The sequence below is a fragment of the Hippopotamus amphibius genome, chromosome X, assembly GCF_030028045.1.
Source record: "Hippopotamus amphibius kiboko isolate mHipAmp2 chromosome X, mHipAmp2.hap2, whole genome shotgun sequence".
NCBI classification, from domain to species: domain Eukaryota; kingdom Metazoa; phylum Chordata; class Mammalia; order Artiodactyla; family Hippopotamidae; genus Hippopotamus; species Hippopotamus amphibius.
In genome coordinates, this window is record NC_080203.1 from 29,045,750 (window position 1) to 29,117,838 (window position 72,089).

Consider the following 72,089-nt stretch of genomic DNA (forward strand, 5'->3'; position numbering starts at 1 on the left):
GTAGCTTCCCCATGACAACAGCCTCCAATCTGGGCATAGCGGAAGCTTTCCCTTTTTCCTACTAGAAAGCTTTCCTACTCCTCTGCCTGCCTTTGAGTTTCTGCCAAAATGCAAGTGATAGGGCTGACTCCCTAGCAAATTCTGAATAAATAACTTCTGCCAGTTCTCATTTAGTTGGTCTTTACTTATTTCCACAGAAACCAAAATCTCGATGCTAGCTATGCTCATTGCTACTGGGGTTAATTACTTATAGGTCCTGTTCGCTAACATTGCAAGGAAATAAATGTGTGTACACTATGCTGTATATATACACATGACTATAAATATTTCTATGTGTAATCATCATCTGTATTAAACTAAATGTGATTTCATACTGATGTGCCCAACTCTAATTTATTACCAAATACATCATTCTAGCCTCTTCCTATTGCTTATTTGTAAACTCCTGCAACAGTCAGAAGCCTGGTTCTCGCTATCCACCATTCATTTACTTAATTGTTCAGTCTAAGTATATATGTATAACACTATCAGAATTGCTTGTCTTTACTTGCATGGGCCAAATATTTAAGTAGAGTACAGTGGTTATGTACAGTTGCCTTTGCTTTTAGTCTTAAAGACTTAACTCATTTTCAAAGTTACTTAGGTCAGCACTTCCCACCCCCCACCCTCTTCAGTGAGGTTATGTCATATTTGTAATACAGTTAGATTCTCTTATCACAGTGTGCCCTCCTTCCTTGTACCCCTACCCTTTTAGATTATTTTTTTAATTTGTATACATTAAGGTTCACTCTTTGTGTTGCAAAGTTCTGTGGGTTTTGACAAAGGCATAGTGTCATGTACCTACCATTAAAGTACCATTCAGAATAGTTTCACCACTTTAAAAGGTACCACATGCTTCAACTATTTGACCCTCACTCCTGCATAAGCCCCTGATGACCACTGATTTGTGTACTGTCCAGAAATGTCATGTAAATGAAGTTGTACAGTATGAGGCCTTTTCAGACAGGCTTCTTTCACTCGGCAACATGCATTTAAGGTTCATTCATAGTGTGTGGATTGATAGTACATTCCTGCTTATCACTAAATAGTATTCCATTGTATGATATACCACAGCTTGCTTATTCATTCACCTATTGAAGCACATCTTGGTTTCTGTCAGAATTCGGTAATTATTAATAAGCCTGCTATAAACATTCATGTAGAGGTTTTCTCTGGACATAAGTTCTGAAATCAGCTGGGTAAATACCTAGGGATATGATTACTGGGTCAAATGGTAAGTTTATGTTTAGCTTTGTAGAAAACTGCCAAGTTTTTTCCAGTCACTTGGCAAACACTGCCAAGTGTTTTCCAAAGTCACTGTATTATTTAGCATTCCCATCAGCAATAGATGAGAGTATCCGGGTGTTACTCTCTGGATTATGTAGGATGTGCAAATTTGGATAATTTGCAAATTATATAGCAAAATGGAGATTATTTAGATGTGCCTAATTTAATCACATGATCTCTTCATTTAAATGCAGAGCCTTCTCAGGCTGGTAGCCAAAGAGGAAGCCAGAGAATCTCCAAGTTCATGTGGCTGCTGGCTTTGAAATGGAGGGGAGCATGTGAGAGGATCAGAGAGAGCTGGGAGTCACCCCATCCGAGTCTTCAAGGAACCACAACCATGAGGAACTGAAGTCTACCAACAATCTAAATGAGCTTGGAGGTGAGCTTTTCCCCCATACACCTTAGAAAAGAGCCCATTCTGGCCAATACATCTTGATTTCAGCCTGTGAGACCCAGAGTAGAGAGCCTAGTCAAGTCTGCCTGAACCTCTGACCTACAGAACTGGGCTGTAAAATGAAGGTTGTTTTAAGCCTGTAAATTTGTGGTAATTTATAACACAACAGTAGAAAACTAATACAAGTTGTCATTGGATGGCCCTGTTTAATAAATAAGGGAATGAATCATAAGCAAGAAGTGTAATGGGACCAAATTCTGAAGAACAAAGATAAGAGCAATATTAGCCATGGCTAATTTGCCTCCAGCCTTGCCTCCTTTCTAAGCAGGGAGCAAAGTGTGGCTTCCTAAATTTTGGTTGATTGCTGGCATTTAATTCTCTCACGCTCACTAACCTAACTTCTTTTCCTTTCTCCTAGTCACACGTAATCAGTCTAACACATTGACTTATTCCCTAAGAGAGAGATGTATGTACATGTCATATGTAGCTTATTGTAGGATTTGTTTTATCCCAGAGTGACAACTTTGGGGAGGGAATCCAAAGCTGTCCCTCCCAGTAAAGAGAACACTGTGGAGACGAAGAAACAAATGAACAACCCCTGAAACATCACAATATGTGGATAGCCATCTATTCCATTTATTCTAGTCCTGCCGAGTTGGCAAAGTCAAAGAAAACCATTTCCCCTGGCTGGCATCACTAAACCAGTTTCAGCTCCTAAAATCAAATGAGAAGAAAGGCACAGAGAGTGGAATGAGCCATTCAAACAAACTAAGCTGATTTTGACAGGTTCCCTGGTAACAAATCCAACTATGGTTATAAATGGGTCACTATAGCCTCCAGCTGTATTTTTTTTGTTACGTAAGCTTCCTGGAAAAGAGGATTAAACCATATTTAAGATAAACATTTGCTTTTCTATAGTGAATTTAGAGCTGTTGTTTAACATGCTTTGGAATTGAATTGTGCAGGTGCTAAAATTCTAATTGCCTGTTTTTCCTGACATTCATCTTAGAATTGCTCAAAGAAAGACATTATCTTTGACTCTTTCATATAAAATATAATGACCCCAGTGAAAGGAATGGAATGGATAGGAAAGAATCACAAGTAAAACGAAGGCCCTTTAGAAGTCATGTACTCAAGACATCTATTGCTGAGGATGATAATTTCTCACATGAGCCCACTTTAGTTTGCTGATGATTTGGGGGAAAAACCTGTACCTGGTTTATAGTAATAGAAATAGAAAGCAAGAACATCTACTTATGTGGGAGATGTGTTTCCATTGAAGATATAGATTTGGGGTTATCTGTATAGTTGCAAAACCTAAATGTTTTTAGGGAAATAACATTTTTATGAGTCAACCAGAACACTAAAAATGCTTGATTCTGACTTCACATTTTATTAGACTCTGAGAATGTTGTAGTCTGTAGAAGCTGTGTGTGTTTCTTATTTATTTTAGTACCTGCATAATTGCTTAATTAACATGTGGCCTAAGGCCAAGGAAAAGTACAAGGAACTACTCAAAAGGATGAGTGTCTTTATAATCCTCAGGGGTCTGCTATTAGTTGGAATAATAGTAACATTGGTGAGTTTAGTCAAGACTTTTAAATTGACTTGATATAGTCACTATGCCATTGTTTGGATCATTCAAATATCCGCTGATATACCCCTTCTTTGATTACATTCTCAAGCTGCTTGAGCTATTGTATACAAAAATGACATGAGTTACAAAAATGACCGATCGACTTTGGAAAATCAGAGGCCTGAGATAATACAAATACTTCCATTTTTGATAGGGCTATTCATTTAACACCTACTCACATGAGAGGTACATGAAAGGGAGTGGGAAATGGAGCAGAAGACTCTCCCTCCAGAACCTGATGGAAAGGACCGTGCTCCCACTAGCACCCATCTTGAAGGGAAATATTGTTTCAGCATCTCTAGCATAAGTAAGACAGAGAAGAGGGCTATAATTCAATTCAACAAGTGGAAGCTTTACTATCCTACCTAGGTGCTATGTTGGTTATAAGAGCTAAGCGCTGCCCTCAAGGTGTCTATAGACTTTTTGGAGATATGACATGAATTTAAAACACAGAAATAAAAAACATAAATCTCTGTATAGTCAAGTGCCACAGTGTGTAATAAGTACTTTGGGGGGGTCTGGAAAGACAGGACATGATCAAGAGTGGGAACACTTTAAAACTGAGCTGAAGTTTGAGATAAGTTATGAAACAGATCCCGATTTGGAAGTTTATGTGTTCTCCAATATAGTAGATATTGGCCGTCTGATTTTATTTCAATTATTTAGAAGTGGTTCACATTTCTGGGCAGGTTTCTATGTTATTGAGGATATTTATGGCACAAGTAGCAGAAAAACAGACTAACAGCGGCTTCAACCGTAAGAATATTTAGTGTTCTCTAAAGGGGAAATCTGGGGGAAGTCGATGCTAGGATTAATTCAACAGAATGATGATGTCAGGGCACTGGGTAGGCATCTCTGGAATTCTTTTTTGTCCTTCTCTTGTGGTCACTAGGTGACTGAAATAGCTCTAAGCAGCATGTCCTTATATGAGAATGTTCAAAGCAGCAAGGAACACATGAAAACAAAAGGCTGGATTTTGTAAAAGCTAAAATATGCCCAGTACCAGGAGATGAATCATGATAGATCTAAGCTTGCTGAGAGATTCTAGGGGAGCAAAATCTTTTCTAGAAGCTCCCAGCAGACTTTCTTTTGTATTCTATTAGCCAGAATTGCATCATGTGTTCCCAACTAGTCAATTCACTGGGAAAGGGGAACTGGATTGCCATAACTGGCTTAGGCCTATCATGATTTATTTCCTGGGCCTAGGAACATTTTAGCAAACAAAATATTTTAGAAGGAAGTGGAATAAGTGGCTATGGGGTAAATAAAAAAACAATATCTGCCACAGCCCCACAGCTGAATCTCATATTAAGCATGCTTTGCAGCAGAATCTAATAGATACTATTTTTGGTTCCCTCTCTCTGTCTCTCTCCCCTTTTCTTCTGCTTCTCCTTCTTCCTTTTCTCTTTTACTTTTATACCCACGCATACACACACGATCATAAACATGTCACCCTTAAACACATTGAAAACTTGTATTTAAATAAGGCACCAAGGGAGTGGGGCAGCACAAGTCTATTTTTTGCTTGGCTCCCTTCCCATATGCCTTTGTATGTTAGATAGTATTCACATTTTATAAAATTGCCCAATTAGAATCTTCTTTCATTCACAAATTTCAACCTGAGATCCCTTAAGATGAAAGGTACTGAGTAGTGGTAACAAATTCTAATCAATCATGAATCAAGTGCAGATAGTTTTTCTTCCTATCCGTGGAGCCCCAGTCTTCGTTTTATCCCCATCAAATATTAGGTCAGTAGTTAACCAAACACTGTGACTTAATATTTTTACTGCTGAGAAAGCAGCATGATTTAGGTTTACTGTGGGTATCAAACTACAAAAGAAGCCACATTAAATCATATTTTAAGGCACCTGGCTATAAATCTAGCTATAAATTATTTTTTCTTCCTGAAGAGTTTTGTTCCCAGAGAGTGTAAATGTTCAGCCAAAATAAGTGTAAATAAATAGCCAGAATCAACACAGAGAGGTTTAGACAAAATGCTTTTCTTGAATTGGGAGGCTGAGGAAGGGTGAAACACTAGATTGTGCATTATGACCTAATGTTTTATTCATGAAGCACTGTCAGCTCAAACTTCTGAGACATGTAGAGATACTGTACTTTCTATACCATAACCTCCTTTACTGAAGATGTAAATGTGGATTCCTATAACATTTCTGGCCTTTTTAATTGCTGGCTTTGTTTTGGTGACATTATAACGAGATACTTTCCTCTTTGAGTTAGGAAAGCTTTACCACTCACGCTGATTCCTGTATTAACTTGCAAGACAAAATTTTCTGTGAGTGCTGGAACACAAAATTTAGCTTAACACATATATTTAGATCTATTGAGCCAGATTTTTCCTTTGGTTGGTTTAATTGCAGATCCTTAACCACTGTCTCTTTTATTTTAGAGTAATAATTTTGATATTTAAATCATAGAATATTAGAGTTAGAAGGAACCTTACAGATCACGTAGTTCATTTCCTTCATTTTTCAGAGGAGAAAAAAAAAACTGAGGCTAGAGGAGGTTAAATGACTTGCCTACTGTCACACAGTTAATTAGTGGCAGAGTTAGGGACTGTAAACCAGCATGTCTGACTTCAAAGTCCATAATTTTTACACCATACGCGGTCTCATCTACAGTAACTTTTACCGTCATATTAAAGTAGTATTGAATACATTGGCATCCCATAACCCTGTTAAGATCTTGCCTTCCCTAGCCCTGATTAGATACTGGAAGTAAATCCATCCAGTTGAGCTCTCAGCCAGCCCAGAGAAACAGAGAGACCACACAGCATAATAATTATGAATATGGGCACTGGAAAAAGCCAGATCAGGGTTCAAAATCTGGCTCTGCAACCTACTTACTGCAAATAAGAGCACGTTGCTTAACCTTTCTGGGTCTCTCTTTCCTTGTCTATAAAATGGGAATAAAATTCTCTTTGTAGGATTGTTGCTTGAAGAGGTAAATACACGTAGAACATTTGGAGTCTGGAAAGCTCCCAATAGATGCTAATTCATTACTTTTTATCTCATTTGCTGAGCCAAACATAATCAGAACAGCAGGTTCTGTTCTGATTAGTGTTCAATCACAAGACCAGTAAGTCTGGTCTAGAATCAGTTTTGCTGCCAAAGAAGTGATAATAAGGAATGCTTGCAACTTGTTTTTCTTTTCTATTCTTTTCTTGTTTATTCTTTCAGTTGTCTTAAATGTAATATTACCTTTTTTCTTCTCTTATATTTTCCCTCTTTTTAGAAATTGGAAGGAAAATGAGTATTAGATACTTATTAGGAGAAGAAATCAGACTTATCTTAGGTACTGGACAAAGATAATCTGAATATGAATAATTGGGGATACCAGGGGGTATCAGTCTTTATATGTTTAGAGCATTTGTGAAAAATGCTGTGGGAAATATAAAAGATGTATCAAATATAAAATTGCCTTCCAGAACCTTTAACTCATGCCAGAACGGCCAGAATTGTGTGTGTGCGTGTGTGTATGTGTGTGCATGCGCACGCGCGTATAAAACATTACCACTAGTGACATATATACATCTTAAAAAAAATAAAAAACACTTGACTTAGTGACTGATTTACACTATCATATCAACTTAGACGAAATTAAGACCAGTGTGCGAATGTGTGCTAGAACCAGCAGAACAGGCTTAATTAGTGAAGTAGAAGTTGAGCTGGGTGTTGAAAGATGAGTAGAACTTGAAGAGGCAGGGAGGAGGAGGGAGTGAATTTCTGTGGGAGGAAATAGCATCAGTAACATCATGGAGAAGAGAATTTATAGTGTACATTGGCAGCAGTGAGGAAAGGAGTGGGAGAGAAGTAGCCTGAGGATAAATTATTAATGAAGCTGCAAGGTTCCCAGTGCCTTTACCTGGGGAGAGGTAAACAGAGTCTAGTCTAGTCCACATTACCAGAGCAAAAAGACAGGCAAAGATAAAATGCTCTGCCTAATGGAAAGACGGTATAGTTGTCCAAAACTCTTCCTGGGCTGTGTTTCTGGAACTGTAGCATAGACAACAGTGAGTCGTCAGGGTTACAAAGATTCCACTGTACAGGACAAGAGAGTCACACTTCAACACTGTAGTTTCCAACACTTACAGTGTTATTCAATATTTTTGCTTCCTGAGAAGCAAAAAGGGAGAAAATGTACCTTTGCAAATTCCCACTGAAAAGTAGGTTCTGGTCCAGCCTGAAGGGAAAAGTGGTCCTTGAAGATGAGCGCCTCACTGACTACCTATGATACAGCTCTTTATTTCCAGGTTTATTGAGATATAATTGACATATAACATTGTGTAAATTTAAGGTGTACAATGTGATGATTTGATACCTGTATATTTTGTGAAATGATTACCATAATAAGGTCAGTTAACACATCCTTCTTCATGATGCTTTCAAAGATGGAGGCGGGGACCTATCTGTGTTGTGGGGAGTGTAAGGATGCAACCTGGAGGATCCATGGTCAATATTATTTGCTGCCACCTCTACTCCTTTCAAACTATGTAACAGAGCTGTTGTCAACAGAGATGATACATAGTGACATTGACCCAGAACAGTGGTGGAGTTGATACAATCCATACAATTCCACCATTGGTTTATTGCAGACTTCTATCCTTCCACATCCACGCAGGGAAAGCTAATTGGCCATTTAATGTACCAGTTTGCTACTTGGGGGGTAAAAAAAATCAAGTCAAGTCAATAAGTGTTGTTTTATCAGCTAAGCACCAGCAATCCAGAATTTCTTACAAAACATCTTGGGAAGGAAACACTCCCACCTAGCCAGGAGTAAACATTTACTGCTCACACTAGTGGGTCCTTGCTGAAAGTATGTAAGGACCTCATGGCAAAGCCAGATATCACCTCTTTATCAGGTTCCCCTTTCAGTGTTTGGACTGCTGGTGCCCCATATTTAGTACCTGTTCCCCACTCTGACCTCTGTTGTCAGAACAGCTGTATGTGATTTCTTGGGTCCCATGGTCCTGACACTGGCATATTTCTCACAGTTCTGCCACTGCCGATGATAACACCATCCTCTCTTAACATTTGCACAGTGATTATCATGTGTCAGTCACAGTGCTAAGTTCTTTATGAATATTATAAAATGTAATTCTCACAGAAACACTGTGGGGTGGATACTGATAGTATGCTCCCACATTTTTTTTTAACAGATGAGAAAACTGATACATAGAGAAAGTAAGAACCTTGCCCAAAGTTAAACAGTGAGTGTTAAGAATATACATTCCACTCTAGGCAGTTTGGTTCTAGAGACCGCACTAATAACGTTGACAGTGAACAAACTGGGAGCTCAAGGAAGTTCTGGATATTTCATCATTTCAGAGCTTCTAGAAGAGAGTAGTAAAAGAACTTCCATGATGAGTTAACCGGAGCCCTACCAAAAATATGCCAGATTCAATTTTTAGGTCCATTTCTATGAATTTTTGCAATAGCTCACGTTATACCAGCTTTTAAAAAATGTCAGCCAGAGACTTACGAACTGTAGTCAGGAGGGGCTGGAGAGGATGAATTGGGTAGAGGATGGAGGGAGCTGGTCCTCACTCTGCCCAGAGGGAAATGGTTGTTCCAAATGGAGGTTGTTCAAAACAAGTGCTTTCCATATTCTTTTCCCTTAGGACTATTGTAGTATTGACTGGTTGCTTCAAATTCATCATTTGGTGAGTCAATAATATTGGCTGATCTGTGGCTGGGTGCAGCACATTATGCTAAGTAATGTGGGGCAACAGAAAGATATTAAGAATGCAAATTTGCTCTCCTGGGGCTGCTAGTAAAGAGCATGAACTGGGGACAACACACAGGTTGGAGACAATAGAGCATATACTAGGACATAAGCACATAACAAAAAGACATTGTAGGTGCAGGACAAAGATTCCCAAGGCTCTGCATCAAGATGGCTCAGAGTCACCTCCAACACCTACCTTGCAGTGAGTTGCTTTGCATTTTTGTTAATATTTTCAGGAAAGGGTTTGGGGCATGCCCTTTGAATGCTCATGGAGTGATATCCATAAAGCAAGTTTTCTCAAATCTGACTGTGCACTAGGTTAATGTCTTGAACAATTGGCGCATACAAAATGCCAGTTTCCTACTCAGATTTACTGAATTGAAAATTTTCAGGTATTCAGGGCCTGGAAATCTCTATTCTTAAGAAGACTTATCTAGAAAACAATAATGCTAATACTAGTTGTCTTAGTCCATTCGGAGTGCTATAACAAAGCCATCATAGACTGGGTAGTTTAAACAATACAATATTTATTTCTCACAGTTCTGGAGGCTGGGAAGTCTAAGATCAAGGTGCTGGCAGGTTCAGTGTCTGGTGACAGCCTGCTTCCTAGTTCATAGATGCTGTTTTCTCACTGTGTCCTCACACAGAGGAAAGGACCAGAGAGCTCTCTGGAGTCTCTTTGATAAGGGCACTACTCCCATTCATGAGGTCTCCACTCTCATGACTTAATCACCTCCCAAAGACCCCACCTCCTAAAATACCATCACATTGTGGATAAGAATTTCAACATATGAATTTTGTGATGACACAAACATTCAGTTTGTGACACTGTTGATTTCATTTACAACAGGGTAGTGACATGGGGAATCAGACGAGACATAAAATGTGAAACTGACAAACTATAGTTACCTTTAGTTAAAGTCTTCTGTGTGCCAGGCATCATGCTAGATGCTTTAAGTGTATTCATGTGAGTTTCAGCTGCAGCTCCTTCATCCAAGTTATGTAGTTTTGAAGAGTATATACGAAGATGTTAACACTTCAGGTGATGAGATATGGATAATTTTCATTTTCTTCCTTATACTTTATGTATTCCACCCCCTTTTGCTTTTGCAAAGATCATGTGTTACTTTTTTAACCTGAAAAACTTCCAAGTCCATAAAAATTATTACAAATTTTTCAATTAAACATGGGCAGTCCACATTCATGGTACTAGCAAATCTGTAAAATGTTATTTGAGCAAAGTGTTCTGAGATTAAGAAATAGTTGAAGATTATCGGGCTAGATATTAAACACTCCTATCAAAATGTTGCCATGCAGCATTCCTCCATTTTTGTGGAAATGTCCTCTATTTTCTTGGAGAATCGCAGAGAATGAAATCTGGATAGAAATGTTTGTAAGGGGAGAAAGAAACGAGGAAAATTCAAGATTGTGGGATATACTTATTTCCAACTCTGCACCACAGCAAGCAGGCCCACTTATTATGAGGACATTGTTAAGGTCTTTGGTGCACCACAGGGAGGGTGGATGTATGGCAGCAAAGATAGGCGACTCTGAAACTGTGTGTTACTGATTTCACAATTTTGCTCTAGACTGGCTGGATTTCGTACAGCCCAAACTCAAAAGTATTAACATGAGATTGTCACCAGCTGGGTATACACTCTAAATGTGAAGATGCTCTAAATCCTGCCAGAAGTCTATAATGCATCCACAGCCCATCATATCATTTGAAAATTTGGCACTTGTCCTACATACACCACTTTACTTCCTTCAGAGCATGGTAATTCATTAGTGGCATCATTAGCATAAGTAGAAGCAGCAGCCAGTAAAGTGCCTTGATTATTATCAGCATAATGGATCACATATCCTGAATGACACTTATGTAAGTCTACTTTGCTGCTTTCTGTCCTCACCCCTATTCTTGCTTAAGAGGACAGATTTTTATCTGTTTTCTGCTTCCTTTCAGCTGCTCTTCTAAATCACCATGGAAATGAACGAATGGTCAAAACCAAATGCAAACTAAGGTGGTTAATGATTCAAAAAGGCATCTCAAAGGAGACTCAAGCCCTAGTTTACTTTTAAAGTGTAGTTTAAGAAAATAATTAAAATCAGGAGGAGGGAAAAATATACTTAAAGAATATACCCCAAAAGAGGCCAAAGGAGAGGCTAAAATATACTTAGTATTTGTTTTATTTGTATTATACTGATGAGTTCTTCAGGTGAAAGCTGCAGCCTCTGTGTTACCCCCCAAAATATAACACTTGAGTTTCAGAGTCCCTTTTTCTTGAGAACCCATGGAAATACAGTACATATTTGTTTTGGCCACCCACTGGCCACTCAGTATTCATTTACTTTTTTAATAGCAATTTGTTTTCCATTTAGAAAATTACCTGCCTCTCATTGCGTGCAGTATGAATCAAGTAGTCAATGGAAGTATTGTGCTCTCAGAATAAGAATTCTGAGGAATATTGGGGAAAGAAATGTCTAAGAGAACAAAAGGACTGATTGAAATTTGTGGGATGAGATTCAGATTCATATTACTTTGACTATCAGAAGAGATGCCACCTTATTTTGTACTCCAAATTGGATGATACAGAGAATATTTGTAACCAGGAACAAAAAGAATGGAAGGAAATATACCAATTGTTAGTGTTTATCTCCGGGTGTGAGATTATTGATATTTAGCATTTGCTTCTTTATAAAAGTGATGCATGCTTATTATGTAATATTTAAAAGCATATAAAACATTCCAATATATTTGTTTAAAAATACCTCCGTACATGTGCTGTCCTAGTTTGGGAAGTTAGACAAGTCTTTGTCTGGTGAGGTGGCACACTTTATCCCACAGTCATCACCCCAAGCAGCCTGAAGACTTCAAGAATAGGTTCCTTTTCTTCTTTCAGGACCATGAGTTAATCATTGTTCCTACTACCTGAGATTTGAAATTTTCAGCACATATAATTCACGTGAATGTACAACCTAGCATAAATACCTCATGAAAAATTAATATAATCTGAGCCAAGTCACAAGAAAAATCTTACATAATTCTTAGCTTTCTTAATGCAAAGTGCATTGTCTTTGCCTCTATCAATCTGAGTCTGAGCCCAGGGATCATTTTTTTCTCTCTCTCTCTCATCTTTTCTGCCCTTATCTTGGGTCTTTGTTTCTGACAGCATGTACCCCAGAACAGTTTATTCTATTACTTCTATGGTCTTTCTTGCCTGATCAGATTTATAAAAAGTTCTCTTAGATCTTTACAACTCTGTCTCCTGTTGTAAGCAGCCCACGCAATCCAACTGATAACTCATTCTCTATGCATTTGCAACATATGTCTTTTGCACAGACTGGTGCAAACCACAGGACTGGTTTGCATGTTAATGACAACATCATTTTCTCCCTAAAATTTCATGGTCCTTTCTCACAAATTTGAATTAAGACCACATTTTAATTGTAACATATTGGAGACTGAAGTTATCCAGGGTCACTCCCTAGTTCACAGTCACTTCTAAGAGTCCGGTAGGAAGAAGAAAATCTATTTTTGAAGTGCTTTTTTTTGCAAATTGATAAAGCTTAGAATGTAAGTATTTGAATTGTGATTTTTTTCCCTGGAAACATAGATCAGCACTGAGTAGAAATGTTATATGGCAAGAATCAAAATCTGGGAGGTTTTTACTTGAGTTATTGATACAGAGTAAATTTTGTCCAGATACAAAATAATGATTCCACACATGTATATTTTACTTTTAACCTTTATGTTTGTCGGGGATCTCTGAGACAAAGGCACTTAATCTACCTCCTCTGTAATATCTACAATTAAGACTCTTGGCTATACTAATCTTAGTCTTTTCTGACGTCTTTTATCACTTTCAGTCTACTTCAAATAATCAGTATCTAAATGAGGACTGTACTGCATTACTCTTAATGTGCTTCACGTCTCTCTAAATTGATTTTAAGCCTTGGAAGGAAGAATTGGCTTGAGTCTTTAGATCTAGGTTCTAATCTCAACTTTACCACTATTCACAGGGAATACTACAGGGGGCATGACAGATAACATTCCTGATTTCATGGACCTTATATCTAGTGGAAAAGAAAGGAAACAAAGAATAAGCAGTTTAATAAGCAAGATAATTTCAGTAAGTTATGAGTGCCGTGAAGAAAAGAAAAGAGATTATGCTAGAGATTGATTCGTGGAGAGTACAAAGGACCTATAGTGGTCTGTACAATAAATACATGTGGAGCATAGCGTGCAGGGAGGTAGGTGGGAAAAGAAGTTAGAGAGGTAGGCAAGGGCAAGATCATGAAGGCCTTTCTTTTGTACACTGTTTAGAATTTGAATTTTATTTAAATTGTGATGGGAAGCCATAACACTGTTTTAAGCAAGGATGTGGCTTGGTCTGTTTCAAGAATATGACTCTGACTGCTGTGTAAGAAAGAGTATAAAGGAGCAGAAGTAGAACTGAAGAAACCTATTATGGGGTATTTAGTGCCTGTATCCTAAGTGAGAAGTGATGGTGGCTTGGATTAGGATTACAGAAGTTGAGACAGAGAAGAGTGGTTAAATTTTGGATATATGTATTTTGGAGGGAGACTTTTAAGGATTTTTTGATGGATTTTATTTGGTTGGTGATTATGGAGTTCAAAACAAGACATGCTTGAAAGATGCATTTCTATGTTTATACTATAAAATTCTGAATGATAAATTTAATATGACCAGAAAAGAAATTATCGCTCATATTTCTCTGCATACTCTGGGCAAGACTTGCATTTGTGGTCATCAACAGAGCACAGTAACAACTTTAAAGAGTCACTATGAACCAGTATTCAGAAGAGGCAGGATGGATGATGTAGTGTCGTGGGTGATGGTGTAACCAGCATTAAATAAATGGCATTAGGAAACTGCAGAGGCAAGAGATCTATATTATTTTATAATAAACTGGTTGTGAAGAGCCATGTTGTGAATAATGCCAGTATTGTTTTTTACATGGTGAGAGATATAAAATTAGCCAGGAATAGCACATGTAATAATAAAATACACAAAGAGATTGCTTCGGGACCTGAACAGAAAGAAATAGTGCCTGGGCATGACTAAGATTCTTCATGTGCATTTTTTGTATAATAAACTAACCTAAAATTATCTCTTCTCTATCCATGATTGTAAATATTTTTTATCCAATATTCTAAATCTTCATCCATAAACCACTGTACTTCATATGGGCCCTCTGATTTTATACTATGTTTTAAGATTAAGTTGTTTATACAGTCAGAGGCCTCACAAAAAATATTTATCCAGGCTCCCCACCCCACAACCTAGGAATAGCCCTGATTCTGTTTATCCAGGCACCCAAGTTATATTTCTTTCTCCATACTAAGAATCCACATTTCTTCTCTCACATCCATGTACATGGTAATTTTCTTTTAATCTAGCATCATCCACAGAGGTATTCTAAAAAATGTTAATTTTCAAAAAACCTGAAACTTACCTCTTTTAAGAACTGAAATGTTTAGAAAGACAGCAAGAAATAAATTATATTTTTTTGAATTCATATCCAAGGTGATGAAATCATAATATAAAAAATTGTGCTCGATGGCTGAAGAAACAGGTCAATATGATCATCAAATATCAGCCCATGTAACACATTATCATATCCTTGGTATTTATTGAGATATGTCATCCATACTCCACAAAGAGCCCCAAATTTCAGTGTTTTAAATTGCTTGGGTATAGTCTTACAAGTTTTATCCTCTTGCTTGCTTCAAGAGCGTATGTCATTTTTCACTGTGGTATGTCAGCCTGAAATGACAACTTTCTTTACTTGCTTGTAGCTTCTGATTTGCTGCTTCTAATCTTCGATAGATTGGAGGATGAGATACGTTTATTTTCTTGTATACAAAGATACATAGATATCTATATCTCAGTATATGAATCTGAGCAAAGGATGAAATACTTCTTCTATGGAACAAAATACTTGGGCTTTATTTAATTCATGAGATTTATGTGAGCCACCTCAGGTTTATTTTTCTTTGTCTATTTCTAGGTTCCAGGTTGAAGTTGCTGGAAGTCTAATATTCTTGTGTGTTGAGATTAGGTTTTATGTTTTGTGTACCTCTACCTTACAAATACCAGATTTGACTTAATATCCTTAACCAGAGGGAAATAATTATTAAATTCATTAATTAGGGGCATATCTGCACCTCTGATGTTGACATTCTTCCTGTTTGTATGAACTGGTGGTCCCCTTAGTTCATTAGTTTTTAGTGTTTGTCAATAAAAGAAAAACAGTACTTGAATTTTGCCAATGCACATGAACTTCACAGCCTAGCAGGGTCCCAACCCAAGTCAATAGTTTAATTGGATGAAGTGTTCTCTGGAAGGCTCATGGTTTTATGTAAAAGCAATAGAATTTTAAATGTATTTATTTAATGTGTTTACTAAGCAAAATTCTTTTACAGTGAAGCTCAGTTGGTCTTTTGTAGTGCAAACCTGTATCTTGATACCCTTGGTCTCCCTCCTTATTAAACTCTCAGAGTCATGAAGAATGCCTGTTATTTTGGCTTTCTTAATCTACTAGTACTGTGCAATAGTACCACAACAATCCTCTAACATCCTTTAAAATAATAATGAAACTTCTCTTTTTGCTTTCAAAAATTTGAATTCAGGATGGCCTCACTCTACCCTCTGGACTCTCACCTGTGTCCCTTGTTCTATGAGTTATTCACTGTGACAGATATAACTGAACGACAAATCTTTGAGAAATAGCAGCAGTCTTATCTTTCCTTAATTCCCTTTCCTTTATAAAAATGATCTTAATAACCTTTTTAGGCTATAAGAGAATACCTATCAAAGGAGGCCCTAGGAGTCTTTTAAGCTTTCACATCAGCAGTATGCTTTTGAAGAAAGGAACTCTACTAGGATTCAGGAGACCTGCATTATTCTTTGTATTTCTTGACCTTGAATAAGTCACTGAAGGCCTCACTAGGCTTCAGTTTTTTCACTTAAAAAAATGGGTATATCTCCTGATTAATGTATGCTCTCCAATTTTATCTCCCCAATAATGTTGAAATTTACTCATTTGAAGAATCTCTCCTTTGGCTCATGGCCTATTTATTATATGGTGGAGTTGGAATAATGACAATGCGAGGGCTTTCCTAGAGGTAATGAAGGAAGTTACCAATAGCACAACTTGAATACCACATGCTATAGACTGAATGCTTATTTCCCACCAAAATTCGTATTAGTTGAAACCTGATCCCCAATGTGATGGTATTAGGAGATGATTGATTAGGTTTAGATGAATTTAGATGATTAGGTTTACATGAAGTCATGAGGGTGGGACCCCATGATGGAATCAGATGGAATCAGTGTCTTTATAAGAAGAAGAAGCGACATCAGAGCTCTCTCTATCCACATGCATGCACCAAGGAAAGACCATGTGAGCACACAGTGAGAAGGTGGCTGTCTGCAAGTCAGGAAGAGGGCTCTCACCAGAACTTGACTGTGCTAGTACCCTGATCTCAGACTTGCAGCCTCCAGAATTGTGAGAAAATAGATGTCTGTCATTTAAGCTACCTAGTAATTGTATTTTGTTATGGCAGCCCAAGCTGACTAAGGCAGTCTAAAACAAAAATCCATGAAAATGGGTAAAATTGTCTTTTAGTTACATTGTTTCACCTATCACTAGAAATTTCCAAGTCTCACTATTTAATTTTTTTATTTAAAAAAAATCCATTTTAGCCAGTCACGTATGCATATGGTCTAAAACCCTCAGCACTGCAGCCTTGTACTGAGGAACATGTATGACTTAAACATGTATGATGGTCAAAAAGGCAAGATGAGGGAAATGTAACAATTTGGAGAGGAAATGAAAGCCTCCATGCTACTGTATGTATGTGCCATGAGCTTTTCATTGAAATTCCCCTTTTTTCCTACTATTTAATGCAATTAAATAACTCCCTCCTTTCAAATGTCCGCTCCTCCTACATCCCCATGCTGCCTCACTCCCAAAGGCCCCCTGCAGTTTATAGAGGTGGTGTCATCTGCTTTAAAACATCTGAATAACTCGCCCTGTTGCTGAATAAATTTGTTCACCATTTAGATCACACGGCTCTCTATTACCTTAGTCATGGTGCTTACTTTGTTAGTAATCTTTATTAATATTTCATCAGTCATTTTCTTTCCAAAGCGATGAGGTTTGCACTTTTCCTGCCATGCTGGGAGGGAATGATAGAGGCAGAAAAGCTTACTGATTTACATAAAGATTGCAAACTATTATTCTGCTAGTAATTTTAAAGTGCACACGCTGCATACCACTTTCTGATGTAATCACACCCTTGCCTGTTGAGCCTGACATGCATGAAATCCATAATTGGAGTTGGTTTTCTAAAGAAGGAAATCACTTCTTATAGGAGAAGTAAGGAGTGCTATCTTTTAAGACAGCTTTTAAAGGAGAGCCAATGGGAGTCAATGCAGTCATCCTTTAAAAAATTCTATTCAGATAATCATTCCGCTAAAATAAGCATAGACTCAGGTCAGGCATGCTTCCTTAGGCTCCCTCTTACATCTACTTCACTTCTACCTTTCCACTTTTAATTATAGACTTCCTCCAGCTTCTACGTCTCCTTTTCCTTGACGTTTAGGCCTACTCAAAAGTTTCTCATCTATTCAAATTTCAAATCTTACTTTCTCAGTTATTATAGTTCCTTCTCAAAACTCATTTCTTTTCCAATTCACATCATTTTGGGTTTTGTCTTATGCCACTTTGTACATTAAGAGTTTTTGACGTGCCAACTCTGTCAAGCTACAAACTGTATTTTAAAAATCTAGAATGACCATACATCTGTTTTCTCAGGACACTTCTTGTTTACCACTTGTTATTCCATTATAAGTTAACAGTGACCCTTTTTTCCTCAAAAGTATTCTGGTATCAACCATAAATTATATGCTCACTTTATCAACATCCCACTGACTGCTGTACCGTACAGTCTATGCTAGGTAAGAAGCTAAGTGCTCAATATGTATTTGTTAAAGGTAATCAAACTGCTTCTTGCCTTGTAATTATATTACCATTGTTTATTGCCTATGTTATCTCTGAGGCTGATGTGTCATAGCCTTTATATATATCACTACTTCAGTTCTAACATCTCTGGTGAGGAGTCTTATCGACAGATGTCATATGTAGAAATTGGTTCAAGCAGAAACTGACTAAATGTCTGATAACTGAGGTAAAGTTAGATCTCAGCCTTATTTTCCATCCTGAATTGAAATATAGGCAGCTGTCAGCTACCTATTGATAAATTCATTAAAGGGAACAAACATGGATAAGACAAAGCATATTCAAAACCATATAGTATTATAAATTATTTTGTTTGAAGATTTCCCTTCTACCCATCGTATTTAATCTGATACCAGTGTTATTTTCCTTTCCTTGATCTCACACATACTGTTCCACTCAAAAATCATTGTACATGGCAATGTCAAGTAAAAGTACTGGGGTCTTGAGAGAAGGAGGCAAACTAGATTTCTTATCAACATAGAGCTTAGGTACACTCTAGTTAGTCCCTGAGCTCCCTCAATATTCAAGACTGTTTTTGAATAGGACCTGCAGCCAAGCAGAAGTGCTTGGAAGCCTATGAAAGCTTCCATTTGCTCATCTACCCCTCCTGTCAGGCATGTAGTGAAGCTGTTTTTGAGAGGTAAGGCATCCTATTGTCACTAGTTGTGCAATCCCTTAGAAGCTTCTCAGTACCAGACGATTTTCAATTTGTTTAGCAATGCACTCTAGGCCCCTTCTTTCCTAGAGTCAGCTCTCAACTTATCTTTCCAGTCTTATCTCTCAGTACACTCCTTTCAGCCATTCACTTCAGCCATGCAGCACTACCCATGGTTACTAAATATGTGTTCGACTTAGTCCTGTGTGAGTATGTGTGTGTGCGTGCGTGCTGTTCTCCCTCTCGTAGAATATCTCCCTCTCTTGTTCTCCTTTCTCTCATCTGAATCCTAAATATCTTTTTTTAGGCTTAAGTCAAATACCATTTCCTTTGTATTCTTTCTTTCCAAAAGCAGTATTTCCCTCCTCTGAACTCCCAGAACACCTTAATTTCCCTCTCTTTTATGGTTTTTATCACCTTGTACCCTGTATTATTTATTTGTACATAAATCTTTTTTTTTAAATTGAAGTATAGTTGATTTACAATATTTTCTTAGTTTCAGGTGTGTAATAGAGTGATTTGATATTTTTATAGATTATGCACCATACAAAGTTGTTACAATATTGACTGTGTTCCCTGTGCTGTACATTACATCTCTGTGACTTATTATTTTATAACTGGTAGTTTGTACCTCTTAATCTCCTTCACTTATTTTGCCTATTCCCCACCCTCCTCCCCTCTGGCAACCACTTGTCTGTTCTCCGTATCTGTGAGTCCCTTTCTGTTTTGTTATATGTGTTCGTTTATTTTGTTTTTCAGATTCCATGTAGTCATTTCCATTTAAAGTTATTATAAAATAATGGCGATAATTCCCTGTGCTGTACAATATATCCTTCTTGCTTATCTGTTTTATGTATAGTAGTCTGTATCTCTTAATCCCGTATCCCTGCTTTGTCGCTCCCCACCTTCCCTCTGTGCTCTGGTGACCACTAGTTTGTTTTTTATATCTGTTTTGCTATATACGTTCATTGGTATTATTTTTTAGATTCCACATATAAGTGATATCATAAAGTATTTGTCTTTCTCTGACTTATTTCACTTAGGATAATACCTTCTAGGTCCATCCATGTTGTTGCAAATGGCAAGATTTCATTCCTTTTTACGGTTGAATAATATTCCATTATATATATATACACACACACACACACATATATGCATATATACACACACATATATACATACCTGTCACATCTTTATTTTTTTCCCACATCTTCTTTATGTATTCATCTGTCAGTGGACACTTAGGTTGCTTCCATATCTTGGTTATTGTAAATAATGCTCCAGCGAACACTGGGGTGCATATATCTTTTCGGATTAGTGTCTTCATTTTCTTTGGACAGATACCCAGGGGTGGTATTGCTGTATTGTGTGGTAATTCTATTTTTAATTTCTTGAGGACCCTCCATACTGTTTTCCTTATTGACTCCAGCAAGTTGCATGCCCAGCAACAGTGCACAGACGTTTCTTTTTCTCTACATCCTTACAATGTCGATGAAGCTGTACAGTACTTAATTGCAGGGATAACATCTTTGTACCATCTTTAAGGTCTAGATGGCAAATATTAGGAACTTAGTTAATGATTAATGAATAGATTAATGTGTCCAACTTAACCTAGTCAGGATATCAGAGCTCCTGTTTTCACAATGCCTGCCTTGGCTACATCCAACCATCTTGTCATTGCCCAGGTATCCATTAGCATTCAGTAATGCTCTTAGGTAGTTCAAGTGAAATGGCTCAAAATGAACCTGTCATCTTGGCTGCACACTGACAAAATAGACACAGTTCTGAGCTGAGCACAGAAGTTTTATGCCAAATTGATAAATAACTCAAGTTCTCATTGCTAGAACCCTTGTTTTGCTTTATATTCTATAATGTCATTAGATTGAATGCCTTTCAAAAAGTATAATTACACATATTTTATCATAATAAAAAAGGTTTGATTGACATTTAATTCTTAAATCATAATGGCATTTTCTCTCTGAATTATGAGAGCAATGATGGCCTTTGATGCCATGGTGATGCTATTGTACTTTGAATTTTGTCTATAATTCACATTCTGTCATGTGTAGAGCATTATTAATATGATATGAACAGTATCATAATAAATATCTCTTATACTAATTGAGATACCATTATTTGAATGACTCTTCAGAGCTTTTCATGATAAAGTTTAAAAACTTTTTTAACATAATTTTTTGCTGTTTTGGAAACTCTTTCATAGTATCAGTGTACACATTTTTCATCAAGTGAACATTACATTTCTTAGTCTAAAAGCAGATTTGAATGCTATATAAATAAGTCAAATTTGATTTTGTCATGTTTTGGGTGATAGTAAATGGTATAGAAAACTATGTTTTCCTAAGTGAAGGTAATCAGATAATCTTAGAGTCAGAGAATCTCAAGATTGAAATAAATAACTTGGCTTATCCAATCTACTTTGCCACTTAAAGCAAGAATCTTTCTATAGTGATCCTGATAGGTGACTATATAGTTTCTAAGTTGAGAAAGAAATTTGTTTCTCTAACTTTAGAGAACTTTATAATGAAATTTGTTGCTCTAACTTTAGTTTCAGTTCTGTCTTGTTTTTGTTTTTGTTTTTGTTTTGGGTTGACAGAAACTGCCTCTTGTCTAAAACAGTCTTCATAGATTTGAAAATGAATTTCCCTTTTAGTTTTGTTCTGATTGGAATCCTTGGCTCTTTTAACCATTTTACGTACCAACAACAACAAAATAGGTAGAATCCTAACTACTCCGGTAAACATTTTCTGAGTGCTTTCTAGTTTATCAATACTCTTTAAAATACAGAATCCAAAAGCAAATGCAGTATAATCTTCACTGACCAGCCATTACAGAAATGAGTATGACTCTTGCTAAACATGACTAGGATACTATGTTTCTGTTAACGTAGGTGCCTGGGTAACTAGTTCACACTGGTAATTCTTTTATATTAATCTTATGTTAATTAAAACTTATCTTTTTCACATGAGTCCCTATCCAATTTGATTTGCTTTGGGCTGTTATTAGAAAATTACTTTTTTTAAATACCTAAAAACTGTAAGGAATGCATGCTATTCAATGTAGCTTGTAAAATGCAGAACATATACAAAGGAAAACGTAATCTAAACATATATACATATTTAATATATTTATTTATTTATTTATATGTTGGCTGCGTTGGGTCTTCGTTGCTACGTGTGGGCTTTCTCTAGTTGCGGAGAGCAGGGGCTACTCTTCGTTGTGGTGCAAGGGCTTCTCATTTTGGTGGCTTCTCTTGTTGCAGAGCACAGCCTCTAGGCACGCAGGCTTCAGTAGTTGTGGCTTGTGGGCTCAATAGTTGTGGCTCACGGGCTCTAGAGGGCTGGCTCAGTAGTTGTGGCGCACGGGCTTAGCAGCTCCGTGGCATGTGGGATCGTCCCAGACCAGGGCTCGAACCCATGTCTCCTGCATTGGCAGGCAGATTCTTAACCACTGTGCCACCAGAGAAGCCCCCATATATATTTTTTTTACTTAATTTTTGTTTTATATTGGAGTATAGTTGATTTACGATGTTGTATTATTTTCAGGTGTACAGCAAAGTGATTCAGTTATATGTATACATATATCCATTCTTTTTCAGATTCTTTGCCCATATAGGTTATTACAGAATAATGAGTAGAGTACCCTGTGCTGTACAGTAGGTCCTTCTTGATTGTCTATTTTGTATATAGTAGTGTGTATATGTTCATCCCAAACTCCTAATTTATCCCTCCCTCCCACATTTCCTCTTTGGTAACCTAAGTTTTTTTCTATGTCTGTGAGTCTGTTTCTGTTTTGTAAATAAGTTGTTTTGTATCATTTTTCTAGATTCCACATATAAGTGATATCATATATTTGTCTTTGTCTCACTTACTTAGTATGATAATCTCTCAGTCCATCCATATTGCTGCAAATGGCATTATTTTGTTCTTTTTTATGGCTGATTTTATATATATACCACATGTTCTTTATCCATTCCTCTGTTTATGGACATTTAGGTTGTTTCCATGCCTTGGCTATTGTAAATAGTGCTGCAGTGAACATTGGGGTGCATATATGTTTTCAAATTATAGATTTCTCCATATATATGCCCAGGAGTGGGATTGCTGGATCATATGGTAGCTCTATTTTTAGTTTTTTTAAGGAACCGCCATACTATTCTCCATAGTGGTTGTACCAATTTACATTCCCACCAACAGTGTAGGAGGGTTCCCTTTGCTCCACACCCTCTCCAGCCTTTATTGTTTGTAGACTTTTTGATGATGGCCATTCTGACCAGTGTGAGGTGATAGTTCATTGTAGTTTTGATTTGTATTTCTCTAATAATTAGCGATGTTGAGCATCTTTTCATTTGCTTTTTGGCTATCTGTATGCCTTTTTTGGAGGAATGTCTGTGTAGGTCTTCTGCCCATTTTTTAATTGGGTTGTTTGTTTTTTTGATATTGAGCTTCATGAGCTGTTTGTATATTTTGGCAGTTAATCCCTTGTTGGTCACTTCATTTGTAGATATTTTCTCCCATTCTGTGGGTTGTCTTTTCATTTTGCTTATGGTTTCCTTTGCTATACCAAAGCTTTTTAGTTTCATTAGGTCCTTTTTGTTTATTTTTTATTTTATTTTCATTACTCTAGGAGGTGGATCCAAAAAGATGTTGCTGCAATTTATGTCAAAGATTGTTCTGCCTATGTTTTCCTGTAAGAGTTTTATAGTGTCTGGTCTTACATTTAGCTCTTTAATCCATTTTGAGCTTATTTTTGTGAATGGTATTAGGTAGTGTTCTAATTTTATTTTTTACATGTAGCTGTCCAGTTTTCCCTGAAGATACTGTCTTTTCTCCCTTGTGTATTCTTGCCTCCTTTGTCATAGGTTAATTGACCATAGGTGTGTGTGTATATAATGTTATATTATTTTTTATATATAATAGTTGTTGACATTTTGGTGTATTTCCTTCTACTTTTGATATTTAGATAATGAAAGTTGTACTGCATTGGTATGGTCTGAATGTTTGTGTCCCCCCCAACACACACACACAAAATTTGTATGTTAACACCCTAATGCCTAATGTGATGGTATTAGGAGATGGGGCCTTTGGGAGGTCCTTAGGTCATGAGAGTAGAGACCTCATGAATGGGATTAATGTTCTTGTGTAAGAGACTCCAGAGAGACCCCTCACCCTTTTTCCCATGTAAGAATACAACGAAAAGTCTGCAACCTGAAAGCAGGCCCTCTTCTGACCATGCTAGAACCCTGATTTTAGACTTCCAACCTCTAGAACTATGAGCAATAAATGTATGTTGTTTATAAGCTACTCAGTCTGTGTATTTTGTCATAGCAGCCTGAATGGACTAAGACATGTATGAATATTTCTATGTTCTGATTTTTTTACTTAACATTATGTGAAAGAATATTTCCAGGCCCTTAAAATACTTCAAAGTGGTAAGCACATGTCCTTTATTTGCAGTAATTTGTATTTGCCATTGAGTAGCATTTACTAATTTCCCTCTTGATAGATTTTATATTTTCAATTTTCCTGTTCTAAATGTTAAATAATGCTGACACTGAGACACTTAGGTAATATGCTGGAGCAATGTATTATCTATTTAAAAAAGTGCTATTATACCTTCATCTCACAGAACAGAACAAAATAAATTCCATAAGAATTAAAGAGTTATATATAGTAACATCTATAATAAAATATAAGGATGTTTGTACCTGATGGGGAAAAACATATAAGATAGCACAAAGGAAAAATCAGTACATTTGATTACACAAAAATTAGAAATTCTGAATGTCAAAAAACATCACATCTGAAAATAAATATTATATGGCATTTTGTGAAAAAGAGTAATGATTGATATTCATAATGTGTAAAGCAATGATACAGTAAATAATAAAAATGTTAAAACCCTAGTGGTATAATGCGAAAGAAGCATCAAGAGATAATTTGTAAAAAAAAAAAAAAAATACAGTTCACTAACAGCCATAATATGAAGTGTTTTTTCTTACTAGTAATAAAGCAATATTAAAACAAAAATCAGAAACTTTTTACTGTATATGAACTTGTACAATCTCTCTGAGGATTTGTTTTGTAATAGATATCAAATGCCTCAAATAAGAGCACACCTTTTAATATAATAATTTCTAAATAATATCTAAATTCCTAACACTAAGAGAATGTGTAAATAAAGTTATGGCAGGCAATAGGAGTCCTCAAAACACAGTTTTAATGATTGCCTATTTAATGTAATTGGGAGATGCTAACAATCAATGTTATTTAAGAAAAACAGAATATAAAATTTCATGTACATATAATTACACTTTTGTTAAAAAAATATTTATACTAATGAAATAAAAGGCATGTTAACATTGGTTGTTTCTACATGGAATGTTTGTCCATGATATTTAATTGTTCCTCTGTAACTTTAAACATTCCTTAAATCTGTGTTTAAAAATTAGAATAACAATTGTTTGCATATTTTTAAAGCATTGTAATTAAACATCTTTATACATACAATTTTTCCTAATTCTGATTATCTTCAGGAGAGACTCCTAAAAGTAGATTGTAATAACTACATCAGTCTCTGTGAAATAGCACTCTGGGTTCTGGCTGAAAATTTTAACATGTCTGTGGAATTTTGGATCTCATATGTCATTCAGTGTATGATAAGATTCTATCTTTGGATCATCTTCAAGTTTGATCAGTATAATAAACCAAAACCTCATGTAATCACTGTTTAGAAAGGAGAAGTTTCACCAAGACAGTTTAGAGGATGGAGTTTCAAGCTCAGTGGGCAAGCCATGAAGGACTATGAAATTTTTGTTTATGTCAATAAAAATAGGAGGATTTACTCTTGTCATGAGATGAAACATCATGGACAAGATTAACTAGTTTTGATCATCAAGCGCCCACATGTTAAGGGTCTGATCTGTCTTGTGGTGGACACAGGAGCCCTCATTACAGCATTTTAGGAACTTAGTATCTGGCTGTGGAGTCATGACTCATGTTCAGGAATCTTTTAGAGAAGTTTGTCCTAAATCTGGGTGATCATCCAAGTCACACAGATAAATACTTTAAAATACAGATATCAGGTTTCTCTGCATAATGATCATTGTTCAATGTGCTTGAGGTAGAGTCCAGACATCCATATTTTTTAAAGTTTCTTCAGTGACCCTGATTACCAGCGAGTTTTGGCAATCAGTGAACTAGACAACTTAAGCAATTGAGTAAACTAGAAATAGAGTGATGAAGAGATATGACTAAAGTTATAATCAGTCTGATGGAAATAGTTAAGGAAGGCTTATTGTAAGAAATGAATCAGGAAGCAAATTTGCCAAAGTGGTTTCTTTGCCATTTTCACTGTGTATTAGACCTAGGCTATTTTTCAAAAGGCATTTGGGTTTCCATACAATTATAACTATAAATATGAATAAATATATACATACAACCAACTGCCAGAGGCTACATAGTTCATTAATTTAAGATAAACAAAATTGCAATAAAAATTCCAGGCCATAAAATGGAGGAGGAAGCAATAATTTTCTTATAACCAATACAATTATTCATTTTCATTTTTTTAAAATAAATAAATACATTTATTTATTTATTTATTTATTTATTTATTTATTTATTTGGCTGTGTTGAGTCTTTGTTGCTGTGTGCCAGCTTCCTCTAGTTGCCATGAGCGGGGGCTACTCTTCATTGTGGTGTGAGGGCTTCTCATTGCAGTGGCTTCTTTTGTTGTGGAGCATTGGCTCTAGGCCAGCAGGCTTCAGTAGTTGTAGCATGTGGGCTCAGTAGTTGTGGCTCATGGGCTCTAGAGCACAGGCTCAGTAGTCATGGCGTATGGGCTTAGTTGCTCCACAGCATGTGGGATCTTCCTGGACCAGGGATCGAACCCATGTCCCCTGCATTGGCAGGTGGATTCTCAATCACTGTGCTACCAGAGAAGTCCCATTTATTTTCATTTTTTATAATTTTCACTTATTTAATAAATATCTCCACCAGCTATACACCAAACTCCCACTGTTTTATGTGCTTGGGACAAACCAGTAGATATATCAGGCAAAGATCTCTGCCTTCATGATGTTCATTCTAGAGGGCGAGAGAAACAAGAATAAACAAAATTAGTAAGTTATTTAATATGTTAGAAGATGACAAATATCTGGAATGTGTGGAAAGGAGTCAGTATTAAACAGAGTGGTGAGGGTAGGCCTCCTTGAGAAGGTAAAATTTGAGTGAAGATTTGAGGAAGTAAACCAACCAGGTATCTTGGAAAATAATGTTCTAGGCAGCGGATATAGCCAATGCAAAAGCCCTAAAATGGCAGTGTACTTAGTGTGTTTGAGGAATACAGTGAGGAGGCCAGTGTGGCTGAGATAAGGTAAGTGATGAGAGAGGAGTAGGAGATGGGATCAGAGAGGTAATGGAAACGTCAGATTTCATAAATCCTTGCAGGCCACTTTAAGGACATTGGCTTTTATTTTAAGTGAAATCTGGAGTTCCACTCCCAGTCCCTGGCAAACACTAATCTGATTTCTGACTTGATAGTTTTGCCTTTTCCAGAATGAAAGTGTGTGTGTGTGTGTATGTATAAAACTATATGTGTGTATATATATATAAAACTATGTATATGTAGTTATAGTTATATAGAAATATATATACCTAGTTATATATATAATTTTATGTCTAGCTTCTTATAATTAGAATAATGCTTTTGAGATTCTTCTGTGCCATTGTGTGTATTAGTAGCTCATTCTTCTTTATTGCTAAGTAGTTCTCACTGTGTAACTATATGACAGTTTTTCTTTAGCTGACTACCAGTTGATGAAGATTTGGATTGTCTCCAGGTTTTGGTTATTATGAGGCTATTATGAAGCTGCTGTGAACATTTGTGTAAAGGTCTTTGTGTTGGACATATGTTTTCATTTCTCTCGGTTAAATTACTAGGATTGAAGCGGCCAGGTCATATGATAAGTGTATGTTTAATTTTAGAAGAAAGTGCCAAAATATTTTCTAAAAGGCCTGTGTAATTGCCATCCTCACCAGCAATGTATAAGAGCTCAATTTGTTCTTCATCCTGTCAGCACTTGGTATTTACAGTTTTAAAAAATTAGATAATCTATTAAGTGTGTAATGGTTTTAATTTACTTTTCCAATGGTTTGTGATATTCACCATCTTTTCATATGTTTATATGCCATCTTTATGTCTTCTTTCATGAATTAGCTATTCAAATTTTTCTCATTTTATATTCTGTTATTTATTATTGAGTTATAGGTGTTCTTTTTATATTCTGGATACAAGTCCTTTATCCGCTATGAATTTGGAAAATATTTTCTCCTTGTCTGTGGCTTACCTTTCCATTTTTATAAAGTTGTCTTTTGAAAAGCAGCAATTTTTAATTTTGATTCTAATTTATCAATTTTTTTCTTTTATACTTTGTATTTCTTGTACATTATGAAATATTTATATAGTCAAGATCAGAAATATTTTTCTAGGGTTTCTTTTAGAAGATTTATAGTTTTATGTTTTATATTTATGTTATATTTTAATTTAATTTTATAGATATTGTGATCAAGGCTATATATTATTTATTTATTCATTTATTTATTTATGCCTAAATTTTCCAGTGCCATTTTTAAAAAAGGCTATCCTTTCTCCAGTGAATTATTGTGGCACATTTGTAAAAAAAATCAATTGAAAATATATATGTGTGGTCTATTTCTAGATTTCTCTATCCCATTCTATAGATCTATATGTTTATACTTATCTCAATGTCACATGGGCTTACTAACTATAGACTTCTAAGTCTTGAAATTAAGTTGTAAGTGTTCTTGAATTAGTTCTTTTTGAAAGTTGTTTGGGCTATTACAGGTTATTTGGTTTTCCATATAAAGTTTGTAATTAGTGTCATAATTTTTTATGGAAAAAAAGCCTATTGAAATTTTGATTAGGAATACTTTGATTCTGTAGACCCATTTGAGAAGAACTGACATCTTAACATATTTTTTTCTAATCTATGACTGCAGTATATAGCTCCACTTACATAGGACTTTCTGAATTTCTTTTACGCATACAAACACTGCACTTATTTTGTTAGGGTATTTATGAGTATTTATTTATTTATGAGTATTTCATAGTTTGATACTGCTATAAATGAGAACTGTTTTCTTCATTTTAATCTACAACTTTCATTGCTGATAGAATTTCAATTGATTTTGGTGTATTGACCTTGCATCCTATGAGGTTCAAAATCTTTCCTCCCCGATATGATAGCTTTTGTTGGAAGACTCTTTGTAACTTTCTAAATAGACAGTCATGTCATCTGAGAATAAAGGCAGTTTAATTTCTTCTTTTCAAATCTAGATGCCTTTTATATTATTTTTTTCTACCTAACTGCACAGGCTGGGACCTATAGTATAATGTCAAGTACAAGTGGTGAGAGTGAACATCCTTGTCTTGTTTCTGATCTGAAGGGGAAAACATTCAGTCTTTTTCCATGAAGTTCAATGTAGGCTGTTGATATTTCATACTTGCCTTTTTCAGGTTGAGAAAATTTATATACATTCCTAGTTTTCTGAGAATTTTTGAATAGATGTTCAATTTTGTCAAATGTTTTTGCTACATCTATTATTGCTTGTTGATATTCTGAATCATGTTGGTTGATTTTCCAATGTTGAAACAACCTGGTATTCCTGTAATACATTCTACTTGGTCATTTCTATATACAGGCCTACCTTGGCGATATTGCGGGTTTGATTCCAGACAACTGCAATAAAGCTAATATCACAATAAAGCGACTCACTCAAGTTTTTTGGCTTGCCAGTGCATATAAAAGTTATGTTTGCACTATACTGTACTCTATTAAGTGTGCAATAGCATTCTGTCTTAAAAAACAATATGCATACCTTAATTTTGAAATATTTTATTGCTAAAAATGCTAACCCATCATCTGAGCCTTCAGCAAGTCATAATCTTTTTGCAGTTGGAGGGTCTTGCCTTGATGTTGATGGCTGCCGACTGATCAGGGTGCTGAAAGTTGGGGTGGCTGGGGCAATTTCTTAAAATAAAACAACAGTGAAGTTTGCCATATTCTGATTCTTCCTTTCACAAAAGTTTCATCTGGAGCTGTTTGATAGCATTTTACGCATAGTAGAACTTCTTTTAAAATTAGAGTCAGTCCTCTCAAATCTTGTGGCTGCTTAATCAAACTAAGTTTAAGTAGTATTCTAAATCCTTTTTTGTCATTTCAACAGTCTTCACTAGGAGTGGATTCCATCTAAAGAGACCACTTTCTTTGCTCATACATAAGAAACAACTCCTCATCCATTCCAGTTTTATCATGAGATTGCAGCAATTCAGTTACATCTTCAGGCTCCACTTCTAATTCTAGTTCTCTTGCTATTTCTACTGCATCTGAAATGACTTGCTCCACTGAAATCTTGAACCCCTCAAAGTCATCCATGAGGGTTGGAATCAACTTCTTCCAAACTCCTTGTTGCTATTTTGAATTCTTCCCATGAATCATGAATGTTCTTAGTGGCATCTAGAATGGTGAATCCTTTCCAAAAGGTATTCAATTTACTTTTCCCAGATCCATCAGAGGAATCACTATCTAAGGAACCTATAGCCTCATGAAATGTATTTCTTAAATAATAAGATTGGAAGTTGAAATGACTCCTTGATCCATGGGCTGTAGAATGGATGTTGTGTTAGCAGGCATGAAGACAATGTTAATCTTAATGTACATCTCCATCAGAGCTCTTGGATGACACATGTATTATCAATAAGCCGGGATATTCTGAAAGAAATCTTTTTTCTGAGCAGTAGGTCTCAGTGGTGGGCTTAAGATATTCAGTAAACCATGTTGTAAATAGATGTGCTGTCATCAGGACTTTGCTGTTCCATTTATAGAGCACAGGCAGAGTCAACTAAGCATTAATTCTTAAGGGCCCTAGGATTTTCAAAATGGTAAATGAGCATTGGCTTCATCTTCAGACCACCAGCTACATTAGTGCCTAACAAGAGAGTCAGCCTGTCCTTTAAAGCTTTGAAGCCAGGTATCAACTTATCCTCTCTAGCTATGAAAGTCCTAGCTGACATCTTCAACAGAAGGCTGTTTTGCCTATGTTGAAAATCTGTTGTTTAGCGTACCCACCTTCATTATCTTAGCTCGATGGTCTGGATGACTTGCTGCAGCTTCTACATCAACACTTCCTGCTTCACCTTGCACTTTTACATGATGGAGAATGGCTTCTTTCCTTAAACCTCATGAACAAACCTCTGCCAGCTTCAAACTTTCTTCTACAGCTTCCTTATCTTTCTCAGCCTTCATAGGATTAAAGAGAGTTAGGGCCTTGCTCTGGATTGAGCTTTGGCTTAAGGGAATGTTGTGGCTGGTTTGATTTTCTATCCAGACCATTAAAACCTCTTATACCCTATCAGTAATATGGCTGTTTTGCTTTCTTATCACTCACTTGTTCATTGGATAGCACTTTTAACTTCTATCAAGAATTTTCCTTTGTACTCCCAACTTGGCTAACTGGTGCAAGAGGCCTAGCTTTTGCTTTGGACTATCTCAGCTTTGGACGTGCTTTCTCACTAAACTTAATCATTTCTACCTTTTAATTTAAAGTGAGAGTTGTGCAACTGTTTCTTTCATTTGAACACTTAGAGGCCACTGTAACATTATTAATAGGCCTAATTTCAGTATTGTTGTGTCTCAGGGGGTAGGGAGGCCCAAGGAGAGAGAGAGAGAGATGGGGGAACAGCTTGTCATCAGAGCAGTCAGAATACACACAACATTTATCGATTGTTTGCTGTCTTATATGGGTGCAGTTTGTGGTACCCCAAAATAATTACAGTATTAACATCAAAGGTCACTGATCACAGATCACCGCAACAAATATAATAATAATGAAAAACTTTGAAATATTGTGAGAATTACCAAAATGTGAAACAGAGACATGAAGTGAACAAATGCAGATAGACTTGCTCAAGGCAGGGTTGCCACAAACCTTCAATTTGTAAAAAAATGGAGTATCCACGAAGTACAATAAAGTGAAGTGCAATAAAACAAGGTATGACTTGTTTTATAAATGATAAATCATTTTTTAAATGATATGACCTCTTGGTCATATACAAGAAAGTATTATCCTTCTCATATATTGCTGGGTTTGTTTTGCTAATACATTGTTATGGATTTTTTGGTATCAAAGTTCATAAGGCATGTTAGTCTCTAGCTACCTTTTCTTGTACTATCTTTGTCACATTTGATATCAGAGTAATTTTTGCCTCATAAAATGATTTGGAAATGTTCCTCATTCTCTATTTTGGAAAAGAATTATTTTAATAATAGTGTTAGTTGCTCCTCAAATGTTTAATAGAATTTGCCAATGAAGTCATTTAGGCCTGAACTTTTCTCTGTGCAAAGATTTTAACTAAAAATTTGATTTTTTTACTAAATATGTTTGTTCAAGTAATCAATTTCTTCTCTAGTGACTTTTGGTAATTTGTGACTTACAAGGATTATTTCCATCTTATTTAAATTATTAAATTCATTGGCATAGAATTTTTCTTCATATTTACTTATTATGCTTTTAATTCCTGGAGCAAGTGTACTGATGTCTGCTATTTCTTTTCTGATTTTGGTAATTTGTCTTTGTTCTTTCTTTTGCCTACATCAATTTGATTAGAGGTATACCTTTTTTATCTTTTAGAATAATCACCATTTAGTTTCATTGATTCTACTTTAAGTTTTATTGAATTCTATCCATACCTTCCTTAATTTCTTCATTCAACATGCCTTGTGTTGAATTGTTCTTCTTTTCTTAATTTCTTAAAGGAGAATATTAGCTTATTCACTTTAGGCCTTTATTACTAACACAAGCATTTAATTCTATAAGTTTCATTTTCAGCATTGCTTTAGCTGTGTCCCACAAATTCTGATATGGTGTGATTTTGTTTCCATTTAATTCCAAATACATTCTAGCATCTCTTGTGTTTCCACTTTGACTATGAGTTATTTTATCTTTGTCATTCTTCCTAGAGGTTTGTCAATTTTGTTGATCTTTTCAAAGAACCAGCTCTTTGTCTTGTTGACTTTTTCTATTGCTTTCCTCTTTTTAATTTCATTGATTCTACTCTTATCTTTATTGTTTCCTTCATTCTGATTGCTTTGATATTATTTTGCTCTTCTTTTTCTAGGTTCTTTGGATGGAACTATATTACTATACTATTTGAGATGTTTTCTTTTTTCCTAACGTATGAATTTAGTACTCTAAATTTTTCTCTCAGCCTTGCTTCAGCTGTTCCCCACAAAATTTGCTTTGCTGTATATTTATTTTCATTTACTTCAATGTAGTTTCTCTTTACTTTCCTTGAGATTTCCTTTTTTGACCCTTGGATTGCTAAGAAGTGTGTAGATTAATTTCCAAGTGTTTGGTAATTTTCCTGCTATCTTCCCAAAATTTTCATCCTCCCAGATAGAAAGTCTGTACTCATTAAACAATAACTCTCCATTCCCTGCCCCCTTCCCTCCTAGCTCCTGGTAAACTCAAATCTACTTTCTGTCTCTATGAATTTGCTGATCATAGGCATTTCATGAAAGTGGAATCATATAATATTTTTCCTTTTGTGTCTAATTTCATTTAGCATAATGTTTTCAAGGTTCAACAATAGTATATCTTGTATCAGAACTTCATTCCTTTTTATGACCAAATAATATTCCCTTGTATGTAAATACCACATTTTTGTTTATCCATTCATCTGCAATTTGGATTCTTTCTACTGTTCGGCCATTGTGAATAATGCTGCAGTGCACATTAGCATACAAATATGACTTTGATTCCCTGTTTGAATTCTCTTGGGTATATACTTAGGAATGGAAATGCTGGCTCATGATAATTCTGTTTAACTTTTTGAGGAACTACCAAACTGCTTCAGTTTTTTTTTTAACATACATACTAGTAATATCTAAGGGTTCCAATTTCTCCACTTCCTCACCAGCACTTGTTATTTTCTGTTTGTTTTTACTATAGCCATCCTATTAGGTGTTGTGGGATCTCATTGTGTTCTTTATTTGCATTTACCTAATGACTGATGATGTTGTGCAGGTTTTCGTGTGTTTTTTGTACACTTGGGTATCTTTTTCGTAGAAATGTCTATTCAAGTCCTTTGACCATTTTTTAATTGGGTTGTTTGTCATCTTGTTGAGTTTTAAGAGTTCTTTATGTATTCTCAATATCAAACATTTATCAAATGTAGAATTTTCAAATATTTTCTTCCATTTTATAGGTTGTATTTTCACTTTCTCAATAATGTCCTTTGATGCACAAAAGTTTTAAAGTTTTATGAGGTCTAATTTATCTCTTTTGTTACTCATGCTTTCAGTGTCATAGCTAATAATTCAAGGTCATGAAGATTTACTCCTCTTATGTTTTCCCTAAGAGTTTTATGGCTTAGGTTTTATAGTTATGAATTTGGCCCATCTTGAGTTAATTTTTATATATCGTGTGAGGTAGGGGTCCAACTTTACACTTCCGCTTCTGGAAATGCAATTGTCATAGCACTTTGTGTTCAAAAGACTATTCTTTCTATACTAGATGGATTTGGCACACATCAAAAATCAATTGGGGTGTGACAGGTTAAGAATAAAGATGCAGATGTAAAGAATGGACTGGAGGACATGGGGTTGCAGGGGGCGAAGGGGAAGCTGGGACGAAGTGAGAGAGTAGCATAGACATATATATACTACCAACTGTAAAATAGATAGCTAGTGGGAAGTTGCTGTATAACAAAGGGAGATCAACTCAATGAAGGGTGATGCCTTAGAGGGCCAGGACAAGGAATGTAGGAGGGAGTCGCAGGAGGGAGGGGATATGGGGATATATGTCTAAATACAGCTGATTCATTTTGGTGTACCTCAAAAACTGGTGCAAGAGTGTAAAGCAATTATATTCCAATAAAGAGCTTAAAGAAAATCAATTGGGGCTTCTCTGTTGGCGCAGAGGTTAATCTGCCTGCCAGTGCAGGGGACATGGGTTCAAGCCCTGGTCCAGGAAGATCCCACATACCGCAGAGCAACTAAGCCCGTGAGCCACAACTACTGAGCCCCCATGCTGCAACTACTGAAGCCCATGTGCCTAGAGCCCATGCTCCACAGCAAGAGAAACCACTGCAATGAGAAGCCCTTGCACTGCAAAGAAGAATAGCCCCTGATCGCCACAGCTAGAGAAAACACATGCATAGCAATGAAGACCCAACACAGCCAAAAATAAATAAATAAGTTTTTAAAAAAATCAATTGGCTATAGGTATACGGGGTTTATTTATTGACTCTCAATTCTATTCCAATGGTTCGTATCCTTATGCTAGCACAACACCATTTTGATTACTGCAGCTTTGTAATAAATTTTAAAATCAGGAATTTGGAATCCTCCAACATTTTTCTTTCTGCAAATTGTTCTGGTTATTAGGACCCCTTGTAATTCTGTATGAATTTTAGGATTACCTTTTCCTTTTCTGGAAAAAAATTCTGTTAGAATTTTGATAGGGATAGTGTTCAATCTGTAGATCAATTGGTATAGTATTGAAATCTTAACAATGTTAAGATTTCCAAGCAGAGCACAGGATGTCTTCCATCTAATTAGGTCTTTATTTTAGCCATTTTTTGTAGTTTCAGCATGTCTTTCACCTCTTTGGTTAAATTTGTTCCTAGGTATTTTATTCTTTTAGACGCTATAGTAAATGAAATTGCTTTCTTAATTACATCTTAAGATTGTTCATTCATAGGGTGTAGAAACAAATGTGATTTGTGGGTGTTGATTTTGGAACTTGAAAATCTGTGCAATGAGTTTATTAGCTCTAGCATCGATTATTTGGGGTTTTCTATATTAAAGACTGTGTCATCTGGGCATATAGTTGTGCTTCTTCCTTTCTACCTTCTATTGTTTTTTTCATTGTCTCTAGTTGCCCTAAAATTTCCAGCACAATGATTAATAATGGTGGTAAAAGTGGGCATCCATATCTTGTTCCTGATCTCTGGGAGAAAGCTTTCAATCTTTCACCATTGAGTATGTTATTACTTGTGGTTTTTTCATAAATGTCATTTATCATTTTGAGGATTACTGGTTACTTTCTATTACTGGTTTTCTGAGAGCTTCTACCATAAAACACTGTTGAATTTTGTCAAATGCGTTTACTATATTAATTGATATGACAATGTCTTTTTTTTTCTTTTTCTTTTTCTTTTTTTTTTTGCTTCAGTCTGTTTTTTGGTGTACTAATTGATTTCCTTATGTTGAACCACTCTTGCATTCCTGGAATAAATCCCACTTGTTCATGGTTTAGTTTGCTAGTATTTTGTTGAAGATTTTGCATCTATATTCATAAGGGATATTGGTCTGTAATTATCTTTTTTGTGATATTTTTGTCTGGTTTGCATATCATGTTAATAATGGCCTCATAGAATGAATTAGGAAGCTTTCCTCCTCTTCTGTTTTTTTTTAAGTTTCAGTAGGATTAGTATTAATTCTGCTTTAAAAATTTGTAGAATGTGTCAGTAAAACCATCTGGTCCAGGGCTTTTCTTTGTTGGGAGATTTTTGATTACAGATTCAATTTCTTTACTTATAGATCTATTGATATTTTATATTTCTTCATGAGTTATTTAGATAATTTGAGTGTCTCTAGGAATTTGTCCATTTCATCTAGATTGCCTAATTTCTTGACAAACATTTATTCAGAGTATTCTTTTATAACTTTTTTACTTTTCATTTTTGATTTTACTTATTCCTATCTTTTCTTTTTTTTTTTCTTTGTTAGTGAACCTAAGTGTATGTCAACTGTATTGATCTTTTCAAAGAAGCAAATTTTGGTTTGGTTGATTCTGGTTTTTTTGTTTTTCCTGTTCTTTATATCATTTATCTCTATTCTTTATTATTTTCTACCTCTTCTAGCTTTGTGTTTAGTTTGCTCTTATTTTTATAGGTTCTTAAGTTGTAAAGTTAGGATATTGATTTGGGATCTTTCTTCTTTTTTAATGTAAGCATTTAGAGCTATAAAATTTCCTCTGAGAATCACTTTTGCTAAATCCCATTGGTTTTTACATGCTATGTTCTGTTTTTATTCATCTCAAATATTTTCTAGTTTCACTTGTAATTTATCCTTGACCCATTTTTTATTTAAAAGTGAAGTGTTTAATTTCTATATATTTGTGAATATCCAGTTTTCCTTCTGTTATTGATTTTAGTTTCATTCCATTTGGTCAGAGAAGACACGTTGTATGATTTCAATATTTCAAAATTTATTAAGAATTGTTTTGTGACCTAAAAGATAGTCTATGCTGGAGAATGTCCCATACACACTTGAGAAAGGTGTGTATTCTACTGTTGTTGGGTGGAATATTGCTATATGTGTCCAGTCAAATTGGTTTGTGGTATGGTTCAAGTTCTTTATTTTCTGAGTGATCTTTTCTGTAGTCATTCTGTCCATTATTGAGAATGAGGTATTGAATTCTCCAACTATCATTGTAGGATTATATAGCTTCCTATAGTTCTATTAGTTTTTGTCTTTTTTAAGTCCCTATTCTTTGGTGCATATATATTTATAATTGCCATATTTTCTTGATGAATTAAATCTTTTATCAATATATAATGGACTTTTTGTCTCTCATAATAGTTTTGACTTAAAATATATTTTGTCTGATATTAGTAAAGCCTCCCCAGCTCTCTTTTGATTACTGTTTGCATGGCATATATATTTTTCCCTCTTTTTATGTTCAATCTACTTGTTTCTTTGGGTCAAAAATGAGTTTGTTGTATACAGCATATGGTTTAATCATGTTTTTCATCCCTTCTGCCAATCTCTGCCTCTTAAGAGGAACGCTTTATCCTTTTGCATTTAAAGTAATTACTGATAAAGACACACATTCATAATTTTGCTGTTTTTTCTATAAAACATATACATTTTTTGTTCTTCAGTTTCCCTATTAATGACTTATTTTGTGATTAATTTTTTCTAGTGTAGTCTTCTGATTGCATCTAGTTTCTTTTCCCATATTTTTGTTTTTACATTTTTTCCTTACTGCTTACACTATGTATTACAATAACATCTTAGCTTCATTTTTAATTTACTTTTTATTTTATATTCAGGTACAGTTGATTTACAATGATGTGTTAGTTTCAAGTGTACAGCAAAATGTTTCAGTTATGCATATACATATATCCATTCTCTTTCAGGTTCTTTTCCCATATAGGTTATTACAGAATATTTAGTTGAGTTCCCTGTGCTATACAGGTCCTTGTTGATTATCAATTTTATATATATATATAGATAATGTATTATCTATATATAAATAAGTAATATATATTATATATAAATTATAAATTTATATATTATAAATTATAATTATAATGTATATTATATTATTATATATTTATATGTAATATAAAATTATAAATTTATATATTATAAATTTATATATTATAAGTTGTATATTATATTTACATATAATATATACATATATATTATTTTCTATTATGTATATATTTTGTATGTATAATGTGTATATGTTAATCCCAACCTTCTAATTTACCTCTCCCCCCACCTTTCCCCTTTGGTAAGCATAAATTTGTTTTCTAAATCTGTGAGTGTGTTTCTATTTTGTAAATAAATTCTTTTGTATCATTTTTCTAGATTCCATATTTAAATGATATCATATGATATTTGTCTTTCTCTGACTTACTTCACTTAGTAAGATAATCTCTCAGTCTATCCATATTGCTGCAAATGGCATTATTTCATTCTTTTTTATGGCTGATTGTATATATGTACCACATCTTCTTTATCCATTCCTCTGTTTATGGACATTTAGGTTGCTTCCATGTTTTGGCTATTGTAAATAGTGCTGCAATGAACATCAGGGTGCATGTGTCTTTTTAAATTATGAATTTCTCCAGATATATGCCCAGGAGTGGAATTGTTGGATCATATGGTAGCTATATTTTTAGTTTTCTTAAGGAACTGCCATACTGTTCTCTGTAGTGGCTATACCAATTTCATTCCCACTGAAAGTGTAGGAGGTTTCCCTTTTCTCCACACCCTCTCCAGCATTTATTGTTTGTAGACTTTTTAATGATGGCCATTCTGACCAGTGTGAGGTGATCTCTCATTGTGGTTTTGATTTATATTTCTCTAATAATTAGTGGTTTTGAACATCTTTTCATGTGCTTTTTGGCCACCTGTATGTCTTTTTTGGAGAAATGTTGTCTATTTATATCTGCCCATTTTTGGATTGGGTTTTTGGTTTTTTGGTTTTTTTAATATTGAGCTGCATGAGCTGTTTGTATATTTTGAAGATTAATCCTTTGTCATTTGCTTCATGTGCAAATATTTTCTCCCATTCTGAAGGTTGTATTTTTGTCTTGTTTATGGTTTCCTTTGCTGTGCAAAAGCTTTTAAGTTTCATTAGGTCCCATTTTTTAATTTTTGTTTTTATTTCCATTACTCTAGGAGGTGGGTCAAAAAAGATGTTGCTGTGATTTATGTCAAGGAGTATTCTGCCTATGTTTTCCTCTAAGAGTTTTATAGTATCTTGTCTTACATTTAGGTCTTTAATCCATTTTGAGTTTATTTTTGTGTATGGTGTTAGAGAATGTTCCAATTTCATTCTTTTACATGTAGCTGTCCAGTTTTCCCAGCACCACTTATTGAAGAGGCTATCTTTTCTCTGTTGTATATTCTTGCCTCCTTTGTCATAGGTTAGGTGACCATAGGTGTGTTGGTTTATCTCTGGACTTTCTATCCTGTTCCATTGACCTATATTTCTGTTCCTTTGCCAGTACCGTGCTGTTTTAATCACCGTAGCCTTGTAGTATAGTCTGAAGTCAGGGAGCCTGATTCCTTCAGTTCTGTTTTTGTTTCTCAGCATTGCTTTTGCCATTCAGGGATTGAAGTCTGTGAGACCCATGTAGGGGAATGGATTTGTGATCTCTGGAAGAAAAGAATTTCTCCTCGGGATCAATAACAGGTAGTTGCTGAGGTTTAAGCAATAAGTAACAGTTTATTAGAGAGCAGTTAGAGAAACAGTACAATAGCTTCTGGCACAGACATCAGAAGGGGGTGGAGAGACCTGAGAAGGGGTTTTACATGTGTGTCTTATATACCCTAAAAAGAGGAGTTAATTAGCTCACAAGATTCAGAATTCCTCTTTGCAAGTTTCACAAACACCAAAGAGATTTAAAGTAAGAGCTTTAAAATTTAGTGAATGCCTCCCTGCACCTGTTAACCATCACTCTGGTTCAGTTTGTGAGTTTATGTGATTAGTAGAAAGTGTCATGAATTCTAAGATACATGAGATGTATACAACAGGGCCCATAAATTCTTCTAATTGGGTGTCTCTTCTTGCTTAAGCTTATCTTATTCCCATCATATTCCTATCAGGACTTTTATGTTTCCATACAAATTTAAAATTTTTTTGTTCTAGTTCTGTGAAAAATGCTATTGGTGATTTGATATGGATTGTACTGAATCTGCAGATTGCCTTAGGTACTATAGTCATTTTGACAATATTGATTCTTCCAATCCAAGAACATAGAATATCTTTCCATCTGTTTGTGTTGTCTTCAATTTCTTTCATCAGTGTCTTATAGTTTTCAGAATACAGGTCTTTTGTTTCCTTAGGTAGTTTTATTCCTCAGTATTTTTTTCTTTTTGATGCAATGGTAAATGGGATAGTAAAGATGATCCAAGATGTTGGAAAAAGAATGGAGGCACAGACCAAGAAGGTACAAGAAACAAAGTGCTAGAAGATTTAAAGAACAAGGAAACAGAGATGAACAACACAGTAAATGAAATTAAAAATACACTAGAAGAAATCAATAGCAGAATAAATGAAGCATAAGAGTGAATAAGTGAGTTGGCAGACAGATTGGTGGAAATCACTGCTGTGGAACAGAATAAAGAAAAGAGAATGAAAGTAAATGAGGAGAGTCTAACAGACTTCTGGGACAATATTAAATGCACCAACATTAACATTATAAGGGTCCCAGAAGGAGAAGAGAGAAAGTGCCTGAGAAGATATTTGAAGAGATAATAGCCAAGAACTTCCCTAACATGGGAAAGGAAACACTCACTCAAGTTCAGGAAGCACAGAGAGTCCCATACAGGATAAACTAAGGGGGAACATGCCAATACACATATTAATCAAATTGACAAAAATTAAAGATAAGGAGAAAATATTAACAGCAATATGGAAAAATCAACAAATAACATACAAGGGAATCCCCATAAGGTTAACAGCTGATTTTTCAGTAGAAACTCTGCAGACCAGAAGGGAGTGGCACAAAATATTTAAAGTGATGAAAAGGAAAAACTTACAACTAAGAATACTCTACCCAGCAAGGCTCTCATTCATATTTGAGGGAGAAATCAAGAGCTTTACAGATAAGCAAAGGTAAGAGAATTCATCACCACCGAATCAGCTTTACAACAAATGCTAAAGGAACTTCTCTGTGGGAGAAAGAAAAGGCCACAACTAGAAACAAGAACATTATGAATGGGAAAGATCACCAGTAAAGGCAAACATACAGTAAAGTTAGGAAATCATCCACTCACAAATATGATATCAAAACCAGCAATTGTGAGAAGAGGAGGGAACATCTTAGCTTTATAACAATCAAGTTTGAATTGATACCAGCTTTGATTCAATAGTATACATCTACTCTTTTATACCTTCTTACCTCCCTTTATGTTGTTATTGTCACAAATTACATTTTTATACCTTGCATGCTTAGTAGCATAACTTTATAATTGTTGTTTTATGCATTCGCCTTTGAAATCATGTAGGAAAACATAAAGAGTACCAACCAAATATGAAATATTACTAGATTTTGTATTTAACTGTCCAGCTACCTTTACTATTGTATTTTTTCATATGTCTTTGTGTTAGTGTCTAATGTCTTTTCATATAAGCCTGGAGGTCTCTTTTTAGCATTTTTTAGAGCAGATCTGCTAGTGACAAACTCCTCAGCTTTAGTTTATCTGAGAATCTCTTAAGTTCTATTTTATTTATGAATGATAGATTTTTTAAAATAACTTGTCTGATAATTCCAACTTTTGTGTCATCTTTGAATCACATTCTGCTGTTTGTATTATTTGTTGACAATAGGTTGGGTTTTTTCTATTTATGGACATTGTATTTAGGAACAGTAAAGAATGATATAATTATCATTTATTCCCAGAAATGGACATGTCTTTTCTTCTCTTAAGCTGTGTGAGTGGGATGTATAGCGGAACAGCTCTGTGCTAGTGCCCTGATGGCCATGAACTTATTAACACAGGCCACATAGCCAAGATTTAACTGCAGTTGCTCTAGTACTTTGATAAATACTCTGTGATTCTTCTGAAATATGAGAACAAAAGAAACTTGTGCGTAGCTGCTACTAGGCCATTTCCCACTTGCCTCCCTATCTTCCTAGGAGGCTGTCATGAGACTGTTTCTCATTGCCTCCCAGGTTCTGATGAGGTATTAGGCTTTCTGTCTTGCCTTCTTTAGGGTAGAGCTACAGGATATAAAGCTAATTAGGTTTGCCATGGCACAGGCTATATCTCACCATTCGTGTTGCAGCCATCTGAACTTTTTATGTCATGATTGTCCTGTGGGACAAGGAAAACAGGGAGCTGGCACCTTTGGCTGCTTTTGTAATTGTTGCATGTAAGTAATAAATTATCTGAATCTAACAAGGGTTGTTGTTTCTTTACTGGAAAAAGTAAACTTTTCTTGATAGGATGTTAGGTCAGTATAGTTAGGAATTGAGCTTGGTTTGGTTTACTTGTTGCTATCTTTACCTTCAGCAAACCATGGGCATCAAATAGCAGTGTGCTAGTTTTACCTTGTGTTAAGAGTGAGGACTGGCCTTCTGGAGGGTTTTCCTCAATGTTTGTACTCCACCCTCTGTTCCAAAGAAAGGATCTCTCTCCAAGCACTTTTCCCTCCACCGATAAAAGGAAGCAGGAAGTCTTCTGTTGCTTGTTAGTCAATTCTAGGCTTGTCATAGGGACAGGGATTCCTCTGGGTTCTCCAGGTCTAGCTTCAATCTTTAGCATGACCTGTGCATCTGGACTTTGGGGGTCCATGTTTCTCAGCATTGCTTCTCCACTGCATTGTGTCAGCTAAACTCTGCCTTGTATCTATGGAAGGTTTTGAGTAGGAAAGAATTTCCTCCCCTCTGTCTTGTATTGGTATAAGATCCTGGATCCAAGAGTGTTCCCCGTCCCTCCCTCAGGAGCATAGAGTTTTTGTTTCTTCCATTCCCCAGAAATAGCATATCTTTTCTTGTGTTCTTGAAGTAGGAATGTTTCCTATCCTTTCTCAGAGAAAGTGTGGTTAGTATCTACCTTTCTCCAAAAGCAATTGATCTTTGTTTGAACCCTGGGAACAGGAGTGTTACTCTGCCCCTCCCAAGTGGCTTAGGGATTTTAGTTCATATAAGAGAAGGTCCAGGGAAGGAGATGTTGTTTTATGCAGTCCCCCAATGGAATCCAATTATCTTCTGTATGCCTATACCGCAGAGAGAATGTTCTCTCAAGTCTCCTGCCTTGAGACCCCAGCTCTCTGATGGGCTCAAGAAACATTATTATTTTATAATTATTTGGCCTTTTCTCAGTATTGTTCTCTTTATTTTTTTTTGTTTGTTTTTTGCACACTAAGCACACGTGAAGCCCCCGTTGGAGAGCTTGGCACAGAGGCGTGACATGATCTGAGTTACATTTTAAAAAGACAACTCTGACTGCTATGTTAAGTATAACTTAAATTTTGAAAGCAGGGAACACTGTTAAGATGCCCTAACATTACTCTTATTTGCCTCAGATCTTATTAGTCAGTATACAAAGAGAAATCTGATGAATGACATAGTTCAGATTATGAGATGAGATTATATAACAATCTTTCAAATAATATGGATTATTGTACTGTTAAGTTTTAAAAGATGCCTCATGGGGGACCCAAAATAAAGATGAATGAATATAAATAGACATTTCTCCAAAGAAGACATACAGATGGCCAAGAGGCACATGAAAAGCTGCTCAACATCACTAATTATTAGAGAAATGCAAATCAAAACTACAGTGAGGTATCACCTCACACTGGTTAGAGTGGGCATCATCAGAAAATCTACAAACAATAAATGCTGGAGAGGGTGTGGAGAAAAGGGAACCCTCTTGCAATGTTGGTGGGAATGTAAATTGATATAGCCACTATGGAGAACAGTATGGAGGTTCCTTGAAAAATTAAAAATAGAATTACCATATGACCCAGCGATCCCACTGCTGGGCATATACCCAGAGAAAACCATAATTCAAAAAGAGTCATGCACCCCAATGTTCATTGCAGCACTATTTACAATAACCAGCTTATGGAAGCAACCTAAATGTCCATCAACAGAGGAATGGATAAAGAAGATGTGGTACATCTATACAATGGAATATTACTCAGCTGCAAAAAGGAACAAAATCGGGACATTTGTAGAGACAAATGTCATACAGAGTGAAGTAAGTCAGAAAGAGAAAAACAAATATCATGTATTAACACATAATGCAGAATATAGAAAAATGGTACAGATCAACTGGTTTGCAAGGCAGAAATAGAGACACAGATGTAGAGAACAAGCATATGGACACCAAGTGGGGAAAGCAGGGGGTGGGGGGGTGGGGTGGTAGGAACTGGGAGATTGGGATTGCCATATATACATTACTAATAAGAAAAAATATCAAATTGTAACACTTTAAATATATACAGTTTATTGTATGTCAATTATATCTCAAAAGTTAAAAAGAGATGAATGAATAATATAATAAGCAACGTCTTTGGGGGGACATATTTTTTAGTAAATGTAGAAGGATCTTCATATTATATTTTTAAAATAAAAACCCTTGATAAATGTTGTGTTCATAGCATTAAAATTAATCTCATTGAAACTGATTGTGTAGGAGCAAAGCTTGTATAGTTACCATGTTTATGTTTCAAGTTTTTTCCATAATTCACCTTAGAGTACTGTATCAATTATTTTGCTTTCAGATAGAAGTAAAAACAACAAGAACAGCAAGTTCTTGCTGGTTTAAAAATGAAGATAACATTATTTGCACATATCTTAAATTCTTGAGGTAGATATGCTTCAGGCAAGGATTGTTCAAGCAGGTCAACAACAAAGGGCTATCCCTTTTATTTCTGACTCTCTAGTTTTCATTTCATTATGTCACCTTCATTCTAAAACTGACTCATTCTATATCTAAAGATGGTCGCCTATAGCCGCTCAGTTTATAAGTTTCTTTGTTCGTATTTAGTATGTGAGAGAGAACTTCTTTTTATGTATCTTCCATTGAAGTGAGAGGAAATTTTCTTTTTCAGAAACCCTCAGCAAGTGTTTCTTCAAATATAAATAGTTCAATTTTTTCATATGTTCATCTCTGGGCCAAAAATATTGTCTCTAGAGGGAGAGGATACACTAATTGGCTTAAGTCAATTAAGGTCCTCTTGGAGATATATTTGGAAGCGGAGTCAATCCCACCCAAATCTTACATCTGAGAAATTCAAGTCCTATTAGGATGGGAGAACAAAAGCAAGGGAGCAAATAATAAATGACCACTACAAGGCTTTAGAGGAAAAGAGGGACTAAATAATACCTCTCTGTAACTTTCCTGAAGATTACTTCTCTTAACTGGATGGCACATAATTTGGAGGTCATAATTTTAAAAAATGAGGGCTGGTAGGCTATTATTCGATATTGCTGATTGGAAATAGATTCATTTACTTCAGTAACTAAAGGAGCATGTAAGAGCATTGACTTTCTTATGACATATAAAAGCCTATGTGAAAATTTCCCCTTCCAGATGGAAGAGCACCAGATCTCCTTGTAGAGAAATAATTCCCAATAGCCACACCATATCCAGACTATGTGTTATATTTAGAAAAAAAATGTTCTAAATATGTGAACTGCTTGCAAGGTATAGGTTGAGAGGAGAAGAAACAGTAAGGTATATATGAGGAAAGAGGAGGAGTGAAGAGTGCAGTGGGAAAGTAAAAAAAAAATGATTGTTGATATACTTGGGAAACCTGGGGAGAAATGATGACTTAAAAGCAGGTTCACATCTGTGAATTTTCTTTTTTTTGTATTAATATTTGATTCCATCTTGTCATATCCTTTTTGAGTGGCAGAACTTCAAAATAGATAAAGGGAAATAACTATGCTCAATTCAAATAACTGAATACATGAAATATCCTTATTACCCACAATAAGATTAATATTGTAGTATCTTAAGTCAGAGAAGGATTGACTTTTTAAAATTATATACATAATACAAATATGAATGGATTCGTTTTTCATAGAAAATGTTCTTTTGTTTTCTTATTTTTCTTCATTTTTTCCTTTTTTTTTTTTTCCTGGGAGAAGGTTGAAGTCAAAAACTTCTGGAACCTATATCTTAGAGCCATTTGTTGGCTTCTATGAATCAAAATGGAAAATTAAATAGGAGAAAAAGCAAAAGCATCTGGGATCCCTTCATTTTATAAATTGTATGGAAAAGAAATCAGGGAGAAATAGTGTATGTAGTGGAAAATCAATCTAAGGCTAGTCCCATCATATACCCCAGTCCACATTCTATAATTCAGCTTGGCAAATAGAATTTATCATGGATTTGTCATTTTCAGAAACTATTTGGCCTGCAACAAAGCTGCTATCACATATAGGTAGAATAAGAACTGAATATGAAGAGTGGCAGGAAATCTTTCCATTAACCCTCCCGAGTTTCCCAATCCACACGTTGATATATGAAATACCATCTGTAGAGATTTTATAAATGCACAATTTACATCACAAATCAGGCATGATATAGTTATTTCAGATTAGTGAGTGATACCAGGTCCTTTTCCTTTTTGTTCCTGAAACAAGAGCCTTGTGGAAAGGAAATTTTTATTTGGAGAGAGGAATTATGTTATGGTTAGTGTTAGGGATGGTAGGGAGAAGAAAGGAAGGGAGGGAAAAATCTCATTTTGAGGACCGGTCAGATGCATTGCCTGCCAGTGTCTCGCTTTTGAGGACTTCAGCTGCTCTAATTGTTCACTCAGACTTGCTGATTGATGTTCTTTGTCTTCTCCATGGTTTCTATTCACCCTCTTTCTGAGGTACCCACCTTTTCTCTTGCCTTCTTACTTGACATCAACAACTAGGTACAGATACTTCCTTGTAGCCAGTTCTGATGGGTCTGATTTTTAGGAAATCCCAAACACCAACATTCAAGCTGGCAAAAGAAAGAATTTGAGGACACAGCTTTATTTTCATATAACCGTTGAATCTGAAGCCTAAGATTTCTTCTATCAGAAACTCCTTTGCTGCATTTAAGTTTACAAAACATTAACTGCTTGAGGTTGTGGCACAGAACAGCATGGCGAGCCTTCAGAAATGATGATAAGAATATTAGAATAAGATGAAAGGAGTAGAGAATTGTGCACCCAGCTTCTCAGGGTAATTAATATCAGAGCTCTCTCATCATTAGGGGGTCCAATAGAATCTGAACCCAAAATAACCTGGAAAGGAAAGAAAGAAGAAACCTCTCGTTTTTCTAGCCTGATGATTTCCCAGCCAGATTTGCCTTCTAGGTCATAGTCATTAGCACCACGAATCCCTTCACCACAGTTCTAACCCCAAGGGCCCCAAACTAAGATTAATTTTGTAAATGAGGCTTGTGTCTCTGGTCTCCTGGATATTTTATGTTCTTTAAAAGATATGTCTATTAAGTAGACATTAATTTGTGGCCAAGACACTGAAGTTAAGCAGTTGGCTGCTTCCTGTAATTATGAGCTAGAGAGAATGTGGTGTCTGTTTTAAAGTACAGGGTATGGGAGACTTGGTAAACAGGTACTTTGCAAACTGTAAAGAAGAGCTGCTTTGGGAATTCTTTCATGGGCTCAGGCAAATGATTAGCATGTATCTAAAGTCCCTTCCCCAGTGGAGCTCCAAGTTTTCATCTGAATATAGCAGGTCAATTTCTTACTAACAAATGCACACCTACAAGCAGTACTTTTGATAATCTTCCTTCCTGCCTAGACTCAAATAATGTCATTTTACGTTTTGGTCGATTTTCTATAGACCAGAAGAAAATTGAAATGCTTTTCCTCTTATTTTCAGAGCACTTCCATTTCATATTACAGTTTAAATCTTCTCTTTCTTTTCTCCCCTCCAACAACCTTTTTTTTTTTGTTAAGAAACTCTCTTTCTTTGTGCTCTCCCTTCACCCCATTCCCCTCCTCCTTCTTCAATAGAAAGCTAAACGAAGATATTTCAAAATGCTCTCTAAAGAGGCAGGAAATAGGTTATCGGTGAATGAAGGAATTAATCCAGAGTCAGACAGCCCTGGCATTCAAAATCCATGTTGTATTCTACAGCAGGCAATATTATTTCAATCAAATTGATATCTAAAATAACATGAAGAAAATATAATGCAAAAAAGTTGTACCATGAAGAAATTTGAAATTGCCTTTCCAAAAACATAAGAGCATTTTATTTTCTGTAACATAACACTGATTGGCTGCCATAGCAGCTCCAGAAGATAAGCAATTAGAACACTCTGGGTGAATGTTCTTGGATCTGGGTAACTGAAATAGTAGAGGAAAAAAAATGTACAGTTATCTTTTAAAACCACTTAAATAGCTGAGATTCCTACAATGTCAAAAGATTATTGACAATAAAAATTTCTTAAGACTTAATATTTAGCTATTCTACAACCAAATAATTGAATGCATATTGTCACTATTAGAGCTATTCCTTAAAAAATGTTTAAAAGCTGTGTGTGAATTTTTTAAAGAATGCATTAAAAATATTGATATTTTAGAGTGTCAGAATGAACCTGAATGCTGTCATTTAAATTCAAGGCAAATCTTCCCAACCTCTATATTAAGTGACTTTCTCATTTCAAGAGCAGAAGACACTGGAGAGTACAGTACTTCAAACCAGTTGTTTTTGTTTTTTTTGTTTTGTTTTTTTGTGGTTTTATTTTTTGGTTATTAAGGAAGTCTGGCCACCAGGACTCCCACCTTCATTTATAGATAGCCTCCATTTTTGTCTCCTTTTAGAAATAGTACCATAGAAAACAGGATTCATGTGGCCCCACAAACCTTTATGCTGAGCAGGAATACTAGGGAAATATGCTCAATAAGACAGAGGTAATAGATCTGGCAATTAACCAGACCAGACAATCTTGAGGGGTTAGGAATATGGTGGGGCAGAGGTGAGGGGTAGGTTTTTCCTTCCACCTCCTATCCTCTTTACAGAAAGTGAAAAGGTAAGTCAAGAAATATAAACATCTGTCCAAGCATGGGATTAGGAATAGAATCTATGACCCTTCCAAGAGAAACATGGAGACCATCATTTCTAGCCTCATAATTTTTCAGGTAGGAAAACTGAGATCTAGAGAGAGAGAGTAACTTGTCCAAGGTTTCCCAACTAGTTAGCATCAGAAACAGGGCTAGGATTTAAGTCTCTGAACATCCCCTCCAAGGCTCACAGCCTGATCCATAGCCTTTTGGATCGTATAAATGGGACTCAATCCTGCCTAAGTAAAAATGCAGCTCCTGGGAGTGAAAAATTGCCAACCACTCCAAAATAGATATTGCCTTTCTTCTGCTGTGGTTTGCATTCTTTGCAGTTTTGTGTCGGGTCATCAAAGCCATCTCCTGGGTCTCAAAGTCCAAGCCATTAAAGTACATCTGTTTTCTGTGGAAAGACCACCTTCAGTGTCAAGAACCCTGGAGTGGCTGTGGGAATGATGCTGACCTAGGCAACATATATTTCTAATGGTGTGTAAAGTGGAAAAATCAGGTTAACAGCTTATGGATGAATCCATCTGCCCGTTCAGATAGCAAAATGGGCATTCATCCTTATGGAGGACATGTGATAAAGTGGTAAGTGGAAAAGTTTTTCCCAAGTTGCTGTCAGTCCCTGCACACTCAAAATGAGTACTTTAAATACAGCAACAATATGGCACTATTGTACGGTAAAAATCATCTTAGTAGGAGATGCAAGCCCTATTTTAAAATACACCCTAAATAGTCCATTTACTCCAACAAATGGCAGTTGATTGGGCTGTGCTGTAATTGGGTACAGCATTGAAGAGCTGCTTTGCCTATTATTTAAATTTCCAGTGAAGAAATAGCTAGTTCCTTCATCTCTACTCGACTCATTTTTCTTTCAGGACCACAGATGTGTCTTGGCCATAGCACAGTTCCAGAGAAGGAAATAAGTGAGGGAGCTTAGGAAAGGCAGCGCTGCTGCAGCACAGTTCGCAGTCATGACAACCAAGCCGCCTCTGCAAATGGTTTAGGCCCACCTTCTCTCCAGGCATCTGCTTAGCAGCTCAAGGAACTTAGCTGACAGCAGGGATAATTTGCAGACTACAGCCCTGCTCTGTCAGGCTAGAGGAGCACCCCCTTCCTTCCCATTCTCCTTGCCCAGGTGGCCATTGCGGGTGGCCTGAGGTGGGATGTATGCAAATTAAATCAAGTCAGCAACTATATTTGAACACCTGTTCAGTGTCTGGCTTTGTATTGCAATTTGTGGGAGACTATGATCCTGTAATTCCATGGGGGAAAGTTAGAAGGGAAAAAAATTATCATAGAATTCAAATAGCATGTACTATTTTTCTCTGTTATATTTAACAGGCACCAGAGATTAAATATATCCAAAATGATCTTCCAACCCAAACCTACTCCTCCTCCTGTTGCCTTCTTGTATGGAGAAATGAACCTACCATCCAGCTACTTTCCCAAATGGGAAACCTAGATGAGACCTTTGCCTTGTCCACTTTTCTCATCTCCCTCATCCAACCTCCTTACTATGGAGTTCCAGTTGATTCTACATCCTAAATATCACTTAAATGTATCCCCTCCCTTCCATTCCTGCTAGCACAATTTCAGATATTATTCATTTTTCAACAATAATATGAGACTAGCCTCCAATGACTTTCCCTGCTACTGTTCTTCCCTTTCCAGTTCACTTTTCTCACTGGTCCGAAACTGAGCTTTATATAAAACATGATCTAAAATTTGATCTAATCATTTCTATACTTGAAATCCTTCGGTTATGGCCTGTAACTTTCAGGGAAAATATAAGCTTTGAGCATGGCATGTAAGTCACACTGTGATCTGGCTTCTGCCTATTCTCATTCAAATACCAATCATGTCTCATGCATTATTATAAACAAGTCTTATCTATCAAAACTGCTCTCTAATCAAGTTAATATAGACTCTAAAAGTAACAAAATACATATTTGGAAATATTCTGTATTGGGGGGTATTTAGTGATACATATAGATCTTCCTTTCTGATTTCCTGAAGTCTGTTTATTTCCTAAATTAGGGTAAACAGCGGTGGGACCTGACTCAGTAATTAATGTTCGCCAGAGAATCCATTGCCCTGTGCTCCAGGACCCTTTAGACTGTTGAAATCTTGTTTTATAGAAATAAGCCTAAATCCTCAGGTGTGTCTGTGATTTATACCTGTTGTTTCTTGAGGTTTTATTCTTACTAAGCATCACTGTGGCTGAGAAGAATAAGGAGGGGTTAGAGGACAAATCTGTTATAAAATATCAATTAGATAACTTTTCATCATGTCATTTTATAAAGGTTCAGCTGTGCATCCTCAGCTTGAATTACCTAGAAGTAACAGAATCCGGTAGGCCCAAAAGATTATTGGCATCTGAGGAAGTTGATGAGTAAGATGTGTCCTCCTAGAGGAGAGAATTCTAGACGCTCAGCTAGATGACTTCACAGAGGTTACTTGTCTGGACCTTCTACTCTCCAGCTCCCTTGCTCCCTGGCCTCACCATGGTACGTTTTCCTTGTGGTAGACTGAATATACTGGCAATGTGTTTACTTCAAAATATATTAATTGAAGACCTACTCTCTTCTAGGCTTTGGGCTAAAAACTGTGGATATGGTAAGCCAAAGAGTCATGGCAATTGTATTCTGGTGTGTGTGTGTGTGTGTAGGGGGCAGATGTTAATCAAATTTTCACACAGTAAATGTGAAGTTTTAATAGTGACAAGTGACAATGTGCTTCAAAATAAATTATCAATAGCAGAGAATGCTATTTAAATAGAGTAGTCAGGGAAATCTTTGAGAAGACATCATATAAACGGAGACCAATTACATTAAAAAGAGCTAGTAATGCAAAGAGTTGAGAGATGAACATGCCAGTCATGTAGGAGAGAATGTACAAGTCCCTGAAGTACGTTGGATGCTTATTCTAAGAACAGAGGAGTTTTTAATGAGTCTGGAGCCCGGCAAGTAGGAGGGTGAGAAGCTGAGTAAGTGTAGTAAGTGGGAGAGGTGAGATTAATTTGGAGAGGTAAATAAGGGCCAGAACATGCAGGGACCTAAAGATGAAGATGAGAAGTTTAGGTTTCATTGTAATAGAAATGACCAGTCTTCAAATGATTTTAATCATGAGAGGACAATGATGTAAGTTCAATAAATATCACTGACTACAGGGGGATGGTACACATGGAGCAGTGAGACAAGTTTGGAGGCTATCACAGATGAAAGATGATAGTGCCCTAGATTAAGATGATAGTGGTGGAGGAGAAGAGCAATGGATGAATTCTGGATATATTTTGGAGTAAATCCCCTTGACTTGCTAATGGACTAGATGTTGGGTGGTATCATCAATTGCATAGTAGTGGCATTTTCTGAAATGGGGAAGACTGGGGTAGGGACAGGTCCTGAGGAGGTAGAAATCAAGAGTGCTGCTTTGAACTTGTTTCCATTAAATAATCCAGGAAGATGCTCTAACTGTAGTTAATGCTGTGAGAATGTTACCGGGCCCTTTCCAGATTCTTTGACAGTAATACCATGGACATGAATATCGCTTCCACAAGACTCTTAGGCAAGCAAAGCTTTGTATTAAGAGATAGCTTGTACACAAGGGAGAAGGCAGAAAAAAAAAGTGCTAGCTCCCCAGTAGAAGGGGTGAGTTGCTTTCACAACGAAAGGGAGGGTTTGTCTCATAATCACTGATAATTTCCAGAAATTGTTAAACTTCTTTGATCAACAGCAGGTGGCTCTATGGTGGCTGTCAGGAAGTGCTTCTGTGAGAGGAAAAGAATGCATGAGAATTTTCTGCAAGAAAACACAGGAACAGATGAGGTTAAAATTTATCGTTGAGCTTCTTGTGTTGTAGCAATTAGGCATACTCATTAGTGTAACAGAAATAAAGTATATATTTTTTTATTCCTGCAAGCCTGGTTTTTGTGTCTGGGACTCAGGCCCCCAGAGCCTTTGTTTTTTTAGCTTGCAAGGCCTGTTTTGCCCAAGGTTGTTCCCTGGTCCTTTTCCAAAATGTCTGTACTCTTGTCTTCCTGTCTCAAGAAGAATGGACTGTAGGGGAGCAAGAGAAATAATAGTAAGTTCAAATAGGAAACTGTGACAGTAGATTAAGTGAGAGGGAATGTTTGACTTGGATTAGCATAGCTCAGTAACTGATTTGAAAATAACTGTAATTTGAGAGTAAAGTTTATGTCAGTTTAGTTTCCTATATCTTTCATTATTGGTACCATCCCTAGTGGCAAGCAGATATTTGACTTGAGGCCTGTGAGTTTCCTTGCCTGCTCCTCACTTTTGTGCATGGACAGGAAGCCTTGGTAATTTGACTTGGTGACTGGGTGTTATCAGGGATCATTGGTATGTATCCATAGTAGTATCTCAGTGCTGAAAAGTCCCTGCACAATTATATAGTCAGAGCTTCCAGCAGCTTACCATCCTTTATGAATCCCTGAATTCCTAGCTTAAAATAAGGTGTATATCTAGAAAAACATAATTTTCAAGATGAATCAAGCTGGTGAGAAAAGCAGCATCCAGGGGGAAAAGACAGCTAACATGCCAAGTTCTAAGGATGTAGTTGAGTCAGAAACTTTTCTGCATTGACCTTTATGAGGCTTAAGTGAAAAATGCTTATTGAGTGTTATTGGATGACGTGCTATCCCCTTCTTGAAGAGTAGATTGGAATCTATCTACCAGAACCAGGGAAATCAGCACTTTTCTAAGTTACTATTCTTCCTTCAGGTCCTTAGCTATAAAAAGAAAGCTACAGTCATCTAAGGAATTGGAAGAATTGTTTAAAAGATAATACATTTCATCTCTAAGCAACTTTAAGAAATCATAGGGACCAGTTTCCTTCTGTTGGTTAGGTAGATAGGCACAGAGGCAGCCTGATGATGTGAAAAGAAGAAGGACTTTGGAGTCAAACAGACCCAAGTGGAATCCTGAATCCATCACTTGTTAGCCATGTGTCCTTAGGCAAATTACTGAATGTTTCTAAGCCTCAGTTTCTTTGTGAAACTGGAGTTGTGAATGTCACATTGTTCATGAGTGTCACATTAAAATATTTAACATATGCAAAGCACTTATATGATAAATGCTCAAGAAATAGTGGCTATAATGTTCACACAGTAGATTTTGAAATAACAGCTTTATTGAGATATAATTCAGATACCATACAACTCACCTATTTGAAGTGTGTAATTCAATGATTTCTAATATCACAGAGTAGAGTAGATTTTAAAACAGACAATAGTAGCAATTAGAGCATGAAAAAACTGGACTAGGTGAGTGTTTTTGAATGAATGTGTGATCAACTCTTCACTGGTACACAAAGCAGCCACTCAAATACTACTGGATAAAATTAGGTTGACCTGAAAATCTCTGTGACCATGCAAGTGTTTATCCGAATTTTTTTAACCAAAAGCGTCACCTACGTCTATCCACTCAAAAGTAATATATTCAAAAAGAATATGGGGAAGTAAATGACATAGTAGAATTGGTAGGTGGTTTTATGGCATTGCTTCTCTGAATCTTCACACATATTTATATGAAAACTTGTGGCCTCCTTTACACACATACACATACACACATCATATACAAAATTCTGGCTTTTTTCCCGTGTTGTATATTTCCTCTTGTTCTTATAATGACTTTGATACTTACACAACCTTAAGAAAAATGAAACTGGATGATCTTTTCCCTGAATCTTCATGCAAATCACCACTTTTGGATAAAATAAAAGCAGCATGGTGAAAGGAGAGAGAGCAAAATATAGTACTAACATATGTGACCAACTGTTACCTGCTAAGAAAAATGTGGCCCCAGTGGTTTTCTAAGATAGACTAGACTATGTGGAGAGGTGAGCATAAATGAGCATTTCCCAAGCCCAACTTCTTAATCTCATAGCAGATTTTTTTTAGCTCATTATAGGTGACTTTTTATTTTCTGAGGTGATTTTATAGGTGAACTATGTGTATTTATGTTTGTGTATGTGTGTGTTACGAAAAGCATCTTGCCTGATCTTTTTGCAAAGTCACTTTCCAGACTATATATCAGCGATTTTGTCACCAGCTAGACTGAACTTGGTTTGATAGTAGGGGTCTTGGAAAGGCAAGTGAGTGCATTTCAAGTTGATAATGTTGCCTTTCCACAATTTTTTTATTAGTTCCAGTGCCAATTGTGAATCATCTCATCAAGCCTTTGGACTTTAACAGCTCACTTTTAGTGCTTGTTCACACTTCAGTACTCAAGGGTCACCAGTTACATTATTACATTGCATGTTTATTAAACTATCTTTTACATCACATTGAGTAATTCTCTTACAGAAATTTCCTCTGAATATTTTTAAATCTTTGATTTGAGCTTCAGAATTTTGATCAGTAGATGAGCAATAATCTCTCTTTTCTGTTTATGAGAATTTAAATATCAGAAATAGTGACCGTTTTAACCATTATCTGCACAGGTGTTTTGTTTCATTTTACATATTATTTAATTACAAATACATCATGTATGTTTTATTATGTAGCACACTTATCATACCTTATTTCTGAAGGAAAGTTGTCAGCTGTATTATTCATTAAGCTAAACACTGGAAAATATTCAGTTAGGTAGCCAGATATTTTGTCTACCTGGCATCTAACATCTAGTTATGTAAAAATGTCAGGATACAGAAGAACCTCAGACTGCACAAAATGGGTGCTTCTGGTTAATTGAATATTCTGGTGATCTGAGGGTGAGAAATAACAAAAATGTGTTTATTTTACTCTTTTTTAGTGGATATTTTTTCTAAAGTATCAAAGTCTATTTTATTCCTTTAGTAAAGTCTAGTAACCATTAAATCTTTGTTGACTAAGGATCTTGCAAGACAGGAGGCTCATTTTCTAGAAATTTTTGCTTAAGCAAAGCCTACAACATAAGCTTTAATTTTGCAATGTGCCTCTTTCTCCTAAGAGACATTTACCTAAGGGCTTCAGTTAGTAGAGTTCTGATTAATTGAAATATTACTGTGATTATATGTATTGTTCAACTATAGGGGTTAAGAGTGTAGATTCTTAACTAAGCTCAATTCCTTGACCTGCTTCATCCTAGTGATGTGATATTGTATATCTATCTTAACCCTTGTGACCCTCATTTTCTGTTTTCTCTTCTATGCAGAAACTTGTAATGGGGATCAAATGAACCATTACATGTATAGTGCTTAGGCCAGTATGGGTAGATAGTAAACGGTCAAAGAATATTAGTTGTAATTATTGTTCCAGCTATTTGCCATGTTATGCACTTAAACACAGTTCTAGGGTTGGGAGAGTGACTGAAGGATCCTTTTATCTACTCATTTTTTTTTGCTAATTTTTATAAAAATCCCTTAACAGTTTTCATACTACTCTATATGGTATCTCCCGAACTTGCTAGTGACAGAAAAATCCCCCTCCCTCCCTTCCTTCCTTCCCTCCTTCCTTCCTCCAGATAAACTGAAAGATAAACTCTTAAGGACTAGAACACCTGTGTCAGGAAACTCAACATTAGGCTCAGGAAAAGTCGTTTCTTTGCAGTAGAAATAGCACAGCAAATATATTTCTCATAATAATGTTCAGGTCTGGGCTGTATTAATAGGAGAAAAAAGAGGTGTTTGAGGGTGAAAGGTTATAGGGAAAGAAGCAGAACCTTGAGCCTGAGACATGTGCAGAGATCAAAGCCGGCTTTAAGCATCAGTAGAATGAATGTATATCTAAATGAAGTCTAAAGTAGAAAAAAAAATGTTCTCATCTACATTCCCTACCCCTCTAACCTCATATATTACAAAAATCTGCTGTAATGTTTTATTTTCCCACTCTGTAATTATAAACAAGAATTTCATTCTCTGGGAAAAGTTATTTAAATATTAGGCACTTGTTTATTAATCTGTGTCACTCACAGAGTCCAGAAGAGATGAAGCACTGGACAGGAAGATTTCCCCAGCGGGGGAAAATTAATACTTGTTGACCATTTACTGTGGTTCAGGACTTTATGGGTCTCAACTCATGAACTTCACATACAACCCTAGAAATAGGTATTATTATCTCTCCATTATAATGAAGAAACTGAGACTCAGAGAGATCAAGTAAATTGCTCAAGATCACATTGCCATTAAGTATCAGAGAAGAGAGTTGAACCTAAGATAATCTGAGACTTTTCCATGTCTGAATTTGGGAGAAAGTGTCTAAGGGCCTTGCAGGTGGGGAAATGAAGCAAATAATGGAGTGGAGATAAACCCAGGGAGGAAAAGATGTCCTCCAGTTTTACATCCATAGCTCCAATACCATTAGAATGAGTTCATGGCGACATATATAAGAGAGAGAGTATCAGAGAGTCTAGTCTGTTCAAATAACATTCATGGAGTTTCTACTGTGTACCAGGCAATGTACTTGAGGCTAGGAATAAAAAGATAAAACACATCCAGTTCCTACCTTCAAGGGGGTTACTTTCTGATGTGACAAAATATTGCTTTGTGAAAAGGTGGTTCTCAAATTGGATGCACGCAGCAACATTACAAAGGGAACATAAAGCTGAAGGATCAGCACAGGAAATTATCTTGAACATCAATTTTACCCAGTGGCAAATAACTTAAAATATGTTAATTCTTATAATGAAATGACATAAAATGGAATAGTATGCACCATCTGCATGAAGTTTTTAAAGCTTTATTGAACAAAACTGCACATATTAAAGTGCACAATTCTGTAAGTTTTCACATACGTATACAACTGTAAACTTTTACCACAATCAAGATGATGAATACACACACCACTCCAAAAGTTTTCTTGTACATCTTCTACCCTACAGCTTTCTTTCTGTTACTATAGATAAATTTGATGTTTTAGAATCCTATGTAAATGAGCAGGCACTCTTTTTGCTTGGCCTTTTTCACTCATCAAATTTATTTTGAGATTCATCAATGTTATTATGTGTATCAATAGTTCACTTCTTTTTATTGAGTAGTATTCCATTCTATGGATATATCAAAAATTCATCCAATCACCTGTTGATGGACATTTGGGTTGTTTCCAATCTTTGGCTATTATGCACAAAACTACCATGAAATTTCACGTACAATTATTTGTGTGGTTACACACTTTAGTTTCTCTTGGGTAGTACCTAGAAGTAAAATGATTGAATCATATGATGGGGTATGTTTAGCTTCTTAGGAAACTGCAAAACTGTTTGTACCATTTTACATTATCATCAGCAGTATATGGGAGTTCTAGCTCCTTCACATGCTTATCAACCCTTGGTGTGGGTATACTTTAAAAAATTTTGCTATTCTAATAGGTGTGTATTAGAATCTCACTATAGTTTTGATTTACGTATACTCAATAGCTAACAATATTGTGCATCTTTTTATGTGCTTATTACAATACATTTTTTGGTGATTCACCTGTTCAAATCTTTTGTCTATTGTTTATTGGATTGTTTATTTTCTTATTGAATTTTGGGACTTATTTACACATTTTAGATAGATATTCTTTAAAAGCTAATTGAATTGAAAAGGTTGAATGTAAGCTCCAAATTTTGATAAAGTCCAATTTATCCATTTTATTTTATGAACAGTGCTTTTGGTGTTATATCTAATAAGCCATTGCCTAATCCAAGGTTGTGAAGATTTACTTCTATGTTTTCTTTTAAGAAGTTTATAGTTTTAGCATTTACATTAGGTCTCTGATCATTTTCAGTTACTTTTTGTATTTAGTATGCGGTATTGATTCAAGTTTCTCTCTCCCTCTCTCTCTCCGCCCCCCCACCCCCCCGCCCCGGCTCCCTCTCCCTCCTTCCCTCCTCCTCTGCTCCCCTTTCTGTATACATATTTAATTGTTCTAGTAAGTTTTTTTTTGTTTTTTTTGGGGGGGTACACCAAGTTCAATCATCTGTTTTTATACACATATCCCCGTATTCCCTCCCTTTCTTGACTCACCCCACCTCAAGTCCCCCTCACCCTCCCCGCCCCAGTCCTCTAAGGCATCTTCCATCCTTGAGTTGGACTCCCTTTGTTATACAACTTCCCACTGACTATCTATTTTACAGTTGGTAGTATATATATCTCTGTGCTACTCTCTCGCTTCGTCTCAGTTTCCCCTTCACCCCCCGCCCCCTCCCATACCTCGAGTTCTCCAGTCCATTCTCTGTATCTGCGTCCTTGTTCTTGACACTGAGTTCATCAGTACCATTTTTAGATTCCGTATATGTGAGTTAGCATACAATATTTGTCCTTCTCTTTCTGACTTACTTCACTCTGTATGACAGACTCTAGGTCTATCCACCTCATTACATATAGCTCCATCTCATCCCTTTTTATAGCTGAGTAATATTCCATTGTGTATATATGCCACGTCTTCTTTATCCATTCATTTGTTGATGGGCATTTAGGTTGCTTCCATGTCCTGGCTATTGTAAATAGTGCTGCAATAAACATTATGGTACAAGTTTCTTTTGGGATTATGGTTTTCTTTGGGTATATGCCCAGGAGTGGGATTACTGGATCATATGGTACTTCTATTTGTAGTTTTTTAAGGAACCTCCAAATTGTTTTCCATAGTGGCTGTAACAACTTACAGTCCCACCAACAGTGCAGGAGAGTTCCCTTTTCTCCACACCCTCTCCAACATTTGTTGTTTCCAGACTTTGTGATGATGGCCATTCTGATTGGTGTGAGGTGATACCTCACTGTGGCTTTGACTTGCATTTCTCTGATGACTAGTGATGTTGCGCATCTTTTCATGTGTTTGTTGGCCATCTGGATGTCTTCTTTGGAGAAATGTCTATTTAGGTCTTCCGCCCATTTGTGGATTGGGTTATTTGCTTTTTTGGTATTAAGCTTCATGAGCTGCTTGTATATTTTGGAGGTTAATCCTTTGTTCGTTGTTTCATAGGCAATTATTTTTACCCATTCTGAGGGTTGCCTTTTAGTCTTATTTATGGTTTCTTTCGCTGTGCAAAAGCTTTTAAGTTTCATGAGGTCCCATTTGTTTATTCTTGATTTTATTTCCATGATTCTAGGAGGTGGGTCCAAAAGGATCTTGCTTTGATGGATGTCATAGAGTGTTCTGCCTATGTTTTCCTCCAGGAGTTTGATAGTGTCTGGCCTTACATGTAGGTCTTTAATCCATTTGGAGTTTATTTTTGTGTATGGTGTTAGGAAGTGTTCTAATTTCATTCTTTTACATGTTGCTGTCCAATTTTCCCAGCACCACTTATTGAAGAGGCTGTCTTTTGTCCATTGTATATTCGTGCCTCCTTTGTCAAAGATAAGGTGCCCATATGTGTTTGGGCTTACTTCTGAGTTCTCTATTCTATTCCATTGATCTTCCTTTCTATTTTTGTGCCAGTACCATACTGTCTTGATCACTATGGCCTTGTAGTATATATAGTTTGAAGTCAGGAAGCCTGATTCCACCAACTCCATTTTTCCTTCTCAAGATTGCTTTGGCTATTCGGGGTCTTTTGCATTTCCATACAAATCGTAAGATTTCTTGCTCTAGTTCTGTGAAGAATGCCATTGGTAATTTGATCGGGATTGCATTGAATCTGTAAATTGCTTTGGGTAGTACAGTCATTTTCACGATGTTGATTCTTCCAATCCAGGAACATGGTATGTCCCTCCATCTGTTTGTGTCATCTTTGATTTCTTTCATCAATGTCTTAAAGTTTTCTGCATACAGATCTTTTGCCTCCTTAGGCAGGTTTATTCCTAGGTATTTTATTCTTTTTGTTGCAATGGTGAATGGGAGAGTTTCCTTAATTTCTCTTTCTGCTCTTCTGTTGTTAGTGTATAGGAATGCAAGTGATTTCTGTGCATTAATTTTGTATCCTGCTACTTTACTAAACTCGTCAATGAGTGCTAGCAGTTTTCTGGTAGAGTCTTTCGGGTTTTCTATATATAATATCATATCATCTGCAAAGAGTGACAATTTTACTTTTTCTTTTCCAATTTGGATTCCTTTGATTTCTTTTTCTTCTCTGATTGCTGTGGCTAAAACTTCCAAAACTGTGTTGAATAATAGTGGTGAGAGTGGACACCCTTGTCTTGTTCCTGTTCTTAGAGGGAATTCTTTCACTTTTTCCCCATTGAGAACAATGTTGGCTTTTGGTTTCTCATATATGGCTTTTATTATGTTGAGGTAATTTCCTTCTATGCCCATTTTCTGGAGAGCTTTTATCATAAATGGATGTTGAACTTTGTCAAAAGCTTTTTCTGCATCTATTGAAATGATCATATGGTTTTTATCCTTCCATTTGTTGATATGATGTATCAAGTTGATTGATTTGCGTCTATTGAAGAATCCTTGAATCCCAGGGATAAACCCCACTTGATCATGGTGTATGATTTTTTTAATGTGCTGTTGGATTCTGTTAGCTAGTATTTTGTTGAGGATTTTTGCATCTATATTCATCAGTGATATTGGTCTGTAGTTTTCTTTTTTTGTGCCATCGTTGCCTGATTTTGGTATCAGGGTGATGGTGGCCTCGTAGAATGAGTTTGGGAGTGTTCCGCCTTCTGCAATATTTTGGAAGAGTTTGAGAAGGATAGGTGTTAGCTCTTCTCGAAATGTTTGATAGAATTCGCCTGTGAACCCATCTGGTCCTGAGCTTTTGTGTGTTGGGAGATTTTTAATCACTGCCTCAATTTCCGTACTTGTGATTTGTCTGTTCATAGTTTCTATTTCTTCCTGGTTCAGTCCTGGAAGATTGTATTTTTCTAAGAATGTATCCATTTCTTCCAGGTTATCCAATTGATTGGCATATAGTTGCTTGTAGTAGTCTCTCATGATGTTTTGTATTTTTGAGGTGTCCGTTGTGACTTCTCCTTTTTCATTTCTAATTCTGTTGATTTGCATATTCTCCCTTTTTTTCTTGATGAGTCTGGCTAAGGGTTTATCAATTTTGTTAATCTTCTCAAAGAACCAGCTTTTAGTTTTATTTATTTTTCTTATGGTTTCCTTCCTTTCTTTTTCATTTATTTCTGCTCTGATCTTTATGATTTCTTTCCTTCTGCTCACTTTGGGGTTTCTTTGTTCTTCTTTCTCTAGTTGTTTTAGGTGTAAGGTTAGGTTGTTCAATAATTTTCTTGTTTCTTAAGGTAGGAATGTATTGCTATAAACTTCCCTCTTGGAACTGCTTTTGCTGCGTCCCATAGGTTTTGGGTTGTTGTGTTTTCGTTGTCATTTGTTTCTAGATATTTTTTGATTTCCTCTTTGATTTCTTTAGTGATTTCTTGGTTGTTTAGGAGTGAATTGTTTAGCCTCCATGTGTTTGTACTTTTTGCAGTTTTTTTCCTGTAATTGATATCTAGTCTCATGGTGTTGTGGTCTGAGAAGATGCTTGATATGATTTCAATTTTCTTGAATTTGCTGAGGTTTGATTTGTAACCCAAGATGTGATCTATCCTCGAAAATGTTCCATGTGCACTTGAGAAGAAATTGTATTCTGTCGTTTTTGGATGGAATGTCGTATAAATATCAATTAAGTCGAGATGAGCTAATGGGTCATTTAAAGCTTGTGTGTCTTTATTTATTTTCTGTTTGGATGATCTGTCCATTGATGTAAGTGGGGTGTTCAAGTCTCCCACTATTATTGTGTTACTGTCGATGTCCCCTTTTATAGCTGTTAGCATTTGCCTTATGTATTGAGGTGCTCCTATGTTGGGGGCATAGATATTTACCATTGTGATATGTTCTTCTTGAATGGATCCCTTGATCATTAGGTAGTGTCCTTCCTTGTCTCTTTTCATAGTCTTTACTTTCAAGTCTAATGTGTCTGATATGAGTATTGCTACTCCAGCTTTCTTTTGACTTCCATTTGCATGGAATATCTTTTTCCATCCCCTTACTTTCAGTCTAAATGTATCCCTTGGTCTGAAGTGGGTTTCTTGTAGGCAGCATATAGAAGGGTCTTGTTTTTGTATCCATTCAGCCAGTCTGTGTCTTTTGGTTGGAGCATTTAATCCATTCACATTTAAGGTGATTATTGACATGTGTGTTCCAATTACCATTTTCTTAATTGTTTTGGGTTTGTATTTGTAGGTGTTTTCCTTTTCTTGTGTGTCCTGCTTAGAGAAGTTCCTTTAGCACTTGTTGTAAGGCTGGTTTGGTGGTGCTGAATTCTCTTAACTTTTGCTTGTCTGGAGAGCTTTTGCTTTCTCCCTCAAATCTGAATGAGATTCTTTCTGGGTAGAGTATTCTTGGCTGTAGGTTTCTCTCTTTCAGGACTTTCAGTATATCCTGCCATTCCCTTCTGACCTGCAGAGTTTCTGTAGAAAGGTCAGCTGTTATCCTGATGGGTTTTCCCTTATATGTTGTTTGTTGCTTTTCTCTTCCTGCTTTTAATATTTTTTCTTTGTGTTTAATTGTCGTTAGTTTGATTAATATGTGCCTTGGTGTATTTCTCCTTGGGTTTATTCTGTATGGGACTCTCTGTGCTTCTTGGACTTGGTGAATTATTTCCTTTCCCATGTTGGGGAAGTTTTCCACTAGAACCTCTTCAAATATTTTCTCAGACCCTTTCTTGTTTTCTTCTTCTTCTGGGATGCCTATAATTCGAATGTTGGTTCGTTTAATGTTATCACTGAGGTCTCTGAGACTGTCTTCTATTCTTTTGATTCTTTTTTCTTTTTCCTGCTCTGTGGCAGTTATTTCCCCCATTCTCTCTTCCAACTCACTTATTCGTTCTTCTGCCTCAGTCATTCTGCTGGTTATAGCATGTAGAGTGTTTTTAATTTCAGTTATTTTGTTATCCATTGCTGTTTGTTTTTCTGAGTTCTTATGAACTGTTTCTTGTACTTTCTCTATTTTGTTATCGAGATTTTGTATCATTTTTACTATCATTACTCTGAATTCTTTTTGAGGCATTTTTCCTATTTCCTCCTCATTTATTTTGTCTTGTGGGTTTTTTTCCTGCTCCTTTGCCTGCATGGTGTTTCTTTGTTTCCTCATGGTTGTCCAAACTTTTGGGGTTGCTTGTCCTGGCGATAGAGGTGTTTATAGAAGACTGTCCAAGCCTCAGACTAATGTCCACGTGTTGGGTTAAACAAATACTAAGTCTAGGAAACACATACATGTATAAGACACACAATTACTGAATCCATTAGGACATAAGGCTCTAGAAAGATCTGGCAGAACCCCAGTGTGCTATCAGATATTCAAAGAGAAACCCAACAGAAATTGACAACTGAAACAGAACAAATCAAAGACAAAAGCAAAAGCAAACAAACAAACAAATAACACCTTACACATACAAACATTAATCCAGGGAGATTTTGTAAGCTAAGATCAAATATAGAAAAGAGCCAGAGTACCACCAGAGAGAATGGAGATTCTCAGAATGTAATTAGACAACTGTACTAAGAACTAAGATAAAGACAAAAGCCTAATATTAAATACCAAGGCGGTGCGTCATCTGGAGAATAGAGCAAGGAGTCTGAGGAGACCGATAGTGTTGCTTATAAGTATGTTAAGATAAAATAAACTTTAAAAGGCTGGAAGAAAGGGGAACAGAAGAGTGTAATGTGGTTGGAAATATGCAAATAAAAAGAAAGGAATAGAAATGTATAAAAGATAGGGATGAAAGGAAAGTATGAGAGATATATTGTCCGTACTACCAAAAACTTAGCTAGATATAAAAGTATATAAAAAGGCAAAAAAAAAAAAAAAGAAAAAATATCATTAAAAAATTATGTTATAAAACTTGTAGATCCCTTAGGGCTAAGATCGTATTTAATGAAGAAAAAAAAAAAAAGAGAGAGAAAAAGAAAAAAAAAAATCCAGAACTGATCCCAGAATGGACCAGTTCAATAGGTATTGATACTACTATTTCTGTTTCCTTAGCGTCTCAGCTGTAAGTGTCCTTCTCCTTGCCTTGGGTTTTTTTGCATTATTCTGTGACCAGCAGAGGTTCCTTTATTGTTCATCTGTAAGCCTTGATGTGTGGGGAGGGAGAGGGTGCAATAGTGGCTCCTTCTCCTGGGAGTGAGTGAGCAGTGGCGCACTGTTGTTTCAGTCGGGCTTGGAGGTGCCTGTTGCAGAGGGATTCAGGTGGCTCAGACGTAAACAGAAAGTCTTAGAGTTGGGCCTCTCTCGGGTTTTTTTTGTTGTTGCTGTTGTTGTTGTTTTTTTTCTCTCGGCAGCCTCCCTGCTGCTGGCATTGCAAGGGGTTTTAATCTAGCCCCGCCAGAGTGCCTGAGGGTGCTTGTTATCCCTGAGTGCCTTAGGTGGCCCATGGGTGTCTCTCCACTGCCTGTTGCAGAGGCGCCGAAAGAGAGAGAGAGGCTATGCGCGTGGCTCCTCCCCCAGCCCGTGAGCCTGCAGCCTCCAGCCGCCATCATGGCCGGGCAGCTCTCAGGGACGGGCACTCCTCTCCGTGGACCTCCTCCCTCCTGTCTTCTCGGTCCGTCACCCTACTGGCACAATGTTTCTCACCCTGAACCAGCTCTCCGGTTCCCACACTCCCACTCCCGGACCCTCCGTTCAGCCGCGGATCGGCGTCTCGTTCCGGGAACGCTGAGCTGCACTGCGGACCCTCCATATGTTTCTCAGTCCCTCCCGTCTGCCACAGCTCTGCCGCTTCACCCTCTTTGAGCCCTCGTAGATGCCTCCCTACCGGCTATGTCGGGCTCCCGTGGTCCTTTCTGGTGTCCGAGGCCGTCTGCTGGTGTTCAGCAGGTTCTCTGTGGGAATTACTGCATCCTTCCGTGCATTCCCAATGCATCTGTGGAGAGGGATACACTCCACGTCTCTCTACTTCGCCGCCATCTTTTCTCCTCTCTGTTCTAGTAAGTTTTTTAAAAACACTATCCTTTCATCACTTACCTGCCTTTGAATCTTTGTCAAAAATCAATTGACCCATATATAGGTATGTTTATTTCTATACAGAATTTGTTCCATTGACAAAATAGGTCTATCTCCATGCCAACGTTACATAATCTTGATTTCTGTAGATTTATAAAAGGTCTTGAAATTAGGTAATAAAATTTCTCCAATTTTGTTCTTTTTCAAATTGGTTTGGCTATTCCATATCTTTCACATTTCTGTATAAAGTTGAGAATCAGTTTGTCCATTCCTACAAAAAAAACTTGCTAGGATTTTTATTTTAATTACATTGAATTTGCACATCAATTTGATGAGAATTGACATTTTAACAATATTAAACCATCCACTTATTCAGGTCTTCTTTAATTCATCTCAACAATGTTTTGTACTTTTCAGTGTACAGGAATTCCGTAATGTCAAATCTATACCTAATTATTTTATATGTTTAGTATTACTACAAATAGTATGTTTTAAATTTTAATTTCCTATTTTTCATTTCTAGTATATAGAAATACAGTTGATTTTTTAATGTTGATCTTTGCCGAGACCAGCTCGGTGACTCGAGGTGAGTGACGGGTGCCGCAAGCTTGAAGAAGACACAGACACAGACTGAAGAGAAAAGTGGGACCTGGGGGCTCAAGACCTCTCGGATCAAGAGCCCTGCTGACTTATCCCAGGTTGCTTTTATTGAGTTCGTGGGCTAACATTCTCAGGTTACACTCATAAACAATCAAAGGCCTCACATGACTGGGGCGATGATCCTTGTTTGCCTCCTGGGTCCGAGTTGAGCAGGTGTGGATTTGAGCTGGGGGTGGAGAGCAAAACAGCCCTGGGGGCAGGAGACCTCTCTCAGATATTGGGGGTCTGTGCCCCACCCGTGTTGGCCCCTCTGCGACTGTGCCTGTCTTAGGTTGTTCCTCCCTTGAGGAATCTTACCCGTCTCTGGCTAACCAGTCATCCTCCAGGGCCAAACAGGGTGATATAAGGAAGGCTCTATGCACCACCCCTGTTGGCCCCTCTGCGGCTGTGCCTGTCTTAGGTTGTTCCTCCTCTGAGGAATCTTACCCGTCTTTGGCTAACCAGCCATCCTTCAGGACCAAACAGGGTGATATTAGTCTCCACGCCCTGCACCCTCAGCTCCTCCACTGCTCAAGCAGGACATTCTGAATCCCATCGCTCGGCCCACATACTTTAACATTTTCAAGGTTTCAGAAAGGTTCCCGGATGTCTTCCCACAGATCTTGTATCCTACAAGCATGTTAAACTCACTTATTAGTTCTAGAAGTCTTTTTATAGGACACATAGTTTGTCTACATTGATAATCATGTTATCTGAGAATAAGGACAATTTTACTTCTTCCTTTGTAATCTTTTTCTTTTTCCATTGCGCTGTCTAGAAGATTTAGTACAATGTTAAACAGAAGTGTTATAAGCAGACCTAGTTCCTTTATTTCTAGTCATAAATGAAAAGCATTCAGTCTTTCACCAATAACTGTGATGGATATTCGCTGTGTGTTTTTCACAGGTGATCTTTATCAGGTTGAGGAAGTTCTCTTTTATTCCTGGTTTTGTTGAGGGCATTTTATCAGGAATAGATGTTTTTTGACAAATTCTGTTTATGAATATATTGAGGTGATCATGGTTTCTTTTTCATCTGTTAATATAGTGAATTATATTGATTGGTTTTGAATGTTAAGCCAACCTAGCATTGTTGTACTAAACTCTGCTGGAGTATGTCATATTACTCTTCTTAAATATTTTTTCATGCAATTTACTAAATTTTTAAAGAATTATTTTTACATCTATATTCATGAAGATTGTTGGTCTGTAGATTTCTTTTCTTGTAATGTTTTTGCCTGGTTTTGATTGTAGGGTATTGCTGGCTTCATAGAATGAGTTGGGAGATATTTTCTCCTCTTTTATTACATGGAAGAGTTTCCATAAAATTAGCATTATATCTTTTAAAAATATTTGGTAGAATTCACAAGTGAAGCCATGTGGGGCTTGGGATTTTGTTTGTAAGAAGACTTTTACCTGTAAATTCAATTTCGTTAATAAATATGAGGCTATTCAGGTTTTCTATTTTTTCCATGAGTAATCATTGCTGGCTTGTATCTTTTAAGGAATTCATCCATTTTATCTAAGTTTTAAAGTTTATTGCCATATAGTTCTTCATAATATTTTCTTATTATTTTGATATCTGCAAAGTCTGTAGTCATGTCACCTGTCTCAGTACTGATATTGATAATTGGTGTTCTTTCTTTTTTCTGATTACTTTGCCTAGATGGTTATCAATTTTATTGATCTCAAAAAACCCAAGTTCAGTTTCATTGATTTTCTTCATTTATGTTTTCTATTTCATTGATTTCTTTATCTTTGTTATTTATTTTCTTCTGTTTACTTTGGGTTTAATTTGCTCTTCCTTTTTTAAAGAATTTAAGGTGGATATCATCGATTTGAGATCTTTCTTTTCTATTATATGTGTTTAGTGCTATAAATTTTTCTCTGAGTATCGTTTTGTCTTTTGCAGAATATTTGTACCTTATACAAATATATTTTTTGGTTATTAGTTGGGGATCTGAAAAGGTGCTTCTCAAGTGGAATGCATACAATAGTTTTGCAAAGGGAACGCAAAACCACAGGCTAAATATTAGAAATGTTTTTCTTGATCTTCCATTTTGTTAATAATAAATAATTTTAAATAATATTTTAAAATTATAACAAACTGATATATAGTGGGATAGCATGAAATATTTGCAAATATTTTTATAAGGTAAAGCACTAGATTTCCAGAAATGTCATACTGTTATAAGGCCACCTTGTTATAATTCATCAATTTTATTTTTCTTTACTTTCATAAATACTTTATTGGAAATTTGGGATAAGCACTGAACTGTATACCCTAACATAGGTATACATAGGCGTTTTAGAGCCTGGCAGAGAAAGTATGCATGGAACAACCAGAGAAAACTTCACAGGGCAATAATATGATAAGTGTATTAGAAGATTAACAGCAGTTCACTGAGGCTAAGTAGTATAAAGATGGACTTTGCTGGAAAATCTTTCAGAGAATTTTTATCACATCAGGGGATCACTGCAACCTGCAGGAGAATTTGGGTTTATAGTAAGGGCTAAAGTAGATTAAGACCAATGAGGCAGAATAACCCCTGCTCTGAGTTTAGGAATATGGACTATGTAACAGAACCCATAGGAGGAAATGTGGCGAGATTCTGCATTATATGTCATTGTTGAAATCCCTTACTTAAACCTTGTACCTCAGGACTTATACTTGGCTCCTTATTTGTGAAGCATCACATTGTGTCTGATTTTGGGGATACTGTTGAACTCGACTGAAATTGTCCTCACTGAAAAATATCAGGAGTTGAAAAGATGATGAAAATACTTGTAAATGCTATGTCTGCACTTTAACAGAAAGCACAAATATCCATTCAAATAGTTGAAATATTATATGTTTAAAAATATTATCTGAATTCAAGCTTGTTATATTGTGTATTTTTTAAAAGATTGTCTAAATTTTCCTTTCACAAAATCCAGAAAAATAGCACTTATTGTGGTAACACACAAGTGCATTTGAAAAGGAAGGTGGCTGACAAATACTTGGGCTCACAGAACCATTTTCTTTAATCTTCAACTGGACTGAGAAATGATAGAAGTAAAACCTTGTAATATATGGTAATTTCTTTAAAGAGACAAAGTATTCAGGCCAAGCTTTTTAATCAGTTACAAAGGTAGGGATAAGAAATATAAGAGAACACAGATCAGGAATAGTGAGTGATCTACCAGATTGGCTCATGGGTATTTTATTTTCAGTTTTACAAATCAGCTTTATGGAAAATGGAAGAGATCTAATCTTTTTACCCCAAGGCTTTAATGGCAAGTTGAGCAATTGGAACCTGATGTTATAGGTGCTATTTCAATGGATTATGGTCTATGAAGTTTCTAAAGTTTGAGGAACTATATAAAGTGAAAAAGTTTAGCAGTGAAGCTTTTCTTTTCTTTCTTTTTTTCCTAGTGACTAAATATTGAAAGGGCTTTTGGGTTTTCCACAGTGTCTCAGCCCTGCCCTGCTAGCATTAGCTACTGCTTTGTCAGAATAGCTTTGAGTTTCCTTCACAAGGTCTCTGTTGGGACCTATATTAAAATCATCTCTGTGCATTGCAAATTACTCAGCAACGTCAAGAAGTGACACTGTTGTGATTTCTATTCTAGAATGTGCACCATCTAAATTTATTGTGGCAGAGGATTCTGTGTGAAAGATATATTTTGATAGGTGATGGCTGTGAGAGACTCAATGATAAACTTTCGTTGTTCCGCAAATGGCCTCCAACCTGCTTAGTAACAGCTTGCTTCCTATGTTGCTAGACCCTGAGGTCTTTAGGTAAACAGCTCTATACTCACTGGAGAGAAGTCAAAGAAAAAGTAAATAGAGACAATTAAACACACAATTTTCTGAGATAAGTAGGAAAGTCAATATAATAGCTGATATAGAAGACGTTTATGGTTCTAGACAGAATATTGTCTTGAGTTTGTTGCTCTGGGTTTTCTCTATGTTTGTATCCAGGCTGTGAGGGAAGAGGACAGTACAAGTTGATGATCAATGATTTGTCTGTAGGCATCAAACCATAGCTGCAGAACTTTTTTAAAGTAATGTCTGATGTTCAGAGATAACTGAATTCCTTTTTGTGTTAATATGCTTTGGTTTACTTTATGTTTTGCTTTGTTATTTTGAAGGAAAAATATCCTGTTGGTGTAGAGTTCCTTTTACTGTGCTAGCTTCTGAAGTTTGAAGAAGGGTTTTTTGCTTTTTCTAGAGCACAGTAAAATTCTACTATCTTGCGTCTACCTGCAAAATTGCAGGAAAGAATTACTACACATACACTTTGAGGCTATGAAGGTCAGCCAGACCTTAGCAAGAAGTATATGCCCATCAGGACAATGCATTGGTTTTTCAAGACAAGGAGACTCACTCTCAACTTCTTTCGAAGGGGGAAAAGAAAATAATTCACTTGGTCAGTTTTGCTCACAAAGGAGAAAACTTTCTGCCAACCCAATCACTTTAGCATGAGGAATAGTTCTTGTTATCCATGGATGACAAAATGTCAAATTCAGAAGAATTTGAAGAGAATGCTAAGGTCTCTGGGATTGGCATTTTAGAGGAATGCACAAGTCTAGGGGTAGAAGGAAGAGGCAGAAAAGCAAAGCAAAGTAGAAATAATTGGAGAATATGCATGAAAGGTCATCTATGATAACAATAGCTACATGATGGAGTTGTTATGAAGATTAAATGAGTTAATATGTTTAAAGTGTTTAATAATGGTTTCTGGTACATAGCATACTTTATTAAATGTTCGTTCTTAGTATTATTAGTGCATCTAATGCTGTGTTACGTGTTGGGGAATAAGAATAAATGAGATCAATTTTGCCTTCAAGCAATTGGGAGACTGTAGGAAGAAGTCAGAAAAGCAAGCAGAGGAGGGTGGGACTAAACCTACCTGAGGGTTCAGGAAGCCTTCACAGAGGAGATAACATTTTGAAATAAGCCTTAAAGGTTTAGGATTTTACTAGTAAGGAAAAAAGATTTAGAGGTATTCAAAGTTAAGGGGACAGAATGAGAAGAGGCACACAGGCATGTCAGTGAATGATTCAAAGTTCTAAAGTATATGGCTCATATTCAGGTTACCCAAAAGAGAGTGATTATTTGACAGATTCACTAATCACTGTCCAATAGGGAATGCCTCTATTGAACAGTTCCTAATACGACCTGGCAACTCTCCCTTTTGTCCAGGGACAAATTGATTTCTGATTTGTTCCAAGTTGTTCGTTCAGTGTGGTTAAGGTCAAAAGACAAAAAGCTTGGCAACTTCTATACAAAGTGTCACTTTTTATAATGTGTTACTTTGGGTATGGTAAGTACTTAGAGCATCATGGTCTATCTATTATCCACAGCCTTATAGCTAGAGTCCCTGATGTCCTCCTCCATATCCTGTAGCTTGTTTACTCCACCCTTGGCAGCTCTGATTATGGTGAGAAGTACCTTGATCTTAATAGCCTCAACCTACCA